This window comes from Mauremys reevesii, linkage group 13 (assembly GCF_016161935.1).
Source record: "Mauremys reevesii isolate NIE-2019 linkage group 13, ASM1616193v1, whole genome shotgun sequence".
Taxonomy (NCBI): domain Eukaryota; kingdom Metazoa; phylum Chordata; order Testudines; family Geoemydidae; genus Mauremys; species Mauremys reevesii.
In genome coordinates, this window is record NC_052635.1 from 1,754,556 (window position 1) to 1,823,901 (window position 69,346).

Below are 69,346 nucleotides of genomic sequence, written 5' to 3' on the forward strand. Positions count from 1 at the left end.
CCCATCTGAGCCCCCGCTATACCCCATGTGCCCCAACCACCCCCATTGAGCCCCCGCTATACCCCATGTGCCCCCCAACCACCCCCATCTGAGCCCCCCGCTATACCCCATGTGTCCCCAAATCACCCCCATCTGAGCCTCCTATACCCCATGTGCCCCCAACCACCCCCATCTGAGCCCCGCTATACCCCATGTGCCCCAACCACCCCCATTGAGCCCTCCGCTATACCCCATGTGCCCCCAACCACCCCCATCTGAGCCCCCGCTATACCCCATGTGCCCCCAAATCATCCCATCTGAGCCCCGCTATACCCCATGTGCCCCCAAATCACCCCCATCTGAGCCCCGCTACACCCCATGTGCCCCCAAATCACCCCCATTGAGCCCCCGCTATACCCCATGTGCCCCCAACCACCCCATCTGAGCCCCCGCTATACCCCATGTGCCCCCAAATCACCCCCATCTGAGCCTCCTCTATACCCCATGTGCCCCCCAACCACCCCCATCTGAGCCCCCGCTATACCCCATGTGCCCCCAACCACCCCCATTGAGCCCCCGCTATACCCCATGTGCCCCCAACCACCCCATCTGAGCCCCGCTATACCCCATGTGCCCCCAAATCATCCCATCTGAGCCCCCGCTACACCCCATGTGCCCCAAATCACCCCCATTGAGCCCCCGCTATACCCCATGTGCCCCCAAATCACCCCCATCTGAGCCTCCTCTATACCCCATGTGCCCCCCAACCACCCCCATCTGAGCCCCCCGCTATACCCCATGTGCCCCCAAATCACCCCCATTGAGCCCCCGCTACACCCCATGTGCCCCCAAATCACCCCCCATTGAGCCCCCCGCTATACCCCATGTGCCCCCAAATCACCCCATCTGAGCCCCCGCTATACCCCATGTGCCCCAAATCACCCCCATCTGAGCCTCCTCTATACCCCATGTGCCCCCAAATCACCCCATCTGAGCCCCCGCTATACCCCATGTGCCCCAAATCACCCCCATTGAGCCCCCCGCTACACCCCATGTGTCCCCAAATCACCCCATTGAGCCCCCGCTACACCCCATGTGCCCCCAAATCACCCCATCTGAGCCTCCTCTATACCCCATGTGCCCCCAACCACCCCCATCTGAGCACCCCGCTATACCCCATGTGGCCCCAAAACACCCCCATTGAGCCCCGCTACCCCATGTGCCCCCAAATCACCCCCATTGAGCCCCCGCTATACCCCATGTGCCCCCAAACCACCCCCATCTGAGCCCCCGCTATACCCCATGTGCCCCAAATCACCCCCATCTGAGCCCCCGCTATACCCCATGTGCCCCAAACCACCCCCATCTGAGCCCCACTATACCCCCTGTGCCCCCGAAATCACCCCCCATCTGAGCCCCCCGCTATACCCCATGTGCCCCCAAATCACCACATCTGAGCCCCCGCTATACCCCATGTGCCCCAAATCACCCCCATTGAGCCCCCGCTACACCTCATGTGTCCCCAAATCACCCCATTGAGCCCCCGCTACACCCCATGTGCCCCCCAACCACCCCCATCTGAGCCCCCCGCTACACCCCATGTGTCCCCAAATCACCCCCATCTGAGCCCCCCGCTACACCCCATGTGTCCCCAAATCACCCCCATCTGAGCCCCCCGCTACACCCCATGTGCCCCCAAACCACCCACCTCTGAGCCCCCCGCGATACCCCATGTGCCCCCAAATCACCCCATCTCAGCCCCCGCTACACCCCATGTGCCCCCAAATCACCCCATCTGAGCCCCCGCTACACCCCATGTGCCCCCAAATCACCCCATCTGAGCCCCCGCTATACCCCATGTGCCCCAAATCACCCCCATCTCAGCCACCCGCTACACCCCATGTGCCCCCAAATCACCCCATCTGAGCCCCCACTACACCCCATGTGCCCCCAAACAACCCACATCTGAGCCCCCCGCTATACCCCATGTGCCCCCAAATCACCCCATCTGAGCCCCCACTAGACCCCATGTGCCCCCAAATCACCCCATCTGAGCTCCCCACTATACCCCATGTGCCCCCAAATCACCGCATCTGAGCCCCCACTATACCCCATGTGCCCCAAATCACCCCATCTGAGCCCCCGCTATACCCCATGTGCCCCCAAATCGCCCCCATCTGAGCCCCCATCATAACGTGTCTCGCACTAAACCATCCCCCTATGAGCCCCCCTTTATAACCCATGTGCCCCCCAAACCACCCCCACATGAGCCCCCCACTATAACCCCTCCTTTTTCCAGTGCCCTCCCTGTGCCCCGGTGCAGGTCACTCTGCAGCCCTATCACCCCAAGACCGGAGGGAGGCCCCCCCCGTAGAGCCGCGCCCCCCGTACTGCCGGCTGCACCCTAAGACTATCCGGGGTCCGGGGCCCAGTAGAGCCGCCCTCCCCCGACAGTGCCACCACCCCGCCCCGCCCTGCCCTCCCCGGGGTCGGCAGCGGCCCGGCCCCGCCCCACCCTCCAGTTACATAACCCGGACACGCAGCCCGCCCTCTCCCATTCATAAACCTAAGCCCCGCCCCCGCCCCGCTAGCCCCGCCCCCTGACTGCCCAGCCGCCCTGCCCCCACCCGGATCAGCTGCTGCTGCGATGAGCTCAGCTGGGGGCCGCCTATGGAGGAGGAAGTGGAGGAACAGTGAGTCTGCGCCCCCCTCCCGCCTCGCTGATGGGGGGAGGGTAGCTGGGGTCCCTTGGGGGCGTTCCCCAGGTTTGGGGAGAGGGGGCCCTGGTCTCCTGGCTCCTCAGCGCCCCTTGGACTATGCAGCTCGGTGCTTGTGGGGGGGGGGGTGCCCCCGCCCCCCAGTCCGTGCGCGGGGGGTCCCCTGTGGCATGCCCAGAGGGGGGGAGCTGGGAATGGGGGGCTGGGGAGTTTAGAAGCTGCAGGGCCGGCGGGGAGGGGTCTGGCAAAGGCCGGAGGGGAACAGGAAAGGGGGCTCTTGGGGCAGAGGGAGGGGTTATGGGGGGGGGGGCGACCGGGGGGGTGTGGGGGAAGGACTGGAGGGGGGTACTGGCGCGCAGGGGATTGTTTGGGGAGAGGAGGCTGCTGGGGCAGGAAGAAGGGAATTATTTGGGGAGCAGGGGAGGGGACTCCATTGGGGGGGCTGAGCATGCAGAGTGGGGGGTTATATGGAGTGAAGGGGGAGGGGGCTGTTGGGGGGAAGTCCAGAGGGGGCTAGCGGGAGGGGGGTAGCTGGGGGGGGGGAAGGGGGTCTGACCCAGTCGGTCCGAGTGTGTGGGGGCCGCACACAGCTGGATGCTGGTGTCCCCGTGCCCCACTGGGGGAGGGGGGGTCCCCTGGGTGTGTGTCTCCCCCCCACCAGGGGGAGGTAGCCAGCACCTGCTCCCCTGGTGAGTGACTCAGCAATATCCCTGCCCCAGAGCTCCTGCCCCTCGCCATGGGGCAGTGACTCCTGAAAAGCCCCTGGGTGGTGTGGGGGGGAGGGGGCAGTGGGACCCTGGGAGAGGAGCTCTGGGGTCCTGTGGGGAGCAGCTGGGACCGCAGTGAGAGAGGCAAAGTGGGTGGTGGGGGCCTCTGCCCCCCAGGAGAGTGAGGGACCCCCCAGCCTGGGGGAGGGGGGAGGTCCCTGGGTCCCTCTATGTGGGGGGTCAGTTGATGCCCTCATTTGGCGCCAGACCCCAACGGATCACTCATGTGTCCCCCCTCCCCCCATTGCTCCTGTGTTGTCTGTCTGCCCCCCGGCTCAGGCCCCAGGGCTGGCTGAGCGGCTGGCTCCCTGCCTGGCGCCCCACGTCCATGTCCCACCTGAAGAACGTGGAGGCCCGGATCCTGCAGTGTGAGTGCTGAGAACAGCGGGGGGGCGGGGTAGGGCTTGGGGTGGATTTCCTATGGGGGGTGGCTGGGGGCGAACAGCAGCAGCTGAGTAAGGAGGCCATGGGGTATATCCCCCTAAGGGGGCTGGGCCGGAGCCCCCATGCTTACACTCCAGCCAGCCCCCCCGAGCTGTATCAGGGAAGGGGGCCCAGGACGCCAAGTCCCCTCTATGGGTGCGGTAGCTGATCCAGGGGCTTGGGGAGGAGTCCAGGGAGTGTATCCCTCATGGGAGCACTGGGGGAGCATGTGGGGGGCTGGCTCAGGGCTTGGGGTCTCGGCACAGGGACATGCCCCTATGGGGGGGCTGGGATGTGGGGGGCTGGCTCAGGGCCTGGCCATCAGGCTGGGGTCCAGGCAGGGGCATACGCTGCCTCTGGGGGGCTGGGATGTGGGGGGCTGCCTCAGGGCCTGGCTGCCAGGCTGGGGTCCAGGCAGGGGGATACACTGCCTCTGGGGGGCTGGGATGTGGGGGGCTGGCTCGGCTGGGCGGCTGGGGTCTAGGCAGGGGGACACCCCCATGGGGGCTGGCTCAGGGCCCCCCTGACACCTCTCCCCGCGCAGGCCTGCAGAGCCGGTTCGTGGGGCGGTACGTGACCCTGCCGGGCCGGGCGCGCGTCTGGACCGTCTCGCTGTGCCCGGAGCAGGGCGAGGGGCGCACCCCCCTGGTGCTGGTGCACGGCTTTGGGGGCGGCGTGGGGCTGTGGGTGCTCAACCTGGACCGGCTCGGGGCCCGGCGGCCCCTTCACGCCTTCGACCTGCTGGGCTTCGGGCGCAGCTCCCGGCCCCCCTTCCCCCCCGACGCCCAGGGGGCCGAGGCCGAGTTCGTGCGCTCCATCGAGGACTGGCGCCGGGAGATGGGCATCGGTACCATGATCCTGCTGGGCCACAGCCTGGGGGGCTTCCTGGCGGCCTCCTACAGCCTGACGTACCCCGAGAGGTGAGACCCCCCAGCCCGGCCCCCGCTACCTGCCCTCCTCCCTGATCCTACAGCCTGACGTACCCCGAGAGGTGAGACCCCCCAGCCCGGCCCCCGCTACCTGCCCTCCTCCCTGATCCTACAGCCTGACGTACCCCGAGAGGTGAGACCTCCCCAGCCCAGCCCCCGCTACCTGCCCCCCCGATCCTACAGCCTGACGTACCCCGAGAGGTGAGACCCCCCCCCCCGCAGCCCGGCCCCCCGATCCTACAGCCTGACGTACCCCAAGAGGTGAGACCCCCCGCTACATACCCCCGATCCTACAGCCTGACGTACCCCGAGAGGTGAGTCCCCCGCTACGTACCCCCAATCCTACAGCCTGACGTACCCCGAGAGGTGAGACCCCGCCACGCACCGATCCTACAGCCTGACGTACCCGAGAGGTGAGACCCCCCCAACCCACAGCCCGGCCCCTGCTACCTGCCCCCCCGATCCTACTGCCTGACATACCCCGAGAGGTGAACCCCCCCCCCGCAGCCCGGCCCCCCAATCCTACAGCCTGACGTACCCCGAGAGGTGAGACCCCCCTGCAGCCCGGCCCCCGCTACCTGCCCCCCCGATCCTACAGCCTGACGTACCCAGAGAGGTGAGACCCCCGCAACGCGGCCCCCGCCACCTGCCCCGATCCTATAGCCTGACATACCCCGAGAGGTGAGACCCCCGCAACGCGGCCCCCGCTACCTACCCCGATCCTACAGCCTGATGTACCCCAAGAGGTGAGACCCCGCAGCCCGGCCCCGCCACGCCCCGATCCTACAGCCTGACGTACCCGAGAGGTGAGCCCCCTGCAGCCCGGCCCCGCTACCTGCCCCGATCCTACAGCCTGACGTACCCCGAGAGGTGAGACCCCCCCCAGCCCGGCCCCGCTACCTGCCCCCGATCCTACAGCCTGACGTACCCGAGAGGTGAGAAACCCCTCAGCCCACAGCCCGGCACCCGCTACCTGCCCCCCGATCCTACAGCCTGACGTACCCCGGGAGGTGAGAACCCCCCCAGCCCGGCCCCCGCTACGTACCCGCGATCCTACAGCCTGACATACCCCGAGAGGTGAGACCCCCGCTACGTACCCCCAATCCTACAGCCTGACGTACCCGAGAGGTGAGACCCCACGCACTCCCGATCCTACAGCCTGACGTACCCGAGAGGTGAGACCCCCAACCCACAGCCCGGCCCCTGCTACCTGCCCCCGATCCTACTGCCTGACTTACCCCGAGAGGTGAACCCCCCCCCCGCAGCCCGGCCCCCCAATCCTACAGCCTGACGTACCCGAGAGGTGAGACCCCCTGCAGCCCGGCCCCGCTACCTGCCCCCGATCCTACAGCCTGACGTACCCGGGAGGTGAGAACCCCCAGCCCGGCCCCGCCACGCACTCGATCCTACAGCCTGACGTACCCTGAGAGGTGAGACCCCCTGCAGCCCGGCCCCACTACCTGCCCCCCGATCCTACCGCCTGACGTACCCCGAGAGGTGAGAACCCCCCAGCCCGGCCCCCCGATCCTACAGCCTGACGTACCCTGAGAGGTGAGACCCCCCCCCTGCAGCCCGGCCCCCACGCCCTGCCCCCCGATCCTACAGCCTGACGTACCCCGAGAGGTGAGACCCCCACCCCATGCATGCCCTGCCCTGCTGTTTGCCCCATCTCTCCCCTCCCCCTACTGCCTGGTCCCCATTCAGCCCTTTGCTCCCCCGTTCACCCCCTTCCACCCCTGCCAGGATCCGGGGGAGGGGGGGGTGAGACTCCCCCATGCCCAGGGGCTCAGAGGAGAGAGGTTGGGGGCAGGGTGGTGTCTGGGGTGGGGGTTGAGACGGGGGCTGTCTCTGTCTGGGGGATGGGGGAATCTCGGGCGGGGGGCTGTGCGTCGCCTTGTGGGGGTGTTGGTGTCTCTGTCTCTTACCCTTTCTGCTGCTGCCCCCCCCCGGCCTGGCGCAGGGTGAAGCACCTCATCCTGGTGGACCCCTGGGGCTTCCCCGTGCGCCCCACCGACCCCAGCCAGATCCGACCCCCCCCAACCTGGGTGAAGGCCATGGCCGCTGTCCTGGGGCGCTCCAACCCCCTGGCTGTGCTGAGAGTCGCCGGGCCCTGGGGTGAGTCACCGGGGGGCTGGGGGGGGGAGGAATGAGGCTGAGGGATGAGAGTTATTTTGGGTGGTAACTGGGGGCAGGGGGTGGGACTGGGGGGGCAGGTAAGTGAATCTCTGGGGCAGGTCCCCCCCACGTAACGAGGTGTCTGTCTGTCTCCACGTCCCTCCGTCCAGGCCCTGGCCTCGTCCAGCGCTTCCGTCCTGACTTCAAGCAGAAATTCGCGGAGTTCTTTGAGGATGACACCATCTCGGAGTACATCTACCACTGCAACGCCCAGGCGCCCAGGTGAGGGGCAGGTCCTCCGGGATCACCACCGTCTCCCAGGCCTCAGGGAGGGAAGGGGTCCCACGCTTCCAGGATGCCAGTGCGGGGAGTTCACCCACAGGCCCCAGCGCCAGGGAGAAGAGACTCGGACGGCGAATGGGACCCAGGTGTCCGGGGCACCATGCCAAGGGAGGGGGAATGGGGACCCAGAGGGTGATGGATGGTTTGTGAGGGGAATGCAGACAGGACGAGGGACCCAGGCGTCTGGCGTCCGGGAATGGAATATTGGGAGGGAGACGCGGGCCGGGCGAGGGACCCAGGCGTCCGGGAATGGGGTATTGGGAGGGAGACGCGGACTGGGCGAGGGACCCAGGCGTCCGGGGAGCGCTCACCCCTCCCCCTCCCCCGCCCCCAGCGGCGAGACGGCGTTCAAGGCCATGACGCAGGCGCTGGGCTGGGCGCGGCACCCCATGCTGGAGCGGATCCACCTGCTCCCGCGGGAGCTGCCCATCACCCTGATCTACGGTGCCGAGTCCTGGATCGACACCAGCACCGGGCGCCAGGTGCGAGAGCTGCGGCCCCACAGCTACGTCCGGCACCTGGTACGGCTGTGCGCCCCCGGGTGTGGGGGCAGAGTCTTGGGGAGGGGTAGCTGGGGGGCAGGTCCATGGGGGCCAGGCCTGGGGAGGGGCAGGTCCATGGGGGCCAGGCCTGGGGGAGGAGGGGGCAGGTCCATGGGGGCCGGGGCCAGAGGGGCGGGGGGCTGCCGTGTAGACGTACCGGAAGAAGGGAAGGGAGCCTTGCACCTTGGGGCCAGGCTTGGGGGAGGATGGGGCAGGTCCATGGGGGCCAGGCCTGGGGGTGGGAGGAGGGGGCAGGTCCATGGGGACCGGGGCAGGTCCATGGGGCCAGGCCTAGAGGGGGCAGGTCCATGGGGGCCGGGGCCAGAGGGGCGGGGGCTGCAGTGTAGACGTGCCGGAAGAAGGGAAGGAGCCTTGCACTTTGGGGCAGGCTGCAGGGGAGGGGGCAGGTCCATGGGGGCCAGGCTTGGGGGAGGATGGGGCAGGTCCATGGGGGCTGGAGCCAGAGGGGCGGGGGCTGCAGTGAAGGAGGGAAGGGAGCCTTGCACCTTGGGGCGCAGGGGAGGGAGGGGCAGGTCCATGGGGGCCGGAGCCAGAGGGCGGGGGCTGCAGTGAAGGAGGGAGGGGCAGGTCCATGGGGGCCAGGCTTGGGGGAGGATGGGGCAGGTCCATGGGGGCTGGAGCCAGAGGGGCGGGGGCTGCAGTGAAGGAGGGAAGGGAGCCTTGCCCCTTGGGGCAGGCTACGGGGGGGGGGGAGGGGGCAGGTCCATGGGGGCCAGGCCTGGGGGGGGAGGGGGCCGGTCCATGGGGGCCGGAGCCGGAGGGGCGGGGGCTGCAGTGAAGGAGGGCCGGGACGGGGGCCTTGCCCCTTGGGGCAGGCTGCAGGGGTGGGACGGGGCAGGTCCATGGGGGCCGGAGCCAGAGGGGCGGGGGCTGCAGTGAAGGAGGGACGGGAGCCTTGCCCCGGGGGGCAGGCTACGGGGAGGGGCCAGGTCCATGGGGGCCAGGCCTGGGGAGGGGCAGGTCCATGGGGGCCGGAGCCGGAGGGGCGGGGGCTGCAGTGAAGGAGGGACGGGACGGGACGGGGGCCTTGTCCCTTGGGGCAGGCTGCAGGGGAGGGAGGGAGGGGCGCAAACCTGTCTCCTGACCCCCCCCGCCCCGTTTCTCTCCCCCCCAGGCCATCGCCGGCGCCTCCCACCACGTCTACGCCGACCAGCCCGCTGCCTTCAACGCGGCCGTGCAGGAGATCTGCGACTCCGTGGACTGAGGGGCCGGGCCGACCCCACCCAACGCGGGGGCACAGACCCCTCCCCGGCGGGGCTGGGCCACAGGCTGCGGCCCCTGTGCCCCCCCCCCCAGCCAGCTAGGCTCCTTCGCTGCCCCTGGAGCCCGGGGCCCCGAGCTGGGGGGGGGGAAGGGATCAAGGTTGTGCTGTTGAGGGTTTTATTCCTTGTCTCCTGGGCTGATTCCTTCCCCCTTCCCTTTGCTTCTCGCTCTCCTGGGCTGTCCGCTCCCCTGTGGCGGGGGAGGGGGGGCACGGGGGCCTGTCCCCCCTAGGGTGCTAGATGTGATCCAGCCCCAGGGCGGGGGAGGGGGAAATAGAGGCCCCCCCCAGCCACCCGCATCTCCCTCTGCTCTGTGACCCCCCTGATGTGCCTTAGGCTGCTGCAGCCACCTCTGGGGCACGAGGACCCCATGGTCGCGTGTGCGACGCACGGTTTTGAATGCACGTGGCTGGCAAGCTGCCAGGGGTCCTTTGTCCCTGTTGCGCCCCTGTCAGCCCCCCAGTCTGTGCGGGACTGATCAGCGCGGCCGGCAGCCCTGTCCCAGCTCTGCCCGGGGCTCGCCGGGATGCTGAGGCCCAAGGGGTGGTGCCCCGCTGGGGGCCGGCAGGGAGCGTCTAACGGTGCCATGTTCCGAACCCGTCGGCTCCCCCGCGGGCCGCGCCGCGCCGCCGAGCTTTGTACGGGAACCCCCCTTTGTACCAAGTTTCTACCTTAATAAACAAAACACTGGAAAACTGCATGTGGTGCCAGGGGTGGGGGGCTCGGCAGGGGGCGATCGGCCCTCGCTCAGTGCAGTGCCGGGGTGGGGTGTGGGGCTCAGCAGGAGCCGGGTGGGGGCACAGCAGGGGCGGTCTCCTCGCTCAGTGCAGTGCCGGGGTGGGGTGGGGGCTCAGCAGGGGCGGTCTGCCTCGCTCAGTGCAGTGCCAGGGGTGGGGTGGGGGCTCAGCAGGGGCGGTCTCCTCGCTCAGTGCAGTGCCGGGATGGGGTGGGGTGGGGGCTCAGCAGGGGCGGTCTCCTCGCTCAGTGCAGTGCCGGGTGGGGTGGGGGCTCAGCAGGGCGGGGGTGGTTCCCCCTCACTCAGTGCAGTGCCAGGGGTGGGGTGGGGTGTGGGGCTCAGCAGGGGCTGTCTGCCCTCGCTCAGTGCAGTGCCAGGGGTGGGGTGGGGGCTCAGCAGGGGCGGTCTCCTCGCTCAGTGCAGTGCCGGGATGGGGTGGGGTGGGGCTCAGCAGGGGCGGTCTCCTCGCTCAGTGCAGTGCCGGGATGGGGTGGGGTGGGGCTCAGCAGGGCGGGGTGGTTCCCCCTCGCTCAGTGCAGTGCCAGGGGTGGGGTGGGGCTCGGCAGGGGCGGTCTGCCCTCGCTCAGTGCAGTGCCAGGGGTGGGGTGGGGTGGGGCTCAGCAGGGGCGGTCTGCCTCGCTCAGTGCAGTGCCAGGGGTGGGGTGGGGCTCAGCAGGGGCAGTCCCCATTGCTCAGTGCAGTGGAGAGGGTGGGGACGGTTCCACCTCGCTCAGTGCAGTGCCAGGGGTGGGGTGGGGGCTTAGCAGGCAGTCTCCTCGCTCAGTGCAGTGCCGGGTGGGGTGGGGCTCAGCAGGCAGTCTCCCTCGCTCAGTGCAGTGCCGGGGTGGGGTGGGGGCTTAGCAGGCAGTCTCCTCGCTCAGTGCAGTGCCAGGGGTGGGGTGGGGCTTAGCAGGGGCGGTCTCCCCTCGCTCAGTGCAGTGCCGGGGTGGGGTGGGGCTCAGCAGGGGCGGTCTGCCCTCGCTCAGTGCAGTGCCGGGGTGGGGTGGGGTGGGGGCTCGGCAGGGGCGGTCTGCCTCGCTCAGTGCAGTGCCGGGGTGGGGTGGGGTGGGGCTCAGCAGGGGCGGTCTGCCCTCGCTCAGTGCAGTGCCAGGGTGGGGTGGGGGCTCAGCAGGGGCGGTCTCCCCTCGCTCAGTGCAGTGCCGGGATGGGGTGGGGTGGGGGCTCAGCAGGGGCGGTCTCATCTCGCTCAGTGCAGTGCCGGGATGGGGTGGGGTGGGGGCTCAGCAGGGCGGGGTGGTTCCCCTCGCTCAGTGCAGTGCCAGGGGTGGGGTGGGGGCTCGGCAGGGGCGGTCTGCCCTCGCTCAGTGCAGTGCCAGGGTGGGGTGGGGTGTGGGGCTCAGCAGGGGTGGTCTGCCCTCGCTCAGTGCAGTGCCAGGGGTGGGGTGGGGCTCAGCAGGGGCAGTCCCCATTGCTCAGTGCAGTGGAGAGGGGTGGGGACGGTTCCACCCTCGCTCAGTGCAGTGCCAGGGGTGGGGTGGGGGCTTAGCAGGCAGTCTCCTCGCTCAGTGCAGTGCCGGGGTGGGGTGGGGGGCTCAGCAGGGGGCGGTCTCCCCTCGCTCAGTGCAGTGCCGGGGGTGGGGTGGGGTGGGGGGCTCAGCAGGGGGCGGTCTCCCCTCGCTCACTGCAGTCCCGGGGGGGGGTGGGGGGCTCAGCAGGGTGGGGGTGGTTCCCCCTCACTCAGTGCAGTGCCAGGGTGGGGTGGGGTGTGGGGCTCAGCAGGGGCGGTCTGCCTCGCTCAGTGCAGTGCCAGGGGTGGGGTGGGGCTCAGCAGGGGCAGTCCCCATTGCTCAGTGCAGTGGAGAGGGGTGGGGACGGTTCCACCCTCGCTCAGTGCAGTGCCAGGGGTGGGGTGGGGGGCACAGCAGGGGGCGGTCTCCCCTCGCTCAGTGCAGGTGGGGGGGGGGTGGCCTCCCCTCAGTGCAGTGCCGGGGTGGGGGGCTCAGCAGGGTGGGGCGGTCTCCCTTCGCTCAGCTCTGACCCCAGTGCCTAGCCTGGTGTTGTAGGGAGCGGTGGGGAGCTCGGCTGGGGTGGTCCCCATTGCTCAGTGCAGTGGGGAGGGGAGGGCTTGGTGGGGGGTGGTTCCCCCTCGCTCAGTGCAGTGCCGGGGTGGGGGCGCTCAGCAGGGTGGGGGGCGGTCTCCGTTCACTCAGCTCTGACCCCTGTGCCCAGCCTGGTGCTGCAGGGAGGGGGGCTCAGGAGGGGCCTGTCTCCTTGTGCTGATCCCAACAGGGTGCTAGGGCGCATCAGACAAAGGGTCCGTTTAACCAGCCCTGCGCCCCACCCCAGAGGCAGCTGCATCTCAGCACTGCGTGAGTTTTGGAGGGGGGGCCATGGGACTTTCTCTTCTTCCAACCCCCCCCTTTGAGACCGTCCGCTCCCTGCACTCAGCGGCCCCATGGGACTCCCTTGTGAGGTGACCCCCCCTCTCGCTGCCCCAGTGGTGCCCTGAGGGGTGGGGGCAGCTCGGGCGTTGGCTGGGGCCTGGCCCAGCTGGCAGGAGGAGCCTGGGCTCCGCTGGGACGAGGTTAAAGTACAAGGGGATGGGGGCCAGTCCCCGGGCGCCAGAGACGGCGGGGGGGGGGGGTGGCAGGATCCGCTGAGCCGCTCCCCGAGGAGCCCGTGTGCCGTGACCCACCCGAGGGCGTCTCCGTGGTTCCCCTGCTCCCTCCACAGCTCAATGGGGGGGTGGGGGCGGAGCGGGCCCCTCTCCACGGGATGTGGCCGTGGGGGTGGCGAGCCGGTGAGGCCGGGGGCAACGTGCTGCAGGAGCCAGGCTCCGGGCCCAGCGGGGACTGGGGTCACCAGAGGCCACGGGGCGAGCTGTGTAATGAGGGGCTTTGGGGGCAGAACTGGGGAGTCCCGCGGTGCCTGGCAGGGACCTGCTTCCATGGAACCAAAGCCGAACGGCTCCCGCTTGGTGGTTGCAGCGAGAACCTCCCCGTTCATGGGAGTCTTGATTTGCAATGATTGTCTCCCCCTCCCGCCCCCGGGCTCCAGGCACCTTTTGCCCTGTTTTCATTTCGTGCCTGGCCACACGTGCGGTTGAAAGGCCTTTGCCAATCGCCGTGAGCCGCGGCGGCACGAGCGGTTTGGATTCTCTTCGTCCCCGTGGTGAATTTGGTGCATAGTTTCAAGCCCTCCAAAAATGCAGTTTTTGGTGACAAATCAATTAGTTGAAAAGCTCTTGCTCTGCTTTAGGCCTGCGCCCTTCTCATGGGGCGAGACGGGCGGGTTCTCTCCCGGGGGCGGCCCTGAGCCTGCACCCGGGGCTCGCTCAGCACTATCCAGCCCCTCGGAGCAGAGCAGCCCATCTCCCCCTCTCTGGGGCGGGTCCCATCCTTGCCCGGGCTCTCTGCTCCTGCCCTGCTGCAGCCTGGGCATGAACCATGTGCCCCAAATCTGTGCTGCTCCCTTCCCGCCCGACCGCGCTGCAGGGCCGCCCCTGCTGACGGGCCCCTCCCCTCCGGGCCCTCCTTGGGCAGAAGCAGCCGACGGGATGGGCAGAGGCCTCCCAGCTCGGACCCCCCGCCGTTCTCCCGCATCCAGCAGGGCCCCCCGGGAGCCAGCGCAGGTCCCCCTCCCCTGGGTGCTGCCGGAGCTGGAGCTGTGGGGAGAGCTCGCTGCAGGGCAGGAGGCCGCCGGAGTAGCCGAAGGGGATGGGAGCAGCTGTGGGGGAGACACCGGGCACCTTCCCCTGGGTCCCTGTTGGGAGAAAAGGCTAAAGTTCAATAAAGAGACCCCCCCCCCCGACGCCCATGCCACAGTCCACAGGCTGCGGCTGTGTGTGGCGTGAGGCCAGGGGGCTCCAGGACGCAGGGTTCATGGGGGAGGGCGGGGGAGGGACGGAGGCGCTAGGGGGCACTGGGCTGCAGAGAGTGGGGGACTCAGCAGGGGGCACTCTTCCCCCGCTGTCAGTGCTGACCCCAGGGTGGTGCTAGTACCAGGGTGGCTCTAGGGGGCGCTGTGGGGCAGGGAGCAGGGTGGGGGGCTCAGCAGGGGGCGCTCTCCCCTGGCAGTCAGGGCTGGCCCCAGGGCGGCGCTAGGGGGGGCTGTGGGGCCGGGCGCTGGGGGGGCGGCTCAGCAGGGGGCGCTCTCCCCTGGCAGTCAGGGCTAGCCCCAGGGCGGCGCTAGCGGGTGCTGTGGGGCAGGGAGCAGGGTGGGGGGCTCAGCAGGGGGCGCTCTCCCCTGGCAGTCAGGGCTAGCCCCAGGGCGGCGCTAGCGGGTGCTGTGGGGCAGGGAGCAGGGTGGGGGGCTCAGCAGGGGGCGCTCTCCCCTGGCAGGCAGGGTTGGCCCCAGGGCTGCGCTGGGGGGGCTGTGGGGCAGGGAGCGGGGTGGGGGGCTCAGCAGGGGGTGCTCTCCCCTGGCAGGCAGGGCTGGCCCCAGGGCGGCACTAGGGGGCGCTGTGGGGATGGAGCGGGGTGGGGGGCTCAGCAGGGGGCGCTCTCCCCTGCAGGCCGGGCTGGCCCCAGGGCGGCCCGAGGGGGTGCTGTGGGGCAGGAAGCAGGGTGGGGGGCTCAGCAGGGGGCGCTGTCCCCTGGCAGGCAGGGCTGGCCCCAAGGCGGTTCTAGGTGCTGTGGGGCAGGGAGCGGGGTGGGGGCTCAGCAGGGGCGTTCTCCCTGCAGGCAGGGCTGGCCCCAGGGCGGCGCTAGGGGGCGCTGTGGGGATGGCGCGGGGTGGGGGGCTCCGCAGGGGGTGCTCTCCCCTGCAGGCAGGGCTGGCCCCAGGGCTGGCCCCAGGGCAGCGCTAGGGGGCGCTGTGAGGATGGAGCAGGGTGGGGGGCTCAGCAGGGGGCACTCTCCCCTGCAGGCAGGGCTGGCCCCAGGGCAGCACTAGGGGGTGCTGGGCTGCAGGGAGGCGGGGTGGGGCTCAGCAGGGGCGCTCTCCTGGCAGGCGGGCTGGCCCCAGGGTGGCTCTAGGGGGTGGTGTGGGTCAGGGAGCAGGGTGGGGGGCTCAGCAGGGGGCACTGTGCCATGGCAAGCATGGCTGGCCCCAGGGCGGCGCTAGGGGGTGCTGTGGGGCACAGAGCGGGGTGGGGGGCTCAGCAGGGGGCGCTCTCCCCTGCAGGCAGGGCTGGCCCCAGGGCGGCGCTAGGGGGCGCTGTGAGGCATGGAGTGGGGTGATGGGGGCACAGCAGGGGGCACTCTCCCCTGCAGGCAGGGCTGGCCCCAGGGCTGGCCCCAGGGCAGCACTAGGGGGCGCTGGGCTGCAGGGAGCGGGGTGGGGGGCTCAGCAGGGGGCGCTCTCCTCTGGCGGCCGGGCTGGCCCCAGGGGCAGCACTAGGGGGCGCTGGGCTGCAGGGAGTGGGGTGGGGGGCTCAGCAGGGGGGCTCTCCCCTGGCAGGCAGGGCTGGCCCCAGGGCAGCACTAGGGGGCGCTGGGCTATGGGGAGTGGGGTATGTGGGGCTCAGCTGAGGGGCGCTGACTCCAATGCCCGGCCTGCAGGGCAGGTTTCTATCTGGGGCCTCCAGCCTTCTGCTGCGGAGACGTGTTCTCATTCCTTAGCGTGTGCTGCCCCCCAGTGGCCCTTCCCAGCAGGGCGCCCTGCCCCCCCCCCCCCCTGTTGCTGCTGCGGCTGCTGGAATAATCCTAGAAACACCCGGCCACCCCCTGGGCTGCGGCAGGGCCAAGTAACCGGAGACCAGCTCTGCTGGGTCTTTGTCCCCCTGTTCTTAAAAACCTCCCAGGACTGGGACTCCACGACCTCCCCCGGGGCCGGGTCAGAGCGTCGCTCTCCTGAGCATCAGAAAGTGGTTTTTCCTAATATCTGACCTCTCCTCCCTTAACGTGTGCCAGGGCCGGGCAGTGCGGAGCCCCGGCCCTCTGGGCTCACTGCATCGGTTCTGAGTGGCCAGTGATTGCTGCAGCCCCGGCCCTGCTTTCCCTGCAGCGCTGTGTAGTCTCGCCCTCCCCTCGGCGGCGATGCCGAACAATTCACCCCCAGCCCCTGTAGAGCAGCCGTCCCAGATCTGACCCCTCTGTCTCTTCTCCTGACTAACCAGGCCCAATTGCTTTAACCCAGCGGGAAGCGGCGGCCAGCACAGCCCTTGGCCTGGAGCGAACCGCGGTCAGTGGGAGCCGTGATCGGCTGAACCCACCGACACTGCAGGTAAACAAACCGGCCCGGCCCATTCACGGATTCCCCTGACAGGCCATGTGCCAAAGGTTGCCGATCCCTGGTCTAAGCTCTCCCCAGAGGCTGGGTTTTCTAAACCGTTGATCATTTTTGTTGCTCTCCTCTCCTCAAATTTCTCCAATTTGTCCACATCTTTCCTGCGGCCTGGGGCCCGGATTTAAATGCAGTCGCCATCCGAGGCCAAATAGGGCTGGACCATCATCTCCTGGGATTTACATTGTTCCAACCTCTGAATGATATTTGCCTTTTTGGTGACTGCATCATGTTCTCCCAGGGCTCCTCCAGCCCAGACCAGTGGGTTGCCTCTATCTGGCTGTGGGCTGCCCTGGGACTGTGGGGAGCATTAGGGGGTCCCACAGGGGATTGTCAGGAGCGGTGGGCAGAAGTAAGCAAGGGGAGGAATGGAGGGTGAAGGGGCGGGTGTCTGGCTCTGGGGGGGATGGGACAGAGCCCTGGGAGCTAGACGGGGGAGATCCTGGAGAGGGATAATGGGGTGTGGTGGGACCCAAGGGGACTTGATGGGAGCTGGGGGATCTCCTGGGATCTGGCTGGGGAGGCAGTGGGGCAAGTTGGGGCCTGTCTGAGATCCTGGCGGGATCCTTTTGGGCTCTGGTGAGGATCCAATGAGATCACTCTGGATCTGGCTGAGACCTCCCTCTATGACGCTGTCGGCCTCTTGTGAGGTCACGGCTGGACTCTGAGGTCACAATTTTCCTCTCTCTCCTCCGGGGCTCCCAGGCACGGAGCGGGTGCATGGAGATGGGGAGTGGCGCCTCCCTGGAGCCGATCTCCGCGCCAGGGGGAGCCTGCAGCCGGTGCGAGGCAGGGGAGAGACGGGGGCTCTTTGGGTGCTGCGGGCCCAGCGGCTGCGCAGTGAGTGATAGCACAGAGAAGGGTGGATGGACACACACAGGCCTGGCACGAGAAAGCTGGGCCCTGGTACGTCGTGTCCCTTCCCATCTCACTTTCTTTGCACTGAAATTTGGAGGGCTCCCCCGAGCTTGGGACCCTGTTACAATTGTCCTCCCCTGCCCCGATCAGCTCTGCGTGTGCACACGCACAAACTCTGCCTCCCCCGTGCAATACGTGTACAACGCACAGCACGTGCTAGCCGCTCACTGACACACGCTGGCTGGGAAACCTGCTTCCATCCAGGGAGCGTTTTCAAGACAGACCGACTCTCCCATCGCAAATCCCCACAAAGTCGGAATCCTCAAAAATGTTAATGAATCATAAATGCCCCCAACAATTTTGGTTTGGGGGCTGTCCATAGCATCGGGGGAGGAGGTGGGGCCTTACTTTTGCATGTATGTGTCAGCGTTGCAAGGGGTGTGTGCATCCTGAAAATCACCACCAAAGGTGGTACGTAATTCATAGCCAGCCCTGGGTCACTCAAAATCTTTCACTTTGGTGGTGAGGATTTTTAAATTTTATTTTTACTCGAACATCACTCCAATTTCCACATGAAAAGCTGGGTTTAGAACCAGAAAAAAAAACTTTTTGGTTTGAAAATGTCAAAACAACATCAATTTTTTTTCCAGTTGAAAAATTCATCCAAACTGATCTTTTCCATCCAAAAGTTTTGGTTTCAATGAATGGACAGTCGTCTGTTTAAAAAAAAAAAGGTCAAAATTCCTGACCGGATCATACTTGTGTGTTGTGGAAGGGTGTATTTTGTGTGGTGCAGGGTATGCTGAGTGTATTTTGTAAGGGGTGGGGAGGGCGTGTGGACCATTGCTCTGTTTTGAACCTAATGGGTGTGTGTAAACCAATGTAGTTAATCCGCCCTTTGAATGCACCACATGAGTTAGGCCATACTTACAGGGCGAGGGACTCTAGCCTGGGAAGCAGTGATGGTGCAAATGCTTTAGTGTCACGGTGGAGAATCAGCTGAACATTTGCTCCCAGTGCGACACTGTGGCCAAAAGGGTTAATGTGAGCTTTGGAGGCATGATCGGGAACCTCGCGGAGGAGCAGAGAGCTTATTTAATCTCTGTATTGGTCACTGGTGGACTCCTGTGTCCACATCTGGTGCCCACAATTCGAGAAGGAGGCTGATAAATTGGAGAGGGTTGAGAGATGAGCGTGAGAGTGATTAAAGAACCGGGGAAAATGCCTCACAGTGATAGGAGTGAGGAGCTCATCTATCGGGCTTAACAAAGAGACGGTCCGGGGGTGACAAAGAGACGGTCCGGGGGTACTATAGGTACCTATGTGGGGAGCAGAAATGTTATAATTCTCTAGCCAAGAAGGTCTAACAAGATCCGATGGCTGGAAGCTGGAAAAATTCAGACTAGAAATAAGGTTTTAACAGTGAGAGTAAATGAACTGTTGAAACAACTTAGCAGGGTCACGGTGGATTTGCCAGCAATGGCAGTTTTTTAAATCAATATTGGATATGTCGCTCTGTTGAAATAGCAATTAATTCAGAGGAGTCCTCTGGCCAAGGTGATACAGGTGATCCGACGAGGTGATCACAACGGTCCCTTCTGGCTTCATACTATATATGCTATATAGGTTCAGGGAGGATAGGTCCCTCAGTGGCTGTTAGCCAGGCTGGGCAGGGATGGGGTCTCTGGCCTCTGTTTGCCAGAAGCTGGGAATGGGCGACAGGGGATGGATCACTTGATGATTCCCTGTTCTGTTCATTCCCTCTGGGACACCTGGCATTGGCCACTGGCGGGAGACAGGACACTGGGCTAGATGGACCTTTGGTCTGACCCAGTAGGGCCGTTCTTATGTTCTCTGAGTTCTCCTTAAGGCACCCGTGCTAAGACACAGACTCTCCTGTTCCCTTCCAGCCCCCGCTGCCTCCCAGGTCGGCGACGCCCCCTAGCGCCGGAGATGTGAGTTCCCCATGGCCCGGCTTTGCCGCGCCATCTCCCCAGGCCGGGAGGAGCTGGAAGGAGAATTTCCACTACCGGGACCGGTGCCTGTCCCTCTCCGTGCTGCAGCGGGTGGAGGCGTCGCTGGCGGAGCTGGGCTGGGCGGTCTGCCAGGAGGCAGCGCTGCAGCGGGGGGATCCGGGCTGGGCGGCCCCACGGCAGCTGAGGAAGTGGCCGAGGAGGGAGTGAGGGGAGGCTGAGAATAAAGAGCAGGATATTAAGCGGATGGCCCTGGAGCGTCGGTCTTGCTGGGAAGGGGCGATTGGAGCAGGGAGGGGGAATGAGGGAAAGGGATGGGGGCCAGGGGACAGGGAGGGTGCCCTGGAATGGGTGGGAGCAGAGATTTGTGGGGATACTTTGGATACTTTGGCTGTGGTGGGGGCTGGGTGGGAGGAAGCAGGTGGCAGAGTGGGGAGGGCAGCTGATTTTGAGGGGGGGCGGAGATGAGGGGGTGCTCCAGAAAGGATAGGGGTTGAGTTTGGGCAGCAGGGGACACCTGGAAGTAGGGAGGAATGGGGCAGTGGGGATGGGCAGGGGATCTGTGTGGGGTGGGGGCAGGGGAGCAGGGGGTATGCATTGGGGAGCAGGGATCTCAGAGGGGTGGGGAGGGGAGCCGAGACCCCCTGGCCCCCCAGGCTGAGTGCAGTGTGACAGCCCCTGGCCAGCCCTGAGGTCACAATGGCCCCGGGGCTGTGCAGCCCCCACCCCCAGGCACGGGGCGCAGGGCAGGGCAGGACAGGCAGGGAGGGGACCCCGCCATGGGGAGCACGGTCTCTTTGAGGAGGTCGTGGGAGGAGCGAGCGCTTGCATCAGGGCTGCTGAGCTCCTGGTGGAGGGGCCGGGGGACGGTGAGTAAGATGGTGGGGCCCAAGCCCCCCCACTGGGTCTGTCTGCCCCGCTGTAACCCAGCGCTCCCCTTCTCTTCCAGCCCAGAGAGGTGCTGCTCAGCTCCCCGGACACTCTGCACCGCCACCTGGAGACCTCGCTCTGGGGGGCAGCCTCGGATCGGAGAGGCTGGCGCCGCAAGCCCAGACCCCTGCCTCCCCCGTCCTTCTCGCTGTGGGTGGCCGGAGACGGAGGCCCGTGGGAGGAGAATTACCGCTACCACCGGCTGGCAGGCAGCCTGGTGTCCTCCGCAGAGCCCATGGAGGAGTTCCGGCCGCTCATCCCCCGGGAGGCGCCGAGGGGCCAGGCCCAGGGGCCCCGCTGCCACTCCGGGACCTGGCCTATGGCCGGATGCTGGGTGAGGGGCACTTCATGCTCCATCTCCCACCATAGCGCCTCGGGCACTGGCCAGATGAAGAAAAGAGATGGAGGAGGATGAGCCATCTCGGTGGTATCTCCGGGAGAGCCGGGTTCTTTTGGGCCACTGGCATTTGTGGGGAACAATCAGTTTTGGGTCAAACAAAATCTTTGAGTCACAGCCTTTTTTTTTAGTGTTCCCGGGTTTCTGATGAAAACAGCAAAGACTTTTTGAAGAAACTTTCAGAGAAAGTTTTCCATTAGTCCCCCGTTTCCCTTTCCAGTTTTGACCAGGGGAAAAGTTAGGGCAGAAAACTTGTAAGGCATCCCTGCCCTCTGGGAGGTGTAACTTTCCATGGGGCTGCGGGATGGCTTTCTTCAGGACTCCCCCTGTGGCCACTGAGCAGAGCCAGCTAGCACCAACTGCTCCCATCACTTTATTTTAAGCTGCACAACAACACTAACTGGGGGACCTTGCTAGGAAATTGCAGAAGCCTTCAGTCCGTGCCCTGTTCGGGCCTTCTGCAAATGGCAATTCAGCTTCATGGGTCAGCCATCTTTCAACTCACAATCTAGGTCTTCCCTCTAGCACTGGGGCGAAAGCCCAATATATGGTGCTTTCAAAGGGGTTTAACTTAATTCCTCTAAATTGCTTTGACAATTAATAGGGGTCTGAATCAAGACCCCATGGAAATCAGTGGAAAGATGCACGTTGACTTCAGTAGGCTTTGGATCAAGACAGGCCTAAACAGTAGTAGGCTATTACCCTTTGCGGGCCTCCAGGTTCTCATAGCAGGCCGGCTCACTTGGGGGTATATCACACTCTTGGTGTATACAGAACACACAAACTTTCAGAGATTCAAAGGCTAGAAAGGAGCGGGGTGATCATGTGGTCTGAACCTCCTGCATAGCACAGGATTCCCTAAGTCCATGCTTGCTTCGAGGTCGGTGGCAGCAATTGGACTTGAACAGATGGCTTAGAAAAACAGCCAGGCTTGATTTCCAGATTTCCAGCGATGGCGCATCCACCACAGCCCTTGGCAAGTTGCACCAGTGGTTCATTCCCCCCTACTTGCATTAGGAAAGATCAAAATACAAACATGTTGAGGTTGTCAACATGACGGCTTTCAACGGAGCCTAGTTTGTCAATCCATAAAACATGTTGAGATTTCAATGTTTTCATCATTTCAATCTGGGATACAAAATCCCCCAAATTCTCACGGGATGGGAAAATTCTTCCTTCCCAGGCCCACTCAGGAGATGTGGTTTCTGGTGTGACGGGTTGGGCCCCTTGGCAAGTCACCTGAGGTGCTGATATCACTGAGTCTACCTGTTCTGCCAGCCTGGGCCCCCTTGAACCTGTCTTGCTGAGCCAGGCTCTGCAACCTCCTCTAACCCACACACAGGCAGGGCCACCGCCAGCTGCAGATCAGCTCTGGGCAGACTCAGCTTTGGGGACTTGCTCCAGCACTGAGCTGTCCCCCTCCCTTGGCGTGCAGACCCAAAGATGTATTGTATTCGCCTCTGCCCTCGATGTGGGCGAGGGTATGCACAATTCCCGCCCCCCCTTTAGAAATCACCTAAACCGGGTTGTATTTTAATCCAGAAATAAATGTATGAACTAGAACAGGTGTATTTTAAGTAGTTAAGGAGGTAGCAGACAGAACAAGGCTGAACTAAGAAAATAAAACAGAGCCCACAAACTAAGCTTAATACACTAAAGAAACTGGTTCCATGTAAGTTCTCACCCTAAATGTGGTTCTAATAATCTTCACAGGCCAGACGCCCTTCCAGCCTGGGCCCAGGTTCCCCCCGCCCCCAGTTCAGTCTTAGTTGTTTCCAGCTGTCATCTCGGGTGGGTGAGGGGAGAACTGACAGCCAGGATTCTCTCACTCCCCACCCTTACATAGGATTTGCCTAAGGCGGGAGCCCTTTGGTTCCTAGTTTGAGCCCCCTTCCCTTACAGTGGAAAGTTACAGGAAGTCCCAGGCAATGACAAGAGCACCTGACTCTGTAGAGCAGGGGTCCCCAACGCAGTGCCCGCGGGTGCCATGGCGCCCGCGTGGGCATCTAAATGCGCCCGCGTCCTGGCCCCCGGGAGAGCACCCGCCGAAATGCTGCCGAATTTCAGCGGGGACACCTCTCGATGACGACGCTTGTCGCCAACAAGTGACGTCATTGAGAGGCGTCCCCGCCGTGGTCCTTCGTCTGGCACCCGCCAGACAAAAAGGTTGGGGACCACTGCTGTAGGGCCCTCGTAGCCATTCTTCCCAGGCCGACCCACATGGTCACAGGAAGACTAAGCTCTGTTACAGTCCATTGTCCTCGCAGTCGGGTTTTCCATTGTTGTACCTGAAGTGGTAGCAGGGGCCGTCACCCAAAGAAGCACAGTTGAAATACAGCTACATAGTCAATATTCCTAACTTCAGATACAGGAATGAGACAGGCACACAAACAGGATATTCACATTCAGTAAATCAGAACCTTTCTGATGATCTCACGTGAGCCATCTTGCATAAAGTGTCTCTCAGTTATGTCATATTCATATCCTAAGCATATTTTCATAAAGAATATGGAATGAGACATCACAGCTGGTTCCTAGTTCTGCCACTACCCTGCTGTGTGCCCTTGGTAAAGTCATGTCCCTTCTCTCCACCCTCCCGCCCACTGTCTATTTAGGCGGTGCCTAGCTGTCTTTGTGCATGCAGCCCCCGGCACAGTGGGCTTCTGATCTCAGTTACTGTGTCTCTAATCATCCACAAGGAGCAGATTTTGGTCACCCACTGCTGACCTGTAGTGGGATTCAAACCCACACCTCAGAGGATAGCTTGTTCAGTGGCAGGGAGCTAGCTATTAGAGTAATGGAGGCCAGGTAACTACCTTAGTAAAATAGATTTGGGGAACTGAAAAAATGAAGAAAAAAATCCAGTGGGGGAAATTTAAATATTTCATTTCAATGTTGACCTTTTTTTTCTTTTTGGGTAACCTTTTCACGTGTCTAATTAGTTTGAATTTCAAAATGAAGTCGTTTGAAACAAACCCAAGTCCAGTTTTCCAGTGATGACAGTGTTGAAACCAAAAGTTTCAATGGCTTCAAAACTTTTATTTCAAAAAATTTGTTGAGGAGTGATTCACCCAAATGGATCCACCTTTGCAAATTGTTTTGGTTTTGATGAATCACCATTTTGTAAAAAAAAAAAGTTTTTTTATTGACCAAGTCCTGATTCACTCTGGATTTTAAGGTGGGATAAGACCATTACGGTCATCTGGGCTGATGTCCTGCATGACATTAGCTCCTGCATCCGTTTCTATGGTTCATGATCTTCCTCCCATCGGCAGCCCACCCTGGAGTAACTCCTAGGAGAGGAGTTCCCCGAGGGTGCTGCCTCCGTAAATAACATGCAATTAAGGAGGAAGCTCTTGGGCAAGGCTTTATCTTGAAGCAGCATCCATCAGACACGCACCAACTCCTTGTCCACTTGTTTTACTCAGTGAAAGACTCCTCGGGCCAACTGCCTGCATGGAAACCATGAATATCTCTGCTTTGCATTGGGATGTAGGCTGGCGGGAGATAGACCTTGCTGCTACTGGAGAAGGTCTCGACTAGACCACGCTGCCTGGGAATCTAGCAATAGCGAGTGCCATGGCGTCTGCTGGGCCATGGGTCTCATGACACACTGATGCCATTGCAAAGGTACGTTCACACACGTGACTGACATGACTGCACAGATGTGATTCACGTACGAGGGAGTAGGATAGCAGCAGTGTGGGTGTTACCCACCCACAGCACAGACTCACCAACACACTAATCCACCAAAAATACAGCCCTTCCCCCCCCCCTGCCCTGCCGTCACAGTGGCTACACATTCACACACTAATCTCACCTCTCAGGTAAGTCAACATTTCTGTTGTGCCAGCGTGAGAAAGCTTCATTCCAGATGGTTTATATCATCCAAATGGTGTTGTCCTTGAATGCCTCAGGCAGTTAGCGCAGTTCACGTCCAAACCCCGTTGCCAACTCTGTCCACATATCTATTCAAGGGACACTATCATAGGACCTAACCACATCCGCCATGCCCTCAGGGGCTCGTTCACCTGCACATCTACCAATGTGCCAGCAATGCCCCTCTGCCATGTACATTGGCCAAACCGGACAGTCTACATGAATAAATGGACACAAATCAGACGTCAAGAATTGTAACATTCAAAAACCAGTCGGAGAACACGTCAACCTCCCTGGTCACTCAATTACAGACTTAAAAGTGGCCATTCTTCAACAACAAAAAACTTCAAAAAAAGAGAAATTGCAGAACTGGAATTAATTTGCAAACTGGACATCATCAAATTAGGCCTGAATAAGGACTGGGACTAGCTGGGTCACTACAAAAACGAATTTCCCCCTGCTGATACTCACCCCTTCTTGTCAACGGTTTGAAATGGGCCACTCTGTTTACATTGGCCTCATTACCACTACAAAAGTGATTTTTCCTCCTGTTGAGAACAGCCCACTTCCACTTTAATCGTATTGGCTCCTTAGCACTGACCCCCCCCACACACACACTTGGTAAGGCAACTCCCATCTTTTCATGTACTGTGTGTCTCTGTCTTTCTATTGTATTTTCTATTCCAAGCATCCCATGAAGTGGGTTTTAGCCCACAAAAGCTTATGCCCAAATAAATGTGTTAGTCTCTAAGGTGCCACAAGGACTTCTTGTTTTTGCGGATGCAGACTAACATGGCTGCCCCTCTGAAACCTGTTTCCATTCTAATGTAGAACCACAGAGAGGTTTTTTTGTTTGGTTGGTTGGTTTTGTATTGCTTTTTGATTTCTGTGCTTTTTTGTTGGGTGCCTGGTTTCATTTATTATTCCATTTTTAATTTTTTCATTTTCTTTTTTGTGTGTTTTGATTTCAATTTTTATTTTGTTTCGGCTTTGTTTTCTTGTGTTCAGTTTGGTTGGTCAGTTTAACAACATGGTCAGATTTTTTAAAATTAAAAAAAGAAGAAATTATTGGGTTTTTTTTGACGCCCAAAATTTCATCTTTGAAAACTACTCAGTTTTCAAATGGAGAAAAATGTCAAATATTCACAGGAAAGTTTTCAAAGCCAAAAATCAATCAGTTTCAAAACTCGACGCAATGAAGTTGTCTGTTGTGAGAGTTAAACAATGTTTTAACATTTTTTTTAAACTTTACTTTTTATGCTTTTCTAGTTCATTTTTGGAATAACCAGATAATCCTTCTAGGCATCTAAATGTGTCCTTACGCACCTAAACACCTTTCAAAAGCTGGTCTTTCTTTAACCTCCTTTCCTGAATCTGGGTGGAATAAAACAAACACTTGAAATATTTCAAAGGTTACTGCATAGAAATGGAGCCAAAAAGAAAAGCTGCCTGGTTCTCTTTGTTATCCTGGGGTGCCTCCTTGTGGCTACACTTAAAATAACTTCTCACCACTTTAAAAAATCCCTTTCCTACCTCAGAAAACACTGTTATTCCTTTGCACACTGTGTCGGTTGGTTAATTTGAGTGTCTCACCACATTTTACATCCCTGACATCTGGTGGTACATTATGAGGAGTGGGCAAAGGAATTTTAGGAATGTGCATTTGCATTGGAAAACCCACTCCACTTAGCATAACACACAGCAGCATGGGATGGTTATTTTCACACTGTGGAATCCCCAATTTCTTTGTTATTGGGGCAGGAAGTTAAAAAAGGGGCTGTTACCTTAATTATGTGAATGAGGAACTATGAGACTGCTTTATGACAAAAATGACTCAACCTACATTAAATAGTACTTGCTAGCCAAGGGACATGGGTTCCAAAACCCAGTGAAGGGAGAGAGGGTGGGGACTGGTGTGTGTACCTGATGGTATGGGCCCCTTTTGAGGGCCTGGAACACCAATTGCACTTCCTCCTCTCTCCACTGTTAAAGAGCAGAGCTAATTTTGAATCCTTTAGGAGTCTATCTAGAGGTTGCTGACCTGGATTCACATTGGGCCATGTGGCACTGGGGCTCTCCTACTACAAGTTGAAATCACTAAGAGCTGAAGTCACTAAAAGAACTAAGCTTACTGAGCGGAAATCACTGAGTGCTGTGTTAAGTAGTAGGAGAGCCTGAAGATCTATCACCAAGCAGCTGGCAGAGTGGAGCAGTCTGCAGCACGTTGGAGCAGCCCATGGAACAGTGAGCAGTGTGGAGCGGTTTGTGGGGGACGGCTGACGTGGTTCACGGGTCTGCTGGAGGAGCGGCACAGCTGGTGGAGTGGAGCCAGTCGTGGTGAAGGCTGCAGCAGAACTCCACGGAGAAGCGGGGCAGTCGGCCCTGGCCCACGTAAGGTGTCCCTTAGCACCCTGTGTGTGCGACCCCTCCCCCCATTTCCACCCAGGCTGGGGGGGGGTAAAACTCTGCAGATAAACTTTTGAACTCTGGGGTGGCACTGACCAGAGACTGAGACTTTTGGGTTGTTGGACTTTGGGGTGATTGGACTTAAGACCCTAAGGACAGTGCCAAATGTACTTGGAGGGGGGTTTTGCTTCTGGTTTGTTCCTCCTTTATTAAAAGGATTTTGCTACACTCAGACTTCGTGCTTGTGAGTGGGAAGTATTGCCTCCTGGAGGCGCCCGGGGGGGTGGTAGGTAATTGTCCCAGGTCACTGGGTGGGGGCTCGAGCCGGTTTTGCATTGCGTTATTGAAACGGAACCCCTGGATACTGAACCCGGCCCTTGTTGCTGCCAACTCAGAGGGGCAGAAGGGTTACATTTTTGGGGGCTCGTCCGGGATCCCTGGGTCAGTACCCCTCGCAAGCACCTGTTGAGTGTTCCACTGTATTGGGAAACAATTGTCTTTATATTTTGAGGGAATTACTGTTTGTATAATGGCTAATATGTCGGGTTTGTTGGGCCCCAGTCCTGCAGCTTCTAGCTCAGGGACGGCAGCTTCAGCCAATGATTGGGCACAAGCACTGGGGCATATATTGGAAAAGATTGTGTTGGCCTATGCTACGTCAAACTCTTGTCGTAAGTTAAGGTTATTTGCTGGGGAAGAGGAGTTTGAACCCTGGTTGGAGCATACCACTGAAATGCTGCGGGAGTGGGCCGTACCTGATGTAGAAAAGCGAAGGTGTCTAATAGAGAGCCTTAGTGGCCCAGCATTAGATGTACTTCGCACCCTGAAGCTCATTGACCCTAAGGTCAGTGTGAAGGACTGCCTAGAGGCCCTTGATAATACCTTTGGGAGCGTAGAGAGCCCTGAAGACAGTTACTGTAAATTCCTTGATTCCCGACAGGAAAGGGGTGAGAAAATTTCAGCCTATATACAGAGGCTGGAGAGACTACTTCAGAGAGCTGTTATGAGGGGAGCAGTGACTGCTGAGCAGATGGATCAGACCAGACTGGCTCAAGTTGTAAGAGGGACTCAGTATCAGAACCCGATTCTACTTCATCTCCGACTAAGAGAACGGCAGGATCATCCCCCCAGTTACTCCCAGCTGATAAAGGAGGTCAGGGAAGAGGAAGAAAGGCAGGCTGCCAGCGAGTGTTGGGAAGCCCAAACATTGGAACCAGCCAGCACAACGCCACTGCAAATGGCCAGTGTACTGATGGTGAGCACCACAGAGGAACTTGCCCAACAAATGCAGGTCCTGACGGAACGGATAGCTGAGCTGCAAAGCACCATTGACCGAGCTAAGATTTCCAGGAATAAGGAGCCTCAGACTGTGACAATGGAGAAGTCAATATCTAGAGCCACTATCGCACCCCGGCGAAGGGGGAAAGGACAATTCTTTTGCTACCGGTGTGGTCAGGATGGGCACAGTGCTGCTAACTGCCATAAGGAAGAGAACCCCTCCTTAGTATATGAAAAGCTGAGGATCAGTTGGGAGAGACCCAGTAGCTGTCAGAAGGTCTGGGAACGGAGACCACCTAGGCCTACAGGATTTGAAGATTCCCCCAGAAGAGACCGTCCAGCTGGGATCCCTGCAGGACTGATAGGGCCTCGAGCAGAGGTCATGGTGAGGATTGAAGGGGCGGAGTGTAAAGCCGTGCTTGACACTGGATCTCAAGTGACTATTATATTTCAGTCATTCTACCAACAGATGCTTAGGCACCTGCCTATACAGCCACTGACTGGCATTGGTCTGTGTGGCCTCAGCATGGATGAATACCCCTATCAAGGGTATGTCATAGTGCACCTTGAATTCCCAGAGGAGGTTGCTGGGGTAAGGGAAGAGGTAGACACAGCTGCCTTAATATGCCCTGACCCTAAAGGGACCTCTGATGTGTCTGTGCTGATAGGGACCAACTCCAGTCTCTTCAAGGTGCTTGCGGATTACTGCAGACGACGGGCTGGGGACCAGTACCTGAGTACCCTGATGATCCATACGCTTTGTGCTGAAGCCTATAGGAAGATTGAGAGCGCTAAAAAGGAGACATCTGAGCTGCCGATTGGAGCACTGAAGTACATGGGCACAACCCCCTTAGTAGTACCTGCAAGGACAGAGCAAGAGGTGCTTGTCATGAGTACCAGGCTGAAAGGCAGTAAAGGGGCATTAGCAATGATAGAGCAGCCAGTTGAAGGAGAGCTCCCGGAAGGAGTGCTGGTCCCCAGTGGAGTCATAACCCTACCTGCTGAAGCCCAGGAAAAGGTGACTATACTGATTGCTAATGAAACAAGTCGAGATGTTGTTGTGAAGCAAGGACAAAAGATAGCAGACCTCTTCGAGCCTGAATCAATTGTGAAACCCCAGTGCGAGACTCAAGTTCCAACAATAGACCCAGCAAAGTTTGACTTTGGAGATTCACCATTGTCGGAGGAGTGGAAAGATCGCCTGAGGAGGAAACTTTGTGAAAGGCCCAAGGTATTCTCACTGCATGAGTGGGATGTGGGATGTGCAAAAGGAGTAGAGCACAACATCAGACTACATGACTCCCGACCTTTCAGAGAGAGATCTAGGAGGCTTGCTCTCTCCGAGATGGAAGATGTGCGACAACATCTTCAAGAGCTGGCTGCAAATGGCATCATTACAGAGTCCCGCAGCTCATACGCCTCACCCATTGTGGTGGTCCGTAAAAAGAATGGGAAAATCCGGATGTGTATTGACTACCGCACCCTAAACCGCCGTACTGTGGTTGACCAGTACACAATGCCTCGAGTCCAAGATGCTTTAGACTGTTTGCTGGGAAGCCAGTGGTTCTCTGTGTTGGATCTTCGGAGTGGATACTACCAGATCCTCTGGGTGAAGAAGATAAGGAAAAGACAGCCTTCATCTGCCCATTAGGGTTTTATCAGTTCGAACGCATGCCCCAGGGGATTTCTGGAGCACCTGCCACATTTCAGCGTCTTATGGAGAAAGTTGTGGGAGACATGAATTTACTGCAAGTGTTAGTTTATTTGGATGACTTGATTGTGTTTGGAAGAACTTTGGAAGAGCATGAAGAAAGACTTCTTAAAGTGCTTGTTAGGTTGGAGGATTATGGTTTAAAGCTTTCAATTGACAAATGCCAGTTCTGCAGGACCTCGGTGAAGTATGTGGGCCACATCGTGTCCCAAGAGGGTGTGAGTACTGATCCTGATAAAATAGAAGCACTCACTACATGGCCACGTCCAAGCAACTACAGAGAACTCAAGACTTTCCTTGGGTTTAGTGGCTACTACCGTAGATTTGTGAAAAACTATGCTACAATTGTAAAACCCCTCAATGATCTTACCAGGGGATATCAGTCCAGCAAGAACAAATCTAAGACCAAGAATAAAGGGCCTTCTGTGCACAGACGCTATGGCCCCTTCGAACCCTTTGGGCCACGGTGGAATGAGAGATGTGAAAGGGCTTTTCGAGAAATCATTACTTGCCTAACTCATGCCCCTGTCCTAGTCTTTGCTGACCCAAGCAAGCCATTCATCCTGCATACTGATGCCAGTTTGGAGGGTCTGGGAGCAGTACTGTACCAGGAGATGGAAGGCACGCGTAAACCTGTAGCCTTTGCCAGCCGAGGACTGTCTGATAGTGAAACACGCTATCCCACTCACAAGCTGGAGTTCTTGGCCTTGAAATGGGCCATCACTGAGAAATTTCGAGACTACTTGTATGGTGCTCAGTTCCAGGTGTGGACAGACAACAACCCACTGACTTATGTATTAACAAGTGCTAAACTGGATGCTACAGGGCAAAGATGGGTGGCCGCTTTGGCTAGCTATGACTTCAGCATTCAATACCGATCAGGGAGAAGCAATGTAGATGCAGATGCATTGTCCAGGCGTCCACAAGCACCAGGAGTTGCTGTGATACCCACGGATGGAGTGAGAGCTATTTGCAGCGTGAGTCGCAGAGAGCCGGAGGCCCATGAGAGCCTTCATGGATGCGTTGCTGAAGCTCTGGGCCTGCCCCCTGAATGCGTGCCTTCTGCTTCGGTGAACTATATTGCTTTGGACCAATCTCCCTTGCCCGTGCTCAATGCGGCTGACTGGCAGGAAGCCCAGCTGCAAGATATTGACATTCGTGATACACTACTTGCCAAAGGGAGGGCGAGGCCCAGCTGCGGTTGTCCCACCTACCCCAGAGGGCAAACTACTATTGAGAGAATGGACCAAGCTAAAACTGATTCAGGGAGTGCTACACGCGTGATCACAGATCCTCTACAAAGGCAACGGAACCAACTAGTGCTGCCGAAAGAGTACAGAGGCCTGGCCATGAGGGCCCTGCATGATGACTTTGGACATTTAGGGATGGAGAGGACCCTGGAACTTACCCGCAGTAGGTTCTATTGGCCCCGGATGGCTGAAGATGTTCGCAGAAAATGTGAGACCTGCGCTCGATGTGTTCAAAGGAAAACTCTGCCCACGAGGGCTGCATATCTGAAGAACATCACCAGCAATAAACCTCTGGAGCTGGTATGCATTGATTTCTTGTCTTTAGAAGTGGACAAAAGGAATATTGGGAACATTCTAGTAGTGACCGACCATTACACGCGATATGCGCAGGCATATCCCACACGTGATCAGAAGGCCACCACTGTCGCTCGAGTACTATGGGAAAAATATTTCTCAGTTTATGGATTCCCAGCCCGGATACACTCGGATCAGGACGAGACTTTGAGTCACCTTCTGAAGGAGGTGCTGAGGATAGCAGGAATTAAAAAGTCGAGGACAACGCCGTATCACCCGCAGGGTGACCCTCAGCCAGAGAGGTTCAACCGAACCCTGTTAGATATGTTAGGGACTTTGCGGCCAGAGCAGAAGGCAACCTGGAGCCAACATGTTGCATTTCTGGTGCACGCCTACAACGCCACCAAGAACGATGCTACGGGAGTCACCCCATATCTCTTGATGTTTGGGCGAGAACCAAGATTACCCATAGACCTGTGCTTTGGTGTATCAGAGGATGGCGATAGCTATGAAACCCATCAGCAATATGTATCCCGACTACGAGAAAAGCTGCGGGATGCTTACCACTTAGCTACATCTGCAGCTCGGAAGAATGCAGACCGCAACAAACATCGATATGATTCTAGAGTACGTCTGCAAGAGCTCCAGCCAGGGGACAGAGTCCTGCTGCGAAATTTGGGTATTGCTGGCAAACACAAGATAGCTGACAGATGGAAAGCAATACCTTACTTGGTGATGGAAAAGCTAGAGACCTGCCGGTCTACAAGATCAAACCTGAAGAGGGTCCAGGGCAGACAAAGACCGTGCATAGAAACCTTTTGCTCCCGGTGGGGGAATTGGTAGGCAGCCCTTATGAGATGGACCACAACAGGGCAATTGGGCAGAACGAAGGTGCTGTACCAAAGCCACCTCCCAACGTGGACAGCCGGCCTCCTGCAGCTAACCTACCCCTACTCAGCACATCTGAGAGTGAGTCTGAGGAGGAAGACACAACCATGGTGTATCCTAGGATGAAGACAAGATTGCAGTCTCGATCAGCTGAATCAAAAGAGACTACCTCCTCTTCCGCCCTAAACCCCATGGCAGAAGTATTTAGGCCCATTCCTGACACTCCTGAGCCACTGGTGGAACCCCCGTGTAATGACTTACACAGATTATTGGACAGTGGCGACATACAGATGGAAGATGTCCCAAGCACCTTCGATCCTCCACGGTTAGAACTAGAAATGCAGGGGCCTATGCCAGTATCCGAGGAACTCACAGGAAACCTCCCCATCCGTCACTCAAGAGGATGTCCCCCCTACCACAGCAATAGAGATTCTCCATAGGCGAGACAGAGTAATAAGACCAGTGAAACGGCTAACTTACGATGCACCTGGGGTGATTAGTGAGGAGCCAATACATTTAGCACACAGGTTTGTGAAAGCTAAAGTGGGCTATCTGAGGCCCTTTGGAGGGGACCAGTAAGTTGTATAGTAGGGAATGTGATTTGTCGGGACGACAAATTCTCGGCTGGGGGGAGGATGTAAGCAGAGTCAGGATGAGATCTACCCTGACATCTGGTGGTACATTATGAGGAGTGGGCAAAGGAATTTTAGGAATGTGCATTTGCATTGGAAAACCCACTCCACTTAGCATAACACACAGCAGCATGGGATGGTTATTTTCACACTGTGGAATCCCCAATTTCTTTGTTATTGGGGCAGGAAGTTAAAAAAGGGGCTGTTACCTTAATTATGTGAATGAGGAACTATGAGACTGCTTTATGACAAAAATGACTCAACCTACATTAAATAGTACTTGCTAGCCAAGGGACATGGGTTCCAAAACCCAGTGAAGGGAGAGAGGGTGGGGACTGGTGTGTGTACCTGATGGTATGGGCCCCTTTTGAGGGCCTGGAACACCAATTGCACTTCCTCCTCTCTCCACTGTTAAAGAGCAGAGCTAATTTTGAATCCTTTAGGAGTCTATCTAGAGGTTGCTGACCTGGATTCACATTGGGCCATGTGGCACTGGGGCTCTCCTACTACAAGTTGAAATCACTAAGAGCTGAAGTCACTAAAAGAACTAAGCTTACTGAGCGGAAATCACTGAGTGCTGTGTTAAGTAGTAGGAGAGCCTGAAGATCTATCACCAAGCAGCTGGCAGAGTGGAGCAGTCTGCAGCACGTTGGAGCAGCCCATGGAACAGTGAGCAGTGTGGAGCGGTTTGTGGGGGACGGCTGACATGGTTCACGGGTCTGCTGGAGGAGCGGCACAGCTGGTGGAGTGGAGCCAGTCGTGGTGAAGGCTGCAGCAGAACTCCACGGAGAAGCGGGGCAGTCGGCCCTGGCCCACGTAAGGTGTCCCTTAGCACCCTGTGTGTGCGACCCCCCCCATTTCCACCCAGGCTGGGGGGGGTAAAACTCTGCAGATAAACTTTTGAACTCTGGGGTGGCACTGACCAGAGACTGAGACTTTTGGGTTGTTGGACTTTGGGGTGATTGGACTTAAGACCCTAAGGACAGTGCCAAATGTACTTGGAGGGGGGTTTTGCTTCTGGTTTGTTCCTCCTTTATTAAAAGGATTTTGCTACACTCAGACTTCGTGCTTGCGAGTGGGGAAGTATTGCCTCCTGGAGGCGCCCGGGGGGGTGGTAGGTAATTGTCCCAGGTCACTGGGTGGGGGCTCGAGCCGGTTTTGCATTGCGTTATTGAAACGGAACCCCTGGATACTGAACCCGGCCCTTGTTGCTGCCAACTCAGAGGGGCAGAAGGGTTACATGAGTGTCTCACCACATTTTACATCCTGGTTCATTTGTGTGAGAACAGAGGTGTTGAGACAATTCTGCGAATGTCCCAGACTGGAATAAGCATGTCTTAAAAAACAAAAAATCAAGGGCTGGAAAAAATGTCTGAAAAGGAGGGATTTAGGGAACCCAGTCTGTTTAGTTTATCAAAAAGGAGATTGAGAGATGGCCTGGTGACTCTTGGGAAGAAAATACCAGCGACCAAAGGGCTCCTGAATCTATTAGAGAAAGTTCTAACAAGAACCAGGGCCGCCCAGAGGCTTCAGGGGGCCTGGGGCAAAGCGGGGGAGCTGCGGCGGCAGTCCGGGTCTTCGGCAGGGGGGCCCTTCAGTCGCTCCGTGTCTTAGGCAGCACTGAAGGGCCCCCCCTCCGCTGCTGAAATGCCACCGAAGACCCGGACTGCTGCCGGCCCAGGGCTCACGGAGCCCCTGCCCCACTTCCCGCCCTCCCGGCCGGCCCCGACAAGAACCAATGTAGGAAGTTAAAGCCAGCCACATTTAAACTGGAAATAAACCACAACTTTTTAGTGGTGACAACTGGAACAAACTATTGAGGGAAGTGGCAGATTCTTGGGCCTGTGATAAATCTGTGAATCTGTTAATGGAAGAGCCCATTGTAATATTCATCCACTGGGGCAAATTCCAGGCCTGCTTTGATCCACACAAGAGAATAATGGTCTACTACTGGAGTCAACCAAGGGAGCGGCTCCTTTTATATCCAGGTTCAATTCCCAGCAGAGCTTGTCAGAAAGTAGAGTGTTTTGTTTTGTTTTGTTTCCCTGCAGAAAAGTGTCAATGAAAACAAAACAAAAAGTGTAACTTTTTCAACAAAAATCAAAACTGTTGTCCAATGTTTTTGGTTTACTGAGGAAACTAGAAAAATTTCCAGAGAACCCACACATTTTTCATGGAAACTTTTGTTTAATCAAGAAGCCAATTTTCTATCAAAAAGAATTGACAGGGAAAGTTTGGACAAGCTTTCGTCCCTCATTCAGCAAGGAGCCATGAGGAGGGCTGGTAATATGTGCGTTGTCTATAGTCAGATGTTTTTTCATCAATACTCAGAGTCTTGGATTTTGGGATTTGATGGTATTTGGGATCTCAGCTCCCTTTAGGCACCTCTGAAAATCTCTGCCTCTCACACGTGCTCAAGGCCTCTTTAGGTTTGACATTAGCGCTGGGTGGGGACTGGAGTTCTGTTTCATGAAACAGCCCGTGAATCTGAATTTCTTTCCATTCTGAAATAGAATGAAAACAAATTTCAAATTTGTCCATGTCACAATTTAAAAAAAATAATAATATTTTGGGGTCAGTCAGGATTTTTAATTCTGATTCGGGCCTTTCAAAAAACTTTTACTTTTTTTTTTTTTAAATTTAAAGCAATAGTCCTTTCCAAATGAAACTCAGTTGAAAAGCTGTTTAAATGGGATGTAACAAGATTACCGAAATGCTTCCCTTAATGTTGTTGAAAACATAATTTCACATAAATCAACATTGTTTTTGAGCCACTTTGATTTCCACAAAAGATGACATTTTCCATCAAAATTGTTTGGTTTAAAAATTTCCCCCAGACACATGGCAGACAATACTCTAAGTGTCATTAGCTCCAGCCCTCGAGTTTCTCTTGAGCCACATACCCAGATAGACAGACATGTTCATGAGTGCTTCAGTCGCATGAGATTTTAGATGCTCAATTCTCATTCAAATGCCCCCAACTGCCATGAAAATAAATAGGCATTTGGGTATCTGATTCCCAGAGGCAAACTCAGAAATCCCAGCGTCTATGCCCTCTTGGTGAAAAGACCAAGAGAGACTCTCTCATTGATATATCAGGATATTTGGTCCTTGCCCTGAGGTTACCAGCACTTATTGGTGTGTGTGATGCTATGGGCTGTTCTCCAAAACTGTGGCCTAATGATTCCAGACCAGCAATGTGCTTCCAAATTGCTGCCCTGGAGAAGACAGAAATTGATTAGGCCTGGGGATAGAAACTAACAGCTGCATTGCTGAAAGCACAGTGATGTCTCTGTAACTCGCCTTCAGTAACAGTATCCTAACGCAAGTGCTCAGGCATTATGTTACTGGGAGTCACAACAATACACAGAGAGAGACGGGGAGACTCCAGTGGACTAGAGAAGATCGCTAGATGTGGGTGGATGGACAGACAGACAGACACTGCGGGGGGGAGGATGGATGGATAGAGAATGTGGAGGAAAGGAGGCCTACTGAGGAAGACTAATAGATGTTTAAGGCCAGAATGGACCATTAGAACATCCAGTCTGACCTACATGGAATTTCAGTGGGTATGGGGCACCTCATTCCCTTAGGCTTGTTTGAACTGTCTGCTTCTCCTCCTGACTCTAGTCCCACAAATGAAAGCAGCAGATCAATAACAAGTGAGGCATCTGAAGAAGACTGCCAAGTAATTCTACATAGAAAAAACATCTTTTGCTGCCCTCACCCTTGTCACTTACTTGGCCGGACAATCAGTTTAGTGCCAGATCCAAAAATCAACCTGTCTGCTGCTCCTGTATATGGCACAGTGATTTAGAGCCGAGCAAAAACTCCCCTCGCTTACTCTAGCCTCAACAGGGCTTACAAGTTTGGGGGCAAAGTAGGAGCCTGATGATTTTGGAGAAGCTCTTGAGCTCATGTGAACTGGCACCTGAGCCATTGATTTCAGTGGTGTTACATCAATGCACATCAGCTGGGATCCCACCCCATTGACTCCAATGGGGCTATGATTGGTTTATACCAACTGAGGATCAGGCCCCATTGACCGTGGAGCTATGGCTGATTTCCAGCAGCTGGGAAGCTGGTCAATGACTCCAGGGGCGCTAAGCCCAGTTTATACCAGCTCCAGAGATTCCTGCCGATAACCCCACATGGCTGGAATCTTTCTGGATCAAACCAACTGAAGGTACCTACCGGGTTCAACCAGCAGTTTAGTTCCCTTTCCAAAGATAAGTTTGTTCGTGTTTCCTGAACACGCACTGTGAGGATCCCCCTTACAAAAAGGGTCTTTACTGAGTCACTGCTCATTTCCTAGTCCCTCCAGAAACCTGCTGTGCACCTCACACCAACTCCTTGGTGATTTCACGATTGTCTAGCCACAAACCAATTGTGTACCATGGAATCATACACTTTAGATTTGGAAAAGACCTCTCTCTCTCTCTCTCTCTCTCTCTCTCTCTCTCACCAAATGGTCAGACTGCCTCTAGTAACTGTTTGAATATGAAAGAGATATATTACATTGTACATACTGTGCAGCACAAAACCACTTACATGGTTTAACAGAGAGGTTGGTTCCCTTCCCAAAGATGAGCTTAGCGCTGCTTCCCCCATAGTTCCCACAGCAATACACAGCCTTACAAGAGCCGACTATGGGAGAGCGAGAACCTATTCCTCCACAGAGAAAGGCTTCCTACCTTTACATCTTTGCTGCTTTGGCAGAGGACAGGGTTTCTCAAACAGGGGTCGCTGCTTGTGTAGGGAAAGCCTCTGGCGGGCCGGGCCGATGTGTTTACCTGCCCCATCCGCGGGTCCCGCCGATCACGGCTCCCACTGGCCGCAGATCAGTGTTCCCATTGGCCCGGAGCTGCGATCGGCCGGACCTGCGGGTGGGGCAGGTAAACACACCGGCCCGGCCCGCCAGAGGCTTTCCCTACACAAGCGGCGACCCCTGTTTGAGAAACCCTGGCATAGGAGATTAAGGGCCCAGGGATCACGAATTGCCTTCTTTCCCTAATAAAACTGAGTTTAGACCCATACAATTACTGCCATATCCCCAACCAATTATAAATTCAGTGTTATGAACATTACTCTTCCTTTAGATTTGCCACAATGAAGTGAAGTCCTGTTAGTACATATGGAATGAGCTCTGTTATTTGTCCATCCTCTCTCTATCCCCACTCATCATCCATGTATACATCTAAGCAATGGTACAGCCATCAGAACAGTATCGGAGCAACTCTGGAAATGTATATATTGCATTTGCAGAAATTCTATTAAAACCTCACTGCTCACTTGGTTTGACAGTTTCATTCCCTTTCCAAAAGTTAGCTTGGTGCCGAATCCTCCAGAATCCCCACAGCAGCTCATAGCTTTACAAGAACCACAGAGCGAGAAGAAAAAGCCTTTTCCTGTCCAGTGGAAGGCTCCCTGCACTTCCATCCTTGGTCAGATAATACAGGAGGGTTAAGGATCTAGGGCCAGAAGTTTAAAGGTAGCTGAAGATGCAGATAGGCACAGAGTGGGAATTTCAATACAGCCTTCTTGCCTAATTCAGAGGTGGTTGGGTACCGAGGTGCTTTTGGAAAGATGCCCTGTCAGCACCTTCAGTTAGGAAGTTTTTCCTAATGTCTAAACCTTCGCCCAGAGGTTAAGGAGGACAAATTTTCTCCCTCCTCCTCCTTGTAACAGCCTTTTATGTACTTGAAACCTGTTGTTATGTCCCCTCTGCCTTCTTTTTTGCAGACTAAACAAACCCAGTTTTTTCAATCTTCCCTCCTAGGCCATGGTTTCTACACCTTTCACCATTTTTGTTGCTCTTCTTAGGATTTTCTCCAATTTGTTCACATCTTTCCTGAAATGTGGTGCTCAGAATTGGACACAAGACTCCAACTGAGGCCTAATCAGCAGGGAGTAGAGCAGAAGAATCACTTCTCTTGTCTTGCGCACAGCACTCCTGCTAATACCTCTGTAGCTCCTACCTGGGAGGGCTGGGAAGCAGCCCTGGAGAGGGCTGCAGCTCTAAAAGCCTGGGCTGATTAGGGAAGCGGCTGCAGCTGGGCCACGCCCCAATCAGGCCCCAGCTGGCCTGTATAAAAAGGCTGTGACGCAGGAGCCCAAACAGCCTCTGTCTGCCTGCAGAGGGAGATGGGCCTGGCTGCAGGGAGCTGGACACAGGGTACCTGAGGGGAGCAGGGCTGGGGAAAGGCAGAGGAGCTGGGGAGCTCCAGCCTGGAAAGCCCCAGGCTGTGGCCTAGCATTGGGCCAACAGGTACTGGGGGTTGCAGAGGCAGCCCAGGGGTAGGCCAAGGCAGCAGGTCCAACCCCCCCTTGCCAGTGATGAGTGGCTGACACTGCAGTCAGCCCCAGGGCACGGGGGCTAGACAGTGACTGGCAGTAGCCGTATACTGAGGTGAGCCGGGGATAGTGGGTGGGGGTCTCCCAGGGAGGGGAGACCCTGAGAGAAAGGGGTTACTGCCGGGGGGCAGGGCACCAGAGTCCAGAGAGGGACACGGGGGGGGGGAAGCGGTAGTGGATCACTGGCCTGCAGAGGGTGCTCTGGGCTGGAAATTGAGCTAATTCCCTGAGCGACCAGCAGGAGGCGCCGCAGGGGTGAATCTGCACCCTTACAACCTCCCAGAATCACATTTGCTTTTTTTGCAATGGTGTTACACTGACTCATATTTAACTTGTGGTCCACTATGACCCCCAGATCCCTTTCCGCAGTGCCCCTTCCTAGGCAGCCATTATGTGGCACCAAGCCCAATGGGCTCCTGGGGTAGCTCCTCTGTAGTATAAACAACAATCCTGGAGGCCAAGGCTGGGATTCTCCAATGAGCCAAAGGCGGTTCGGCCCCCACAGTTTCTGGGGCTGAGAGCTTCTATCGAGTTATTTTTCTGAGACGCAATGTGCATTGGTATTAATTTGTCCCTGGGTTGTTCCAATGTATAATACAGGCAATGTCACACCACAATTGTCTGTGCGGTTTTCTGTGTAGGTGCTTTTTAAACTAATGCTTCCGTTCCAGGTTCTGTGAAAGTTGTTAAAGTCCCACAGCTGAGAATCGCGTGAAGCACTGATTTCATTCACTCATGAGCTTTTCCTTGAACCCTCTATATAGGGCCAGGTTTCTAAAGAGGTTCCACTTGTGAGGTTTGCACACTGCAATATGTGTGTGTGAATCTGCACCTGGGAAACGGGTCAAGATGCAGAATTTGGATCCCAGAGATGGGCCTGGTGACTTCAGGTTGCAAATCAGTGCCCAGAACTGACTGTTTTAATTTGACGGGGAAAGAAAACACCTTTTCAATGGAAAATGGCCCTTCACACTACTCATTTTCACGTGGTGCAAAATGTGGGGTTTTTTCTTTTTTTTTTCTTTTTTAGTCAAAATGGAATGAATCTAAAAATTTCATTTTAGTTCAAGTTGAAGTTAAATGAAAAAAATAAATAAATCAGGTTTTGATTTTTCATATCCTTCCTGCACCTCCTTTCCCCTCCCTCCCATTGGACAAAACAGTGGCTGGGCAAAAGGGAGGAGACCATTTGATTTGAAACAAATTACTAACAGACTTTAAATTTTTTTATTGAATCCTCAAAAAAAAATCACAGAAAATACTTAACATTTTTCACCAGTTCCGCCAAAAAATAGCAGTATAAATAAATAGTATGATTAAGGCGCTGTTTTCATCACAGAGCCCATCGAAGTCACAAATTCTGTGACCTCCGACTCCTGCAGCAGCCCGTGCGGCTGGCCTGGGAGCTGCCTGAGCCACCTATCTTGGGTACCTCCACCTCCCAGCAGTAGGACTTTGGGTATGCGGGGGCTCAGGGCTGAGGTGCAGTGCAGTGCTTACCTGGGGGGGCTCCCCTCCCAGCTCCATGGGATGCCTCTGCCAGCAGGCACCGCCCCTGCAGCTCCCATTGGCTTTGGTTCCCAGCCAATGGGAGCTGCAGAACTGGGGCTTGGGGTGGAGCAGAGGCAGCAAGTGAAGCTAGGAGCTGGAGGTCACCACTGCCCTGGAGCCGAGTCGGGAACCTGCCAACCCTGCCCCCCGGGCCAGCACCCGTGGCGCCCCCCCGGTCCTCCCCCCGAACTTCCCCCTCCAAGTTTTAGCCAGGGGTATATAGTACAAGTCATAGACGGGGCCGCCCAGAGTGGGTGGCAAGTGGGGCAATTTGCCCTGGGCCCCGCAGGGGCCCCCATAAGAGCTTTTCAGGGCCTCTGGAGCAGGGTCCTTCACTCACTCCGGGGCCTCTGGAAAACTCTCGTGGGGCCCGGGCCCCCGGAGCTGCTTCCGCTCCGGGTCTCTGGTGTGGGGGGATCCTTCATCCCCGGTGCGGAAGGACCCCCTGCCGCCGAATTACCGCCAAAGTGGGGCCTGCTGCCGAAGTGCCAGGTCCCACTTCAGCAGTAATTCGGCGGCGGGAGGCCCCTGCTGCAGGTCTTCGGGGCAGTTTGGCAGCGGGTCCCGGAGTGGAAGGACCCCCCCCCGCCTTCGAATTACCGCTGACGTGGGGGCCCACCACTGCCAAAGATCCCAGGGCCCCTGAATCCTCTGGGAGGCCCTGATCATAGACAGGTCACGTGCTGTGAATTTTTGATTACTGCCTTTCACCTGTCCATGACTAAAATACGTGTGACTAAAATGTAGCCTTAACTGTGATTACTGTATTTCTTGTGAGGCTGGTTATCCATTGAAACAAGCCCCAGAGGGAAGTGGTGGAGGAGTCTTTGTCTCTCAATGTCCTCAAATGGAGATTTAATGCTTTAGTCAAACACAAGTTCTCAAACTCACGGCAGGGCTGGCTGGGTGGTTAATGACCTGTGATGTACAAGAGAACAGAGAGATGGTCTAATGGTCCCTTCCCTCGGTGTCTAGCTCTCGCCACGTGTTCTGTGGCGGGCTGGATTTCCTAGCTCGGGGTTCAATATTCTACTTGGCAGCAGGGCACCTGGGCATGTGGTGTTGCAACGCCGAGCAGAGCAACATCTCCACACCTTTACGGACCTGGGCCAGGCAGGCTGCAGATTGTCAGAAAGGGTCAGCACTCCCCTACCTCTGCTCCCATTAAAGTCAGAGCTAAAACTCCCACTGAGTGCAAACTAGGTCAGCACAGAGTGCCTTTGAAGAGTCCCACCCTAAGTGATTTGCCAAAGGTCGCATGCAGCAGCTGTGGCAGAGGTAGCATTTGAATGCAGACTTCTGAGTCCCAGTCCAGTGAGTTAACTGTAAATCCGCCCTCCCTATCAATCCGTCTTGCCCATCATTGTAGTATCTGACTGCTTATTAAAAAGTGGAAATCAGCCCTGAAGTTCATGGTGGTTAATGATTACTGCTGATCCCATAAATCATTCCCTAGGCTGGCGCGTGAGCATCTGCCCAGCGGTACACTCTGCTAAATTGCTTCCCCAGAGAAGAGAGAAGAAATTAGCCCCTGGAGGTGTATTTGTTGGGTTAAAATGACCCACCTTAGCACAGTGGTCCCTCAGCAAAGCACCTGAGATTTGCCATGAAGAGCGAGAAGAGATTTCTTAAATGTAGCAAACTCTCTTTCATATCACCATGGCAGCACCAAGCCTGTTGCAGGGTAGAGTCTGGTACCTCTCTCGTTAATCCTCGTAGTACCTCAGCAGCCTCCGAAGAGCCAAACGTGGGTATTTGTAGAGGTTCCAGGATTTCATTTACTCAGCTTGGGCGAGACTTGTTCACCAAATTTCAATATGAGAATTTGCTCAGTGAAATTTATGATCTGTTGTTCAATTAATGCATTTTTTCCCATTATTCTTCCAGCTTGGAAGAAAAGGCACAGACATATTGTGTAACAATTTAGTCAATGGATTTAATGAGGTTTTTTTCAATAGCATATTAGATGCTTAATTTATTTTGTTTCCATCACTCAAAGATGGCTAAAAATAATGAGTGACTTATTCTGATCTATGCAGCGGGGTGTGGAGGAGAAGGTGACTGGGGTGCTGTACTGCCCGTCTCTCGGGAAGTGAGTATAGTTACACTATTGCACTCAGTGTAATGTTGTTCATGTGTCTAGATTGGCATTTTCAGATGAGCCTCAAGGAGTTAGACACTCAAATCCATGAAAGTCTTTGGGAATTGGACACCTGCCTCCCTTAGTCACCTTTGAAAATCTTCATCTCCACCGTCTACATTTTCAAAAGCATCTGTTCATTTTGGGTGCCTCATCTTTTGGCCACCTTATGACATCTTCAAGGAGCCTGATCAGCAGAGCATCCTCAGGGGTTTCTGAAAACCAGGCTTACTTGGATACTTAAGGCCAGATTTGTAAAGATGTTAAGGTGTGTAAAGATGCATATAGGCATCTAGTGGGCTTTTCCAAAGTGCCCAACTCCCATAGATTTCAATGAGAGTTAGGCACCTCGCCACTCTTGAGAATGCTACCAGGTACCTAGTACTTCTTTAGGTACCTAAATACATTTGGCTACTGAGAGTGTAAATGATTTGATATTGGGACCATGTTTTGTTTTGTGTTGCACTTCTTTTCTGTCTGCCTCAGTTTCCCCACCTGTTTCACCAGGGTAACAATACAGCCCTCCTTTGTGAACCACTTTGAGATTAAAAGAGGAGGGTGCTACATTAGCGCCGGGTATTACTCTTATTTATTGTTGTTGTACAGCCTCTAGCACATTGGGTCCCCGGCAGCAGCCCTGTGTTTCGGGACAATTAATTATAATCAACATCTCACCCCAGAAACCAGTGCAACCAACATCACACTAGTCATTGGCCTGGTTCCCCTGCAGGGATAAATCTGTATGGCTGAGTTGAATTCAATAGGCCAGATCAACAGCTGGTTTTAAACAGGATAATGTACACTGATTTCATGCAAGTTTTTATCGGCTGAGGATCACATCACATCCTCACCTCTCAACTCGCTGAGGCCCAAACAAGAAAAACAATGTGTGGCAAACACCGCAGATGAGTGACACACAAATTATTCAAGCAGGCAACTTGATGATGTGGGATTCCTGTGTAATGGCCTCTTTCTCTCCCCAAGGTTGGATGTCTGTTTCCAAACATCCATGCTGTGGTTCAACAAGAAGCCATACATTTGGTGAAGAGATTCATGAGCAAGGTCCTTTGGTCTGCTGTGCACAGGAGGTCAGACTAGATGACCATTATGGTCCTATAGAATCTAGGAATCGATGAACCTCGGATTCATGATTCTCTGCATTTCTGACATTAATCATTTTGCACAATTTAAGTGAGAGGAGAAATATCCAATCTGTGTTGAATGTAAGTTACTGTGAGTAAAACTCATTAGATTTAGAGCTGGTCATAAAATTTGGGTGTTTTTTCTGGCTAAGGAAAATGTTCAATATTTTCTTCAAAAACTCGGAAACTTAAAATGTTCACCCTAAACTTGTCAGAGACCATTTTTTTCCCCCTGAAAACTGCCAGAAACTGAAAATTGTTTAGTTCAAATGTGGAAAATACTCAGTTTTCATGTTGCTTTTCTGGTGATATATATATGAGCAAACGAGAAATGTAGGGCCAGCTTTTCAAAGGTTTTTAAGCATCTAAAGATGAAGATAGGCGGTTGGTGGAATTTTTTCTAAGTGCCTAAGCATATTAGGCATATAATGTCTATTGATTTCAATGGGATTTAGGTACCTCTGTGCCTTTGAAAATCCTTTAAAAATACCTTTAAAAATCTATCCCTAACCTATGTAGATGCTTTTGAAAATCCCACATTGCTGCATTGCTGCATCTTTTGGTGCCTGAATTCCTTTGCAAGTGTGGCCCATGGACACTTACCACCACCCTTTTCTTTTAGTCAAAAACCCAGTTTTCTGGGGCTTTTTCATTTTGTTTTTTGAAAATTTGTGACAGTAGAATTTCACCCAGATGTAGAGATGCCCCCTGCCATGAAGGACATTTGAGAGTTATGGTCTGGCCCCAAGATTTTACAAACCCTACTGTATAATTGTTTCCTTATCCCAATAGGTCAGTTGGGAATGGAGAACCACACTTCAGCTGTGGAAGAATTCATCCTCTTGGGGTTTCCCATCCGACAGGAGACAGAGATCCTGCTCTCTGTGGTGCTGCTATGCTTATACCTTTTGACATTATTCAGCAACATGGTCATTCTCTGCATTGTCTACGCTGACGGCCGCCTACACACGCCCATGTACTTCTTCCTCTGTAATCTCTCGGCATTGGACCTATTTTTTACCTCGGTGACCGTGCCCAAGATGCTGCAGAACCTCATCTCGGGAGATAAATCCATCTCCTTCGCTGGCTGCATGGCCCAGTCCTACTTCTACTTCTTCCTGGGCACGGTGGAGTTCTTCCTCTTGACCTCCATGTCCTACGACCGATATGCTGCCATATGCAGCCCGCTGCACTACCCCATCCTCATGAGTAGCCGTGTCTGTGCCCAGATGATGATGGCCTGTTGGCTGGGTGGGCTTCTCTCCATCCTCTTCCCAACCATCATGATTTCCAGGTTGTCCTACTGCCGTTCCAATGTCATTGACCATTTTTTTTGCGATTCTGGCCCCTTGCTGGAGCTCTCCTGCACTGACACACATCTGGTTGAGCTGATAGACTTCATGTTATCTTCTCTTGTCATCCTCGGCTCATTAACCCTAACGATGATCTCCTATGTCTTCATCATCTCCACCATCCTGCGCATCCCAACCAACACTGGCCGGAATAAAGCCTTCAGCACCTGTGCCACCCACCTGACCCTGGTTCTCATGTCCGGCAGTATCTCCATCTTCATGTATGTGACACCGTCACAGAAGTCCACTTTGGAGATGCACAAGATCCCTGCCGTACTCAGCAGCATAGTTAACCCACTGCTAAATCCCTTTATCTACACCTTACGGAACGACATAGTCAAGAAGGTTTTGAGGGAGACTTTTAGCCACAGCAAAGCACTTGTATTTTATAGTGTGGGCAGATTATTCCTGATTTGTGCTGCTCCTTGCAGAAAGAGAAGTGTAGCATAGGAATGAGCAGATCCATGGGTCAGGCCCATCGTCCATCTAGCCCAGTATCCTGTCTTTGAATGTGGCCATCACCAGATGTTTCAGAGGGCGGTGTGAGAAATCGCATAGCAGCCAGATGTGGGATAACTTGCTCCCCATGAAGGACTCATCCTAATCCCTGTTATTTAGAGGGTGAAAGCAGGAATTTTTATATCCCTGCCAAAACAAAAACTGCCCTTTTTACCATTAACTTTTCTAACTTTGGATATTTTTGTCATCAATATAAATATCTTGTCCCTCTTTGAATCTTCTTAAATTCATTTTTTTGTATAATTTAAGGCCATATTAGGTCATCTAGTCTGACCTCTCCTGTACATCCTAGGGCATTACATTTCACACTGTTACTTCAGTACCTCCTTGGCCTCTAATATCCTGTGGTAACATGTTCCATAGTCTAACTGTGTTGTATGGACAAGCATTCCCTTTTGTCAGTTTCTGCATTTGCCACTTTTCAATCTTATTGACTTCCCTCTTCTGCTTTTGTTAAGAGACAGTGAACAGAAATCCCTGATTTACCTTCAGTATTTTATTGCCTTTCATCATGTCATAAGAACACAAGAGAACATGAGAGTGGCCATACTGGGTCGGAGCAAAGGTCCATCTAGCCCAGTATCCTGCCTTCTGACAGTGGCCAATGCCAGGTGCCGCAGAGGGAGTGAACAGAACAGGGAACCATCAAGTGATCCATCCCCTGTTGCTCATTTCCAGCTTCTGGCAAAGAGAGGCTAGGGACACCATCCCTGCCCAGCCCTTGATGGACCTGTCCTCCATTAACTTATCTATATCCCCTCTTCTCTGTCTCCTATCTATGGTTAACAATCCCAGTCGTTCCAATCTGTCATCATCTGAGAGTTTTGGGATGGGTGGACAAGCACTGTGAACAGTACTTCACAATCCAGATGGGCAGCTCTGGACGGGCCAATCCGCACGGTAGCATCACTAATTCAGTGTAGAGATTGTGCTTTCAGAGTAGAGTGTGCAAAATGCAATTATTGGGTCTGTCTACATGCACGGCAGCCTGGAGAGTGCAGACACCATGTGTCCAGCTGGCCTGGGTATAAATAGCTGTGTAGATGGCGAGGCACGGCTTGTGTGAGTAGAAAAGAGTTTCCTACATGCATGAACCCCATGGTATGTACCCGACACAGCTCTCTAGGTGCCCAAGTCATGCCTCCCACCCTACACTGCTATTTTCCATTGTGTAGTGTCTCACTGCCTATCTTCACTGCGATTTATAGCTACTTGTGTAGTGCCTGTACTCTCCACGCCACCATGGCTCTAGCAATAGATTCATAGCAGATTCTAAGCCCGGAAGGGACCATTAGATCACGCAGTCTGGCTCCCTGTGTGACCAAAGCCATAGAATTATTTCCAGTTACCCCTGTATTGAGCCCTATAACTTGCATTTGACTAAAGCATCTTCCAAAAGTCATCCAGCCTTGGTTTCAAGACGTCAGGAGACGGAGAATCCACCACCACCTTTGATAGTTTGTCCCAGTGGTTAATCACCTTCAGTGTGAAAAGAATTATGCCCTAGTTCTGATTTGAATTTGTCTGGCTGTAACATGCAGGCTATGGTTCTTCTCATGCCTTTCTCCAGTAGGTGACAGAGCCCTTGCAGTATCTGGTATTTGTTCCCTCTGATGGTACTTGAACCAAGCCATATTGGTGCTTCTCCAATGAAGTTTTGTGTGTGTGGACCGGACCTCAGACTCAGAACATTTTTCCCAAATATCCCATCAGCTTCCTTTGTCCCTTGTTGGGAACGTCATTCAATCTGTCTGTCACTGGGGCTAGACCCCCAGCTGGCATAAATCAGTGCAGCAGCACTGAAGGTGGTGGAGTTACGCTGATCTACACCAGCAGAGGGTCACACAATCCTTTGGCAATGGGGTCAGATATCTCAGAAATAGCCTCTCATCTGGTTCTCAGGGGTTGCTGGCACCCAGCCCTGAGGTTTGGTAGGATTCCCAGGTCTATTCCCTGGGCTCCTGGCTAATGATTACAACTCAGTGATGTTCATTTAAATTGTTCCCCTGAGAAGACAGACGTGATTAGATCCTGTTTTGTGCTGGGTAAGCTAGAGGAACCTGCTTCAGATGAAGGCATGTCACCCTCAGCAGGAAACACAAGTGGCATTTTGTATCTGAAGAGGACACATTTCTTAAGTACAGGCCATTCGTGACCTTCGGGTCACTGTAGAAGGCTGGATGCTCATTGTGTGGTGTTAGCAAGCAGAGTCCAGGAGCACTGCACAGAATAACTAGCATTAGAGAGACTATTCTATTATTCTTACTACACCTCAGCATAAACCAGGAGTGATTCTGTTCGAGTTAGAAGGGCTCATGTTCTTACTCACTCCAATGTTATTCAGGAGTGACTCCACTGAAGTCAATGGGACCTATTCTCCTCTTGCTCACCTGATGTAAATCAGGAGTAACTCCACGGTAGTCAATGGGGCTTATTCTCTCATGCTGGTGTAAATCAGGAGTAACTCCACTGCATTCAGTGCAGCTGATTCCTCTTTCATTCATCCTGATGTAAACCAGTGGTAACACCAAAGGAACCAGTGGAGCTGTAACTCTGTAAGTCGTGTAAACGAGAGGCAAATCGGCCTTACTCTCACTGCTAGTTCGCAAGCAGCGAACATAAGACTAAGGAGCTGGAGCAGACCAGGGGCCTATCCAGCAGTGGCTGGAACCAGCTGCTTCAGGCGGGGAGGCAAGCAAGGTAGTTACGGGATATTCCGCCCACATGGGACATTTCTTCCTACAAACAAACCCACAAACCCATAGCATTATAGAAAATGTTTGACCAAAAAAAAGAACAAAACCACAACCTAATATACATGAAATATTTTCATAAACCCCTCCCAGAATTATTTTAGAAAGGCAATGTTAATAAAACAACCTTTCATTTTTTTTTTAAATTGAGCAGTTCAACTGACCTGCTAGGTGACCTTGGGAAAGTCACTTCCTGCTCTGCATCAAAGGTTCCCCATCTGTAAAGTGGGGGTGCTGATCCTGACCTCCCTTATCCTAACCCTAACCCTGATACTGAGCTCCTTTGTACACAGCACTTCGAGAGCTACTGACGAAACGCACCAGGTACAAGCTCAGCATTATCGTGTGATAGTAAAGGTGGGGGTGGGGGGGATTAAAAATGTGCTTTGAATAAGCATTTTGGGAATGTTGAAGTTGTTGTTGGGAAATGTTTTGAAAGTGACCTCATTTTTGTTTGTTTGTTTGTTTGTTTTTTGTTTGTTTGGGTTTTTTTATATACTTTAAAAAAATCATTATCTTCCTTCTGAAAATTATCAAAAATGTTTCCAGTAAACTAATAATTTCCATAAGGCATTCTCTATTAAGGCCATATCTATATATAACCATGAACATTTTCATTAAAAACAGGCCATTTTAAACAAACAGTGTGTTCATTCCACACATTTCAAGTAGCTCTACTAAATACTAAAGCTGGCTGAAAATAAAAATCTGTTTTTTTGACAAAAATATTGAGGATTTTGAAGTTCTTTTAGTTGGGCAGAGATTGAAATGGGCCTTTTTTTAAAAATAGTGATTAATTTGTTGAATTTATTTTTTAAACATGGGTTTTGGTAAACAATTTCAATAAGCAATATATTAAAGAAGGCAGTGCATAGTTCATGGAAAAACAAAACTTTCTCTTTGATGAAAGACTGTTCTTTGAGCAGCTGCATGAAATAATGCTGGAGGAGGAAAAGAGATTGTTCAGACATGACGACTGATTTGACACAGTGTAGCAGAATGAGATGAATAAACTACCCAGGATAGAATAAGGGAAAGGAAGTGAGAGAGAGGCACAGTTCTTAACAAGTCAATAGCATCAATCATTAAAAAAGGTTACACCTTCACTGACTCCAACCAGTGACGGGCTCTGTGAATGATTCATCCATGTGGGCGTAATATCCATGTGGTGGACAAGCCATTAGGTATAGATTCTGGCCTGTCTGGAGAGAATGTAACCCTGAGTCACATTCACTCCTGTGATGAGGCCTACTTCCCTCTTGGCCCCCAAGCCCATTGTGAAGCCTCGTGTGAAGTCAATGAGCAGCTGGGTTCTCTTCATTCTTGTGCCTTTGGGTTTTCAGTCTTGATAGAAACCTAAGGCACTTGGAAAATCTCCTGCCACTGGGATCTTTGACTTGGTTGTTCCTCAGAGCATAGATGGAGGGTTAAACAGCTGGGTCACCACAGTGTACAGGAAGGACACAACTTTGTCAAAATCCTGCCTGCCCCACGGAGCTGGTGGGATTTCCCTGAAGATGATCTGCTGTGCAATACCCAGAGCCATGGGATGGGCGGAGCAGGTGGAAAAGGCCTTTTTCTTGCCTGTGGAGGTTGGGCTGCACACGTCAGTGGAGATGATGGTGACCATCAATGTGCCATAAGTACAGCTGTCACCAAGGCCACTACTGCAGTGATCCCTGTGTCCCTGCAGGAGAATTGGAGCAACAGGGCTGCATCACAGCAGAAGTGGTTTATGATGTTGGGGCCACAGAACGGCAAGCGAACAAGAGAAGGATGGTAGGACACACCAGTAGGAAACTCACCAGCAAGCAGCCAAGCACTGACTGGAGGCAGACTCCGTTGCTTATGATGGTGATGTAAGGTAGTGGGTTGCAGACTGTTAAACATCTTCCCTGTGAGGTGGATATCTACCAACTATGGGCACTTGGAGAAATTCTGTTCAGGCAACTGAACCAAGCAGAGGATCCCAAATGAGTATAATAGCTAGATAGATAGAGGGAGTGTATGGAGATACATAGAGGGGGTGTATGGAGATAGATAGTCAATGGGACGTAAGCTCTGAACTACCTAAGTTATGACTGAAAGTGGACTTAGCCACATCTAAATCACAAGGGCCAGAGTTTTAAAGGTACTCAAGGAGCCTAACTACTGTTGATTTCAATGAGATGTAGGTCCCTAAATATCTCTTAAAAACTCTGGTCCTTAGACATTGCAGCACTGAGCAGAGCCCACCTAAAGTCCTTTACCAGTCGGTGCCTTTATCAGTCTGTGACTCAGTTCCCCATCTATAAAATGGAGATAATGATGTTGCCTTTCCTTAAAAAGGGCACTATGAATATAAATCTATTAATTTTTCTCAGGTGCTCTAATGCTATTACCTCCATGGCTTTGAGAATAAAAATAAATAATTGGAGATATACCAGTCTCCTAGAACTGGAAGGGACCTTAAAAGGTCATTGAGTCCAGCCCCTGCCTTCACCAGCAGGACCAAGTACTGATTTTTGCCCCAGATCCCTAAGTGGCCCCCTCAAGGATTGAACTCACAAGCTTGAGTTTAGTAGGCCAATGCTCAAACTACTGAGCTATCCCTCCCCCCTCTCAGGCTAAATGGATGAATCACTAATGCCATTCTGAGATGGAGAACTGAGAAAGAATAGTAGCGTTAGCATTTGGAGAGGAGTCGGTGATGCATCACCCACTGGATTTCAGGGGCTTTGGGCACTGCTTCCTTTGATAATTTGAACCAAAGAAACTTAAGCCAAGCTATGCAAGGATTCTGTTTCCACAGATAGAAATACACTAATCAGCATGAGTAATGGCAGGATACTAACCACGGACTTTCAGCACAGAAATTTGTCACTTCCTGGGTATGTAAAATTTGGGCCCTGATCCAGAAGGTGAGATTTGAGCACACTTTAGCATATTGGGCTCCTAGGTGAGCTGGGGTTTAGGTGTCCGGACACCTAGAGTGGGATGTGGTGTGCCTGTGAATATTGCCTCTGGATCTTTTTAAGTGCCTAAATATCTTTCCAAATGTGGCCCCGAGACGTGACGCTCGGGAATTTCAGAGGAGCCCAAGGGAATCCGGCACTTATTGGATTCCATTGAGATGTGGGCACCTAAGATTTCTTTAGTTTCTTTTGGAAAATCCCAGCTTCAGGGCCAGCTTGTTAGGGGTCTTTCTAGGCCTAACTTCCTTTTATATCAATAGAAATTAGACACCTAAATACTTTTTAAAAACTGGGCCTAAGTGACTTGCCAAGGTAAATATGGAAGACGTCAGAGTTGAACAAATGTTGATTTTCCCTCAGACTGAGTCCTTCCCCCCAGCACCACCCTTCCTCTCTGGAATGGTGGGTTACCTACCAAGGGGGATTCTTATTCTATGGCAGCCCAAAAACCCAATAACCAAAGAGGCAGTAGATCTTGGGATGAAGCTGATGGGAGACCCAAAAGAAGGAAGTGTATTGCAAATACCAAGATATGCAGTAAGTTTATTGTTTAACCACACCAAATGTTATAGCTTTACCCATTTCCAGACAAAAGAACGTGTTTAGCCTTTGTCCAGAAGAGCAATATTGATGCTGTTGCACAACATCATCTGCTGCTTCCCAAAGGAGAGATTTTCTGTTCTTCCTCTTCTCAGTCACTTTATGAAGAGAGACAAGGGCGATTTTCAAAGGGACAAAGGACAATTTGCACCCAACTCCTATTGCTAGTCCCTGGGAGTTGAGCACCTGGAGTAAGATTCTGCTTACACATGTCAATGGTAAAACTTTGAATTCAGTGGAGCTGGGCTTTCACCCGCACCTCCCTCTGTACCTTTGAAAATATCTCCTGACAAATCAAGGAGGAAACAAATAATTTCTTCCCATTCCACTTCCAGCATTTCTGTCATAGAAATTGATACATTCATAGCATTTAAGGGCAGAAAGTCACATTCAATCATGTAATCTGTTCTCCTGTACAGCACACACCATGGAAGTGCACCCAGTCACACCTGTATTGATCACAGGAACTTGTTTGACTGAAGGCAGGTCTACAGTACTGCTTAAGTTGATCTAACTTATGTCACTCGAGGGTGTGAAAAAGACTCCCCCTGAGTGATGCAAGTTACAGCAACTTAAGCATTATCTGCCTCAGAGTTATGTCAGTGGGAGATGCTCTCCTGATGACATTGCTTCTGTCTCTTGCAGAGGTGGAGTAATTATGCTGGTGGGAGAGAACTCACCCATCGATACAGAGCATCTTCGCCAGACCTGCAGCTGTGCCGATGTAGTGCTTCTAGTGCAGACCTGCCCTAAATCAAAATATCCCAGAAAGGCATGTGGCCAAGACTTGAAAACAGCGAGTGTGAGAGAGAATCCACCACTTCTCGTGGTAGTTTTTTCCAATGTTAAAGATAGAGGTCTTATTTCTCGTTTGAATTTGTCTGGCTTCAACTTCCAGCTCTTTGTTCTTCTTCTGCCTTTCTCCACTAGATTCAGAAACACTCTGCCCTCTGGTATATATAGATACTTGTATATCGTGAACAAGTCAACTCCTAATCTTCCTTGTAATAAATCCAATAGATTGAGTCTCTTATGTCACATTATCAGGCATCTACCCATTTCTAAGATCTACCCTACAAGGCCTGTATTATCCTTTGTGCAATGTACAATGGCCTGCGAAATGGGGTGCTGATCTCCATTGGGGTCATTAAGCATTGCTACAGCAGTGCAAGGTGTGGTAAGAAGCAGACCAGGGGAGGGTAGTGGAGGCCAGGTAACCAATAGAACAGGATGTGCCCATTTCTTAGCAACTCAGTAGAAGTGATAAGCCAGGACAGGCTTGCACCAAAAGCAAGCAAAACTAGACTCTGTGAATATCCATTTAATTCTGCTATTGACTGGGTGTCTATACAGTGACCAGAACAGTAGGTGTTCACTGACTTCCTTTTCCAGAGGAAGTTACCCTGGATACGTTGGTTCCAAAGTGCAGCGTCTTACAGTGCACTCATGACACACCTAAGCCCATTGCAAGGTTGGAACGAATTCAAAGATATTCACTTTACTCTTGCATCTTTTGATTTTAATTTCTTCAGGCCCGATTTGGATGCTTAAAACACACCCTGTCACAAGCATCCTTCAGGGCCCGTTTGACTTGTTTGTTCCTGAGAGCATAGATGTAGGGATTAAAGAGCTGGGTGACCACTGTGTAAAGAAAGGACACAACATTGTCAAAGTCCCACCCGCCGCGCTGACTTGGTCGGATGTACCTGAAAATGGAGCTACTGTACAATATCACCACAACCATGAGGTGGGCAGAGCAGGTGGAAAAGGCCTTTTTCCTACCCGCGGAGGATGGGATGCGCATGACCGTGGAGATGATACAGCCATAGGAGATGATGGTGACCGTCAGCGTGCTGAGCAGCGTAAGTACAGCTCTCACCAGGGTCACTACTTCAATGTTCCCTGTGTCTGTGCAGGAGAGTTGGAGCAACGGGGCTGTGTCACAGTAGAAGTGGTTTATGATGCTGGGGCCACAGAACGGCAAGCGGACAAAGAGAACGGTGGTAGGAAGCACTAGGAGGAAACTCACCAGCCAGCAGCCAAGCACTAAGTAGAGGCAGACCCTGTTGCTCATGACAGTGATGTAATGTAGCGGGTTGCAGATAGCCATGTACCGGTCAAAGGACATTACAGCCAGGTGGAAAAATGTAGAGGAGCCCAGGAAGAAGAAGAAAAATGACTGAAGAAAACAAGTGGGGCGAGAAATGGCTTTTCTCCCTGTCAGGAGGCTGTAGAGGAACCGGGGGATGATGACGAGGGTGAAGCATGTTTCCAAGAAGGAGAAGTTCCTGAGGAAGAAATACATGGGCGTTTGGAGGCAATGGTCCACCAGGGTGATGGTGACAATGATGATGTTTCCCATCAGGATCAAGAGGAAGGTCGCTAATAGAACTAGGAATATGACGATGTTCAAATGATTGTCATTGGTTAGTCCCAACAGGATGAATTCCACCACTGCAGTGCGGTTTGGCATTTATGGTTCGTCTTGAAGCAAATAAACAAGACATATTACTTTTTTTTAAAAAAAAGCACAAAACGATAGGTTTTTCTGTTTTGTATTTGTTTTGCAGAACAGGTAGGAGAATGATTCAGACAAATACTTTCAATGGGAGTTCAGAAAGTGAGCGAGATGTATGGGGATAGATAGCTCAGTGTTTCTCACTGCATTCCACAGAGCAGAAGAAGTATGTTGCCTGGAGCTTTCTGCTAAAATGATGGGCAGCGAAATAGAAAGCAGAGATGACACTTAGGGCACCTTCATTAGGTTCAGTGGTTAACATCCCCTCCAGGTGAATGGCAGTGATTCACACTTCTCTCTGCAGCCTCAGGCAGATGTAGCTGCATCGCTATATATTGGTTACAAATACAGTGCATGCCCCCATCTTCACGCCCTTCCTCCCTGGAACCCACCACCTTCTGATTTTGAATACAGGCATAATTTGAATGTCTACATTTTTGATCATTCAGGTCATCTGGTTTATACCATGTTACAGCAGCTCCAAAAATCTGTGGAGAAGCTCTTCTTGAATTGAGTATGGTTGGGATTAATGCTGCGAAAACGCTGATGCCTGTGCAGAGGTCCTTATGGAGTAGGAGATGTACAGAGATGAGGACACAAATATTTGTCAAGAGGAAGAGCTGCTCACCACATCTCAAAGAGACCCCTGTCTCTTTTCAGGTTTGGTTCCCCAACCTTCTCCACTCCCAGTGTTCTAATCTTTTTAACCATAGGTTTCCATGACTTTTAATCCACAGCACAAGCTGGTCCCCTACCCTTGAGGACTACCCATTTTGGAACAAGGTTTATGCAGCTGTGGTTTGTGGGATGTTTTTGGGGTCGAGTTTTGACTTCAGGACATTTGCCGTCACTTGTGCCCCAAACTAAAAAAAAAGTTTAATTTTCCTTTATATATTTCCCTTTAAGAGGATTCCTAGAAGAATATTAACTGCATTCTCCAACGAAGAACTAATCTTGTGCTTTGACCTCAGTTTACCAATACGTTTCTCACCATCAACATCTGATTCATCCCTTATCTCAACCAATCTGTTTATCCTACCCACAGAGCTGTGTCACATTATGCACTAACATTAAAAGCTGTTTAGGCACAGACTCCATCTCCATCTAGCCCATTGGTGGCTCCAATATGGTCCCACAAACAAAAAACATAAACTATAACAATAATTACAATACCCACCAAGTTCTTCAGTTCATTGTCACTCTAAACTCCCACCCCGGCAGTCGTGCCTCGTGCATCCTCGCTCAGATCCTGTGATGTTGGAGACCTCTGGAATACATGGAGTAGGAACTGAAGAAGCTCGCAATCTTGCAGCTACTGAACTGATATGCTCCAAATTAGGTCTGTGGTCCAACAAAACATGGGGACAGACTCGGGTGTTTGCTCCTGTGAGAAATAGCCGCTCGTTTTTTAAGAGTTGTGGTGCATGGAATTCTTCTCCTTCACCACTGGCTGTGACCCCTGAGACCAATTAGCTAATGTGCTTTGCTGAGAAAACACTCCTGATCCTTTCTTCTGAACATTTGGGGACATACTTGTTTGCTCACTATGGGCAAGCCAATGAACTCTGTCACCATTTGCAGATTCACTCATTTTCATGGCACAACAGGGAATGGAGATAGAGAACGTGACTATAGTATAATGCCCTTCTGAGAGATTGGCCCAGGTTTATAAAGGTATTTAGGTGTCTATTGGGATTTTCAAAATCACATAGATCAGGGTTTCTCAAACAGGGGTCACCCCTTGTGTAGGGAAAGCAGCAACCCTATTTGAGAAACCCTGAAATTCACTGATTTGAATGGGTTTTAGTGACCTAGGTGTTTTTGAAAATCCCCAAATACCTTTAAAAATCTGGCCCTTAGGATGCAAAATCCCATTGACAGTCAATTGGGTTTAGGTTTCCAGATTTTTTAAGGTATTTAGATGTTGACACTCAATGGGATTCAAAATCCTTTTTGAAAATGAGATTTAGGCCCCTGAATCAGTTAGGCATTGCAAGGCTGAGCAGCAATACTTAAATACCTGGGTCCAAATGCCTACATCACTGTTTGAAAATGAAATGTAGACTCCTAAAGCATTTAGGCGTTGTGATTCTGAGCACAGCAATAGCTGAAAAACTGTTATGAGCTTTTGTTCTTTGCTCTGCTTGTGTTCAGAGAAACAGAACTTTGTACATTCCTTGTAAATTAAACAAGATTGAATAAAAGACAATACCAGACTCCATCAATTTCTACTTCCAGCTAGAACAGCACCAGGGCCCTGAAATTTAAGTAGCTCCTCAGGTTGAAATTTAAGGGCCACGTTTTTTTTTGTATCTGTGTCTTTAGCTCCTAAATCAATTTGGCATTGCAACATTGAGTGCAGGAATGCCTAAACACCCTAGCCCTTAGATTCAGATGTTCAAAGCCACCTAAGAGATTTAGACACACAAAATCCATTTTGAATTAATAGAAGTTGGGTGTTTAGATCTCTTAGGCACCTTGGAAAATTCCAGCTTTATCCTCTCTGTCCCAGACTTTTCAGAAGTTTAAACCTCATTGTCTGTCCATGCAATTTAAGTGTTTGAAGTGTTGCATCCATGTTGGTCCCAGGATATGAGAGAGACAAGGTGGGTGATGTGATATATTTTATTGGAGCAGCTTCTGTTGGTGAAGGCACAAGGTGAAGTGGCCAGTTAACACCCCTGCAGTCATAGGACAAAAAAGGGGGATTAGTGAACAGAACAGGTAATCGTGAAGTGATCCATCCTCCCATAACGCCACATGTTATGATAGGCATGTAAGGTCCATGGATCTTGAAAGGTGTGTTTCAGGGGGTGATGATCATTGCAGAAGTAGAGAGATGGCTGCAGGTTTTGCTCCTGTCGTTATGGCAAGGTCTGGTGACGCATTGTGGTATTGTGTCCTGCTCCATGGGAGCTTACTTCTGACGATGAGCTTGGTCAGATTGAGGGGTTGTAGGAAGGCCAGAAGAGGCAGGGGTTGGGTTAGATTTCTTTCAGGATATGGCCCCCATCCTGCTTGGGTTGTAACTATTTAATTGTTTAAAGATAGCCCTATGGGTTGAGTGTGGGTGTGGTAGGTGACAATTAGGGCTGTGCAGTTAGTTTATTTTCTGTATTTGTCATAAACATACGGCTAAGGGTAGCATAAAATCCCTCCTTTCCCTGTAAAGCAGGGGTCCCCAACCCCCGGTCCGCGGCCCGGTACCGGTCCGCGGCCTCTTACAAACCGGGCCGCGAACCGACCCAGTGGACCTCCCGCAGTCATGCCTGCGGGAGGTCTACCCGAGCCGCGGGACGAGCGCTCCCTCCGCAGTCATGCCTGCGGGAGGTCCGCTGCTCCTGGGGCTCCGGTGGACCGCCCGCTGGCATGACTGCGGACGGTTCGCTGGTCGCGCGGCTCAGCGGGACCGCCCGCAGGCACGCCTGCGGGAGGTCCACTGGCTCCAGTTGAGCTGCGCGACCAGCGAACCGTCCGCAGTCATGCCTGCGGCAGCTCAACCGGAGCCAGTGGACCTCCCGCAGGCGTGCCTGTGGGAGGTCTACCCGAGCCGCGGGACGAGCGCTCCCTCCGCAGGCATGACCAGTCCCTGGTCCTGAAAAGGTTGGGGACCCCTGCTGTAAAGGGTAAATCCTGCCTTTACCTGTAAAGGGTTAAGAATCTCAGATAACCTGGTTGGCACCAAAAGGACCAATAAGGGGAGAAGATACTTTCAAATCTGTGGGGGAAGGTTGTTTGTTTTGTCTCTTAGTGTGTTCTCTCCTGGTCAGCAAGGAACCAGGGCAGGGAAAATACATCTTCTAAAACCATATCTGAACTAAGCATCCGATATTACAGAAATAGCAAGTAATAGCAAGGAAATGCGTTCGGTTATCTTTTGTTTTAGCTTGTAAATTTTCCTTGTGCTAAGAGGGAGGTTTATCCCTGTTTTTGTAACTTTGCCTAGAGGGCAAATCCTCTGTGTTTTGAATCTGATTACCCTGTGAATTACCTTCCACCCTGATTTTACAGAGGTGCTTCTTTTACTTTTTCTTTATAATAAAGTTCTGTTTTTTACAAATCGGATTGGTTTTAGTGTCCTAAAAACCCAAGGGTCAGGTCTGTGCTCACCTTGGTTACACTCAAGCCTTCCCAGGAAAGGGGGTGAAAGAGCTTAGGGGGATATTTTGGGAAAACAGGAACTCCAAGTGGTCCTTTTCCTGAATCTTTGCCTAACTCACTGGGTGGTGGCAGCGATACTGTTCCAAGGACAAGGAAGGATTTGTGCCTTGGTGAAGTTTTTAACCTAAACTGGTAAAAATAAGTTTAGGAGGTCTTTCATGCAGGTCCCCACATCTGTACCCCAGATTTCAGAGTGGGGAGGGAACCCTGACAGCACTGAAGTAGGAATTTAGACTCATAAATGCCTAAATCCCATTTGAAAATGAGATTTTGGCTTCTAAATCTGAGTTGAAGAAAACAATATTTCTCTAATCCCCAAATAAAACTGTTAATTAGAATAAACAGTTACTGTTGTAGACTTTAGAACTATTAGCCTATAAATATGTATATTTAATAATTGGGCCCCACCATTTGCAGCGCATACACTCGACTTCATCCTTTTCTCCTGTTTTTTTTTTAAACTTTTGAATACTTCCTTGTGTTCTGAAGCGTATTCTGATGCAGATTGTTGTTTACTTCCCACTTCAGTGTGTCAAATCTTTAAACCGTTATCTGCCAGCACCTTGAATTGCGTACGCGGTGGGCATGAGCTTCATCGATACGTTCAGATGCGCATGCACTTCCGTGCTTCCGTGCGTGCCTGTTTGTTTAGTGTGTGTAACTTCAAGACTAACCCATAGCCTGACTTCAACAGGCAGCTTTGCACATACACACAGACTAATGTATTAGTGTAACACATCTATCTCATGCCATGTATCGTATGTCCCCAATAAAACAAGTTATTTTTGTATATTTGAATGATACAAAAGTAGGGTGAAAATCATAAAAAAAGCTGAATAATACTTTGTAAAACATGGGAGTTTTTTGGTAAAAATCAGTTTAAACTGAAAAGGAAGGGGCTTACATGTAATACAGAGAGTCACTGTACAATGAATTCTACAATGATTTTTCTCTCAATCACATGAACAGTCCACAGATCCAGACAAAGATAATAAATGGTATCACCCAAGAGTTCTGAATGAACTAAATGTGAAATTGCAGAACTACTAACTGCAGTCTGTAACTTATCATTTAAATCAGCTTCTGTACCAGATGACTGGAGGAGAGCTAATGTGACGCCAATCTTTAAAAAGAGCTCCAGAGGTGATCCCGGCAATTACAGGCCTGTCGAAGAAAAACTCAGTTCTCACTTTTATGTTTAGGTGCAGCAAAAACAAATACTTTATTATAATACTCTAGTGAACACAAGAGGGAGAGAGTGTCAGGAACTGGGTTGCCCCTTGTCCTGAACGGATCTCTCTCAATTAGTAAACAATCATAACAATCTTTATACCTTTCTAGCAGACCATGGTTAGCATACTTGCAGACAGTAAAAGTAAACATTTGCATTTGTTTATACATAAGCCTATTCGCTATCTTATTAGTCTGCAATACTAGAACAGAAAACAAGACTGCAATTCACAAGGTCGTAACGACTTTTCACACAATTCACTCTGCACCAGATACAGGGTAACATCTTAACCTCTGCTAATTAGCTAACATACATTAAGATCCCTTCAAACCTCTATTAATTAATTCTTGGCCTCCACACTCCCCCCTTTTGTACTTCTAGTACAACAAATACCTCAAATCTCAATTTGCATCAAATCATGGATCTCAGAGTCTACAGGAGACATGGTAACATTAGGGGTTTTCATGGGATGTAATCACAATGAATGATTAGTATGAACATGAAAAGTATTACCATCATTACGTCTATTACAACAACAACAACATCCCACACCAACTAACAACACTACAAACAATAACATCCCCATAGGAATAAAATAATGGGGTTGTCGTACAGTTTTGGCAACAAAGCACAATATATCAAACTTAGTACATAAAGTAGATACTCTATAAGCTGTATGAAAGGCATTCTGTTCAGCATGATATATATTCTGAAGCATGTGAATTTGTCCTTGCAACGCAGAGATCCTGCGAACTTCTGGCAACAATGAAAGCAAATTCTGAAAGCGATCAGGTACCACTCTAGTCCAATTAAAATATACCTGAAATCTAAGAGCTACATGTAACATTCTATCTGCAGGCCAGTAAATGATATGACTGCCTGCAGCAGTGGTAAGATTAATATGTATATCTTGTAACGTGGTGGTATTAACGTACACACAGCTATCATTAGCCTGAAAAAGTGGGTGTCCTGTAAGGGTAGTTCCTTGACCACTACCCTCCCAGCAAATATGGTCATAAACAGTGACAACTTCCCCTGGCTCCAGTTTCCGTATACACTGAAGTTGTGGTGGTTCTAACGGCCAAAATGTCCATAAATTCCCTAACCCCATCCAAACATCAGCTGTAAGCCCAGGAGCACTAACTAAAAAGCGATTAGGAGAATCAGGTGGCCTCACTTCCCAGATATCTCGGTGAATCACCCAATCCCACATGCATCCTCCCCATGGACCCGGCAGGATTCGGTATGTGGGAGCCCACACCCCCTTAACCGGTCCATATGCTTGGAAGGAGCACTGTGAACGTCCACACTTCCATCCAGAAAGTCTCCAAGTATGTCTCCATGGCCACAGATCAGATGGTACTCCTGACGTGTCTGTAAGGGCAGTGGGCCAAGCTTGGTGCACTAGATCATTCCGAATGGCCATCAGCTGGTCATTCAGGAAATCCTGAATTTCCGAACATGCTAGATCCCACTGCAATGCCTTCCCAGCCTCAGTGATATTCAGTACCATCTCTCGCAATAAATTCTGGGTCAGAGAACTAAGGGCGGAAACGACATGTAACTCACCCACCCCAGTTTGTACTTGTGTTAGCTGTGCCCCAGAAATCAGGCCGGTGGCCTTTTCTAATTGGCCCAATTTCTCATCATGTTCCTGGGACTTAAAAATATTCCAAACAGCAGCTGCAGAATTGGCCCCATCCCACAAGGATCCGGCTAGATCCCTCTTCTTTCTAGAGGAAATAACCCAGGCCCTCTGTTGTGCTAATCTAATGGCAGCCCCTTGTGAACAATTTGGATATGTAGAGGTGATCTGAAAACTAGATAAAGGCAATGTAAACTTCACAGTCCCTAGCGTAGTGTTAAGTACAGTCCACCGATATTCTGGCACATTTCCCCTCAGCGTAGGTCTATACCACATCTGCTGGTTGTAGACCTTCATATATTTCTGAGAGGTATTAACATCAATAGCATAAGAGGGAGTGTATTGCAATAAAGTACAGGTCACATTATCAGTCACTGGAATGGTCTCAATACAGGTAAAATTTCCAGTAGCAGAACAAACTCTTTGGGTAGTCGTTTGATTATTCACTAATTGAGTAACCAAATAACAATAAGGGCCTCTTTCAGGTAACATAGCACAAATTCCAGGAATAACCATCATATCTACTTCACTATGGAACCCATCAATTCCATTTATAAAATCTTGGGGCTGATGTGCAGTAATATTATGGATCCCTATTTCCACTGATCCATTTGTTTTCCACTCAATGGTTCTCTCATATGAAGTTTGGTGAACTTTAAAAAAATAGGCTTTCTGAGCAATATTCTAATAAATCACTAAGATGGGAAGGTCTGGGCCAACGAATCTCATTAGAATATACAATTTCGTTTACATCTGGATAAATTACAGAAGTGACGGCCAGGGTTGAGGGGCTAGTGGGGGTAACCTTCGTGGTAGCAAGATGCTTTTGGTAGTCATTATCTGAAAGCCAATTAGGGAGGGCAGTACATCCCCAGGGTACTTGTCCATAAGCACAGAGCCCTGCCCCTGGAAGAAATCCAAGCCACCATTCAACCCCACATGCCCAAGCACGCTCCCCACAGTTCCCTCCTTGCCAATAAATGATGCTGCATTTCTTCCACCAGGGCCAGTTCATAATGTCTCTTTTAGTCAGGAATCCCTGGACTCTGGAGGAGTTTGCAGAACGAATGTATCTTCTCTTCCCCAAAAACAATCGTGGTCTAGCATGATAAAGGGAAGAGGGTTGTAATGTGGGAATTCCTTTAGAAAAATCCAAAGGCACAGTAGGTCCATCAGAGGACAAGGGAGAGGTCACCAGTACGTCACCTTGTCCTCTTCTTCCGCTGTCCAACAGGCACAGCAGGGCTAGAAGAAGGAGTATGTTGATCATCAGTAGGAGTGTCCTCCCGAGGTGGAGGGGTCTTTTTGCAGTGCAATGCATGGGTCCAGGCAGGTAGTCCTTGACACTTCACAGCAGTGTTGGTAGTCAACAGGACTTGGAAAGGGCCTTTCCAGCGTGGAGCCAGGGCAGTCTTTCGTTGATGGACCTTTATGTAGACCCAGTCTCCTGGTTCCAACGAGTGGCAAGGTTGCACAGGATCCTTCGGTAAGGCTTCCTTCACCTGTGTATAAAAAGACTTAACACATTTCATTAGTGCCTGACAATACTTAAGCATTATGTCATCCATCAAATGAATGTCCATCTGAGCTAAGGTCAGTGGGGGTGCAGTTGGTAGTCGCATTGGGCGTCCTGTCAAAATCTCATGAGGGCTGAGTCCAGTCTTTCGATTGGGAATGGCTCTCATGCTCATCAGTGCCAATGGAAGGGCATCTGGCCACTTTAAGTTTGTTTCAGCACAAATCTTGGCCAGTTTATTTTTTAAAATCCCGTTCTGGCGTTCCACTGTCCCAGCAGATTGTGGGTGATGAGGGCAGTGAAGGTTGTGTTGGATCTGCAAAGTTGCACATAACTCCTTTACAATCTGTCCAGTAAAGTGAGTTCCACGATCACTGTTGATACTCACAGGAATGCCAAAACGAGGGACAAAATCCTTAAGCAGAAGTTTCACAACAGTCCTGGCATCTGCCTTCCTGCAGGGAAAAGCTTCAACCCAATTGGTAAATACATCAACTAAAACTAATACATATTCATAACCACAACATTTAGACATTTGAATAAAATCAATCTGAATATTTACAAAAGGTCCCCAAGGAGGAGGGTGGGCTGCTCGCTTAGCTTTAACAGCTTTACCAATGTTGTGTTGTTGACAAATCACACAGTGTTGACAGTAGGAATGGGCAACAGAAGGGAAAAGGGGTGCAAACCAATCTCGGGCAACTGCAGCAACCATCCCCCCTTTGCTCACGTGTGCCATCCCATGGTATATGCGAGCAAGATAGGGCAATAACATCTTTGGTGCCACCAGGCGACCATCCGGGGCACGCCAAAGATTATCAGAATGTAAAATGCAGCCAGCAGCACTCCAAGAGTGCTTCTCAGTTCTCGATGCTGCCTCCTGGATCTTTGCCAGATCCTCAAGGGAGGCCAGTGAAGGCTGCTCTATCAGTACACAGGAATGTGCAGCCTGAGGTGCAGAAAGAGCCGCTGTTCTAGCTGCAGAGTCAGCCAGAGCATTTCCACGGGTAACTTCATCATGAGGGGTCTTGTGAGCAGTACATTTAACAACAGCTATAGCTTTAGGCAACAAAAGAGCATCCAAAAGAGCAGAAACATAAAAACCATTCTTAATAGGAGAACCAGTGGATGTAAGGAAGCCTCTATATTTCCAAAGCAATCCAAAATCATGAACTACTCCAAAAGCATAACGAGAATCTGTATAGATAGTGACCGTTTGATCTCTAGCCAGAACACAAGCTCGAGTCAAAGCCACAAGTTCAGCTACTTGAGAGGAAAACACTGAAGAAAGGAAAGCACTTTCAACAACAACAGAGGAAGTACAGACAGCATAACCAGCAACTAATTTACCCTTAGAATCTCGCAAACAGGATCCATCCACAAAGTAAAGGAGATCAGGATTCTGCAAAGGCACATCCAGTAAATCATCCCTAGGACGAGTAAGAACAGATGTTACAAATACACAATCATGCGGGTCTCCATCATCAGGCCCAGGCAACAAAGAGGCTGGATTAAGAACAGGGCAACGAGCCAAAGTAATATGAGAGGAAGATAGCAAAACCAGCTCATATTTGATAAGACGAGAAGCGGATAAATGCTGCGTCCTAGATTTTAACAAGAGTGCAGCCACAGCATGCGGAACACACACACTCAAAGGAGAACCCAAGACAATAGATTCAGATAACTGAACAGAAAGGGCCGCGGCCGCTACAGCCCGTAAACAGGGGGGGAATCCTACCGCCACAGCGTCTAGGGCAGTACTGTAGTAAGCAATTGGACGGTGTTTGTCCCCGTGCTTTTGCGTTAGTACAGCCAAAGCAAACCCATTACGCTCATGACAGAAAAGAGTAAATGGTTTAGTATAATCAGGAAGTCCCAGGGCCGGAGCAGTAGATAGTCTCTGTTTAATAGCAACAAAAGCACTTTCAGCCTCTGGAGGCCAAGGAAGAGGTTCAGGGGTACCAGACTTAGTCAGATCCTGCAAGGGTTTAATCACTGTTGCATAACCTAAAATCCACTGTCTGCAATATCCAGTCATGCCCAGAAAAGTACGCATTTGAGAAACAGTACTAGGCCTAGGCATATTCAAAAGAGCTGAAACACGAGAGTTTGATAAATGACGCTTGCCATGAGAAATATCATGACCAAGATAATGAACCTTGGGTTGACACAGTTGGAGTTTCTCCAGGGATGCTTTGTGACCTTTGGCAGCTAAAGCAGTTAAAAGTGTCAGAGTATCAGTTTTACATGATTCAAAAGAGAAAGACGCCAGCAAAAGGTCATCCACATATTGTATAAGAACTGATTTTCCAGGGAAAACCACATCATCCAGATCCTTCTTCAGGATCTGAGAAAACAGGGATGGAGATTCAGTATACCCTTGGGGTAACCTGGTCCAGGGATACTGACATCCTTTATAAGTAAAGGCAAACAAATACTGACTATCCGGGTGAATTGGAATTGAAAAAAAAGCTGAACACAAATCTACAACAGAAAAATAAGTGGCTGACGGTGGAATACAAGAAAGAATTGTAGCTGGATTTGGAACCACTGGAAAAGAAGGCAAAACCACAGCATTAATAGCGCGAAGGTCTTGAACAAACCGATAGGTGTTCCTTCCTGGCTTCTTTACAGGAAAGATAGGAGTATTACAAGAACTAATAGTGGGAACAATAATACCCTGTTGCAATAAAGATTCTATAACTGGAGCTATGCCTGCCACTGCTTCAGGACGCAGTGGGTATTGTGGAATCCTTGGCAAAAGCTTAGCAGGGTCCACAAGAATCTTAACCAGTTCGGCAGTTCTAATCTGTCCCACCTCATTTGCATGACGAGACCAGAGATGGGGGGGGCACTTGTGACAACAAATGCACAAGGTCAGGGCTGAGTGGAGACTTCGACGCAGCTGGCTCGGATATATGGAGTGTGGCCAACACCAGGTTAGTATTCTCATCAGGAACCTGTAAGAATACGCCATCTGGTGTACAGTAAATGGTACAACCTAATTTACACAACAGATCTCTCCCCAGCAAATTCACAGGAGAAGTAGAACTGAGTAGAAAGGAATGTTTATCTTCTAGAGGGCCAAGACAAATTTCGAGGGGTACTGAAACAGGATGCGAAACAGGACAGTTCGAAATGCCCACAGCATTAACAGACAAAGTGGACAAAGGAACAGAGGGAAACTCCGAGGATCTCAGAGCAGATCTACTAGCCCCAGTGTCCACAAGACAAGTAACAGATTTACCAGCAATATTACAATCAACAAATGGGCCTTCTTGATTAATAGGAATTAAAGGATTCATGATGCAGTTACGTTTCCTCAGGCTGTCCTAGTAAGGGGTTGCCTGTGGGGAGAATACAGGAGCTTCAGGATTTGGGAACTGAGTAGGATTCTGAGCTAACCGATTTGGACACTCATTCCTCCAGTGTCCCTCCTGACCACAAAAGTGGCATGCAGTGCTCCCAGTCGGGGCAGGATTCTGGGCAGGATATGAGGAACCCCTTCCCATACCTCTCCCACGACCTCGTCCCCGTCCTCTTCTCATTCCCCCACGACCCCTGAGCTGATAAGTTTGTAACTGTAAAGCCATAAGTTTTGTTTCACTGGTTTCTTTCTTCTGGTCTATGCAAGCCGTACAATGATTGGCAACTGTCACCAATTCCGAAAGGGGTTTAGTTTGCCAGCCAATACAAATAGTTCTCAATGGTTGCTGAACCTTTGGCAAGAGTCCCTGAACAAAAGCAGCTCCTACCGCTTCCCTGGCATTATCAGCTGGATCAGTAATTCCTGAATGCTGTTCAAAGACCTTTGTCAGTCTATCAAGATAATCAGCAGGGGATTCTCCCTTATTTTGTTTACAATTTGCAATCTTGGTCCAATCTGTTTTCTTAGGACAAACTTCTGAAATAGAGGTCAAGAGACGGTTCCTAGCTTCTGTCAAAGCATCCCCAATACCAGGGTCGGCATCAGGCCAAGCTGCCTGTCTGTTAAGTCGTTGCTGAACTTCAGCGGGCAGTACAGCTCGTAAAAGCTGATTAATATCTGCCCAAGATGGATTATAGCACTGAATCACTGTTTGGAGCTCTTCTCTAAACTTTACCGGCTCCTCCCTGATTTTAGGAAATTCTTTCACCAAGTTTCTAAGATCTCCAGGTGTCCAAGGGGCATGTACCTTAACTAACCCCCCTATAGCGCCAGCTCCAGGCAAGTCTCTTAAAGGAGCCTGGAGTGCCTGCTTCGTGCTTCTAAGAATGTAGCCGGCATTGTTATCAGCAGAAGCAAGGTTAAGCGGACTACTGGTGTCAGTCAGTAGGGAAGAAGATAATTCCTCCGAAGAAGGAGAATGAACAACTTGTGCAGTTGATACTTGCGGCTGCGAAACAATCACTGCCTGCACAGCCCGAGAAGGGGGGGTCGCGGGGAGAACTGGCAGCGGCTGTGGAATGCTGCTAAAAAAATCCACTATGTCTTCTGCAGTCTCTTCCTCACTGTCAGGCTTAACTAACTGGGGATAAAGAGAAGCAGAGGACTGCACTGGGGCAGGAAGACATTTGGATGTCTTACATTTAAGTTTTAAATCCTGTACTTCAGTTTTTAATTTCTCCTGGGAGTCCTTCAGACTCCGCACCCGAGACTCATGGAGTCTCTTTGTTGCTTCCTCCCACCAAGACAGAAACTGCTCGCACTGCGCAGCAGAGGCGTGTGATTTAAGGGTTTCTCTGAGGTATGTAAGTTTATCTAATTCAAAGGTACCTTCTAATGGGCATTGTTTAAATGAATTTTCACGCGTGTATAGAGTCCAATCATTTAAATACCTGCAGGTTTGAGGACCATAATGTACGTACATGTAATATGCAGGGGTACCCTTAGGGGGTAAGGTGGAAAGTTTAGACTGTCCCTCCCCCATGTTCCAATCACACAAACTCAGAGGGGTTCCCTGTCCGCGCTCGCGGACCAGAATCTAAGGAGTTCTCCCTACAGGGTACTCACATACAGGAGAGACTCACAAGAAAGACTACGACCCTCGTACACCTCCTTTCAGCAAAGAGCGTCAGCTAAAGACTCCATTTCCGGGAGATAAAGCCGCATACTCTAATTGCTTACAGGGAGACGATCAGATTGTCAGTAGCCCACACAGAAGGGAAAGGGGAGGGAAGATGGGTTCACACACTCCTAGACCCAGGCAGCTTCCTCGCCGGACTATGCCAAGCTGAGTCAGCCCACCGTGGGTCGGATCTCCTAAAGATCCACTAGTTACTGGGCTTGCGTTAGACTACTCCTGATCATTAGCAATCGCTTCACAGGGCAATCTGGGCGTCTTCCAGCAACAAACACTCACAGAGGTATACACACACACACACACCAAGGCCTCTTATCCTCTTTTTAACCCTTTTTTAACCTTTTTATCTCTTTTTAAAATTTTCTTTTTTTTTTTTTTTTTTAAACCAAGATGCATCGTTACCTGGTCCGGACCAATACTATGAGGCGGTATGACAACCCCTCTTGAGGCGGTAAAACAAAACCCCTCAGCACCGGTGCATTCTAATGCATTTACCTATGCATTACCTCATGCATTACCTTATGCATGTACCTGTTGGCCAACTCAGCAGTTCCCAGTACTGCTATAAACTAACCTTATTGGGGCCTCTCCCCAATACCACTCTGCATTTGATCCTGCTGCACAGTCAATAAGTTCAGATGGCGTGAGCCCAGCAGAAACAGACGTCCCCCACAGACAGTCCTCCTCCGATACCCCAATAGAGATTTCAAAAGGTCTCTTACCTCTATTGTGGCGCCATGGGGTTCGAAGGGGAACGATCCGTAGCAGCCGTCTGTGTGTCCGTGGGCGTTGCCATCCCGGACGAGCCCCCAAATTGTCGAAGAAAAACTCAGTTCTCACTTTTATGTTTAGGTGCAGCAAAAACAAATACTTTATTATAATACTCTAGTGAACACAAGAGGGAGAGAGTGTCAGGAACTGGGTTGCCCCTTGTCCTGAACGGATCTCTCTCAATTAGTAAACAATCATAACAATCTTTATACCTTTCTAGCAGACCATGGTTAGCATACTTGCAGACAGTAAAAGTAAACATTTGCATTTGTTTATACATAAGCCTATTCGTTATCTTATTTGTCTGCAATACTAGAACAGAAAACAAGACTGCAATTCACAAGGTCGTAACGACTTTTCACACAATTCACTCTGCACCAGATACAGGGTAACATCTTAACCTCTGCTAATTAGCTAACATACATTAAGATCCCTTCAAACCTCTATTAATTAATTCTTGGCCTCCACAGGCCTGTAAGCCTGACTTCAGTACCGGGCAAACTGTTTGAAACTATAATAAATAATATTGCCAGACATATAGATGAACATAATTTGTTGAGG

General features: G+C 52.3%; 4 protein-coding genes across 9 annotated transcripts; 3 read left to right on the plus strand and 1 right to left on the minus strand.

Moving 5' to 3' along the window:
* Positions 1 to 2,544: 2,544 nt before the first annotated feature.
* Positions 2,545 to 9,795, plus strand: ABHD4 (abhydrolase domain containing 4, N-acyl phospholipase B). Of its 3 annotated transcripts, none has more exons than XM_039497294.1 (7): positions 2,545 to 2,672; positions 3,743 to 3,831; positions 4,431 to 4,806; positions 6,776 to 6,930; positions 7,101 to 7,212; positions 7,607 to 7,793; positions 8,950 to 9,795. In XM_039497294.1, exons 1-7 carry the CDS (start codon positions 2,650 to 2,652, stop codon positions 9,037 to 9,039), a joined length of 1,032 nt encoding a protein of 343 aa, XP_039353228.1. In that variant the 5' UTR covers positions 2,545 to 2,649; the 3' UTR covers positions 9,040 to 9,795. The 3 variants fall into 3 exon arrangements, with proteins under 3 accessions (XP_039353228.1, XP_039353227.1, XP_039353229.1); XM_039497293.1 differs by having other exon boundaries at positions 2,611 to 2,672; positions 3,722 to 3,831; XM_039497295.1 differs by having other exon boundaries at positions 2,611 to 2,672; positions 3,722 to 3,831; positions 7,607 to 7,754.
* A 6,909-nt stretch (positions 9,796 to 16,704) lies between these two features.
* Positions 16,705 to 20,281, plus strand: LOC120381088. 4 transcript variants are annotated; one of them, XM_039499158.1, is made up of 3 exons: positions 16,705 to 16,859; positions 18,788 to 18,832; positions 19,800 to 20,281. In XM_039499158.1, the coding sequence occupies exons 1-3, from the start codon at positions 16,740 to 16,742 to the stop codon at positions 20,193 to 20,195; spliced, it is 561 nt and encodes a 186-aa protein (XP_039355092.1). In that variant the 5' UTR covers positions 16,705 to 16,739; the 3' UTR covers positions 20,196 to 20,281. The 4 variants fall into 4 exon arrangements, with proteins under 4 accessions (XP_039355092.1, XP_039355093.1, XP_039355091.1 ...); XM_039499157.1 differs by having other exon boundaries at positions 16,713 to 16,925; XM_039499159.1 differs by lacking the exon at positions 18,788 to 18,832 and having other exon boundaries at positions 16,706 to 16,859.
* Positions 20,282 to 44,505: 24,224 nt separating this feature from the next.
* LOC120380739 (olfactory receptor 6J1) lies at positions 44,506 to 45,504 on the plus strand. Its single transcript, XM_039498670.1, has one exon. It carries the CDS (start codon positions 44,506 to 44,508, stop codon positions 45,502 to 45,504), a length of 999 nt encoding a protein of 332 aa, XP_039354604.1.
* A 7,904-nt stretch (positions 45,505 to 53,408) lies between these two features.
* On the minus strand, positions 53,409 to 54,353 carry LOC120380740 (olfactory receptor 6C4-like). The gene has a single exon (XM_039498671.1). It carries the CDS (start codon positions 54,351 to 54,353, stop codon positions 53,409 to 53,411), a length of 945 nt encoding a protein of 314 aa, XP_039354605.1.
* Positions 54,354 to 69,346: the final 14,993 nt, after the last annotated feature.

Bases quoted from the DNA above. Each gene is read 5' to 3' on its own strand.
- ABHD4 (XM_039497293.1), top strand. From the start codon at position 2,650: ATGGAGGAGGAAGTGGAGGAACA. The intron at 4,807-6,775 runs GTGAGACCCCCC...GGCCTGGCGCAG, and splicing joins AGCCTGACGTACCCCGAGAG to GGTGAAGCACCTCATCCTGG. The intron at 7,213-7,606 runs GTGAGGGGCAGG...CCCCGCCCCCAG, and splicing joins TGCAACGCCCAGGCGCCCAG to CGGCGAGACGGCGTTCAAGG.
- LOC120381088 (XM_039499157.1), top strand. From the start codon at position 16,740: ATGGAGATGGGGAGTGGCGCCTCCCTGGAGCCGATCTCCGCGCCAGGG. The intron at 16,926-18,787 runs GTACGTCGTGTC...GTTCCCTTCCAG, and splicing joins CACGAGAAAGCTGGGCCCTG to CCCCCGCTGCCTCCCAGGTC. The intron at 18,833-19,799 runs GTGAGTTCCCCA...CTTCTCTTCCAG, and splicing joins CGCCCCCTAGCGCCGGAGAT to CCCAGAGAGGTGCTGCTCAG.
- LOC120380739 (XM_039498670.1), top strand. From the start codon at position 44,506: ATGGAGAACCACACTTCAGCTGTGGAAGAATTCATCCTCTTGGGGTTT.
- LOC120380740 (XM_039498671.1), bottom strand. From the start codon at position 54,353: ATGCCAAACCGCACTGCAGTGGTGGAATTCATCCTGTTGGGACTAACC.